The sequence below is a fragment of the Styela clava genome, chromosome 14 (genome assembly GCF_964204865.1).
Source record: "Styela clava chromosome 14, kaStyClav1.hap1.2, whole genome shotgun sequence".
Lineage (NCBI taxonomy): Eukaryota > Metazoa > Chordata > Ascidiacea > Stolidobranchia > Styelidae > Styela > Styela clava.
This window is the reverse complement of record NC_135263.1, coordinates 14,543,473-14,615,561: the sequence shown is the minus strand read 5'-3', so window position 1 is coordinate 14,615,561 and position 72,089 is coordinate 14,543,473. Positions and strand designations below refer to the sequence as shown.

General features: G+C 35.5%; 1 protein-coding gene across 1 annotated transcript; it reads left to right on the top strand.

Annotated features, from left to right (window-relative positions):
• The first annotated feature begins 43,675 nt into the window (after positions 1-43,675).
• On the top strand, positions 43,676-69,456 carry LOC144432122 (uncharacterized). The gene is made up of 13 exons (XM_078120211.1): positions 43,676-45,166; positions 46,015-46,331; positions 47,819-47,989; positions 51,773-51,943; positions 53,063-53,233; positions 55,620-55,790; positions 58,252-58,419; positions 58,631-58,739; positions 61,077-61,143; positions 61,642-61,709; positions 65,096-65,359; positions 67,142-67,924; positions 68,146-69,456. The coding sequence occupies exons 1-13, from the start codon at positions 43,822-43,824 to the stop codon at positions 69,162-69,164; spliced, it is 4,824 nt and encodes a 1,607-aa protein (XP_077976337.1). The 5' UTR covers positions 43,676-43,821; the 3' UTR covers positions 69,165-69,456.
• The last annotated feature ends 2,633 nt before the right edge of the window (positions 69,457-72,089 follow it).

The following is a 72,089-nucleotide window of genomic DNA, read 5'->3' as shown; positions in this document are numbered from 1 at the left end:
AAATACATGTGAGTAATGTTTGAAAAGTGCATAATTTTACCACGATTTTTCACCTATGACGATATAGGCGAAAAATGCTTTTTTCAGCAATGGATTACACATAATTTTAAAATTTTGTACCCATCGACTCCATATGTATTGTGTAGAGTTTAAGAACTTTTTTAATATCAATCAATAAAATCTCGTGCCACTTGGGCGGAAAGACATGTGAGTAATGTTTGAAAAGTGCATAATTTTACGATTTTTCACCTATGACGATATATGCGAAATAGGCTTTTTTTAGCAATGGATTACGCATAATTTCAAAATTTTTTACCCATCGACTCCAATTGTATTGTGTGGAGTTTAAGAATTGTTTTAGTATCAATCAATAAAATCTCGCCCCTCTTGGGCGGAAAGACATGTGAGTAATGTTTGAAAAGTACATAATTTTACGATTTTTCACCTATGACGATATAGGCGAAATAGGCGTTTTTCAGCAATGGATTACGCATAATTTTAAAACTTTGTACCCATCGACTTCAATTGTATTGTGTAGAGTGTATGAATCTTTTTTATATCAATCAATAAAATCCTCTTTTGACATGTGTCCTTATTTCTGTTTTATTTCAAGGGTAGAGGTTCTTATTCCGGGCGCTCGGGTTGGGCAATTGAAATGATTGATTTGACAGAAATTATATTAGAATCTTATTGATTGCTAGGCGCATTAGTGACAACAACAACAGCAAATTATTGCCACAATAGCCAAGATCAGTTCGTTTATCTAGAAGCAAAATACAACTTAGAAGTGAGATGGAACTAATAGTTTTTAGGACTAAAGAACTTATGTAGCAAATCTTTGCTAATGAAAAGTATGATTGGACCCTGGTCGCTCTGGCATGAATACATTTTGGTTCATTACATTTCGTTCTTTGTTATCTTATGATTATGATTCCCTGTTGTCCTTATTGTGGGGTTAATATCGATGGCAGCCCTGGCTATAGGACTTAGGCCTGTAATTGTCCTGGTTTTAAAACATTTTCAAAGTCGTATATGGATACGTGGTTCTCACGTTATAGTAGCACAGGCATTAATAATGGTATCTCTCTGAGAGTAAACTCCTTTGATTACGAATCTTATTAACTGACTTGCTCAGATCTTACTTTGTTAGTCGGGTGAATACTTTTTTGATAAGGTATTTAGAAAATACAGTATAGTCCTTGAAATTCTTATCCCTAAGTTACCGTAAAATGTACTTGAATTTACCGCTTATCGGGATGTATTTAGTTCATATCCCAAATTCGAGAGAATTTTCTCCGTGTTGAATTTAGGACTCGCCCATGTTTCACACCACCACTCTTCACTGAACACAGACGAGAGATTCATCGCACCACTACACAGGAATAGAAGAAGGCATGTGAGTCACTTCACAGTGGTCAGAAAAACGCAGAAAGCAATAATAATCTGTCAGAACCAAGTCAAGCGTGTCGGAAATTCAACACCAGAGTCAAATTTCCGGAGTTACACGGGGTTGGTTAAACTGAAACTTCTAAGAAGACAAGTGATCATTGAATTATTTGATTTACTTTTAATGATCCGAAACAGAACTAAAAATTAACGAATAGATTTCAAAAACGCGAAAACGAGGTAATGTTTACGACGACGCCTGAAAATCAGTCTGAGCGAGAAAAGTGTCTGAGCGGATGCGAAACACGTCACTCTTTGCATCTTGCTGATTGGCCAATGTCCCGAAGTAAACAAGGAAGTCGATGCTCGGGGAAACATCCATTCAGTCCGCAATTTCCATTTGATGCCTTTATTCCTGGCAAATCCTGACATATTCAGTTTCGATTTCTAGAAACATTCTGTATCACACATAGCAATTTTTAGAACATCAGTTCTCTTAGAAACTCGCGTTTTGCGGCCTCCGGACAGACCACCTGTTGCTGTCAAACTTGGCAATTACAAATTTCGGCGCTCCGAAAGTATTCGTACCAAGATGACGCACAACCTGAACCCTAACCTGGCACACATACTATTTTCAGGTTGTGCGACATTTCGTACACACCTAAATTTCAGAACCCCCCCTTGAAAATTCCTGGCTACGCCCCTGTCTGTAGCTCTCTTTTCAATAGCTGTCTTACTTTTGCTCATTTAAGGTAAACTTTTCTTCCATTGCCCCGTCAAGATCTATGAATACTGACAGTTTATGATCCTTTAACATGAATGAGTCTAGTACGATACAGGCAGACAGGTAATGTCTGAATGTATCATCAAATATGTAAATCCCATCCTAAATTCACGATCTGATTCAGGGATTTAAACTCGGCAGCTTAGTCTGTCATATATCAGCACATGGTAGCTCCCTGAATAGTCACCCGCTTAAGGAAACACACTAATAGTATATATCTAACGTATAAAAATGATAGACTTACCTTTATTAGCCATAATAGCCATTGATTATATAACAAGAGAGCTATGCTCAAATATATGGACACGTAGCGCCACCCAATGGCAATAATTTTGATGACGCCATAGCGAGAAAAAAAAGTAATAGCCTTCTGGAGAAAATTTTTATCTTCAATCACTGAAAATTTCAAAGCAATTGGTCCAGTATTCGAAGAGAAAAGCGATTTTTTAAAACTGATGGAGACAAATAACAATAACTACAAAATTTTGAAGCGATCGTTATGTCCATTAAACGTGTCCAATAACTACAGCCCGTGAGTCCGATGCGACCAACATGTATGGTGAAACTGCAACAAAACGCTGGGAACTCGAGTGGGCGTTAACGAATCAAGTTGCCGCAATGGAGCGTATCCCGTCAGACACTCCTCATTGACCAAGGCTTTAGTTGCTCATCATGGTATGTTAGTCGTTGGCCTAGATTTAAAGCTATCCTGGCTGTCTTCAATGACCATATTGTCATCGAGAATTCATGCGCATATTCTCTGTCCAAATATCGGGTTAACGATACCGGTACAAATAATTCGAATTTAGACTAATTAGTATTGGCTTACATGCGATACATTTTCTAACAATGCTAGCGGGAAACAACGAAGCAAACGCATTCACCTTTAGTAAGTAGGCTAGCGCTGCGCTACACAGAAACAACAGTAACGAGAACATGTTCGTGTATTATGCTGGATGGCTGAACGCCAAAGCGGGACTTTTGGCTGACTTGTCAGGACGGTGGGACAATACGCTAAAAAGCGGGAGTGTCCCGCCTAAAGCGGGACGTATGGTAGGCCTATCCAATGTATTTGAGGTAACAGCCAAAAGCAGAGAAGATATCTTGAAATTAGATTCATACTTAATGTCTGGGAGAATGAAAAACATACAAAGAAGGCTTTTAAAGTCGAATTCGTCAAAAGTTAACCTGCGTGGTGTGCCTGGTATTTACAGAGAACATGATATAAAAAACATAATTGTAGCATTTACCAACATCAATCCAGTGGGTATTTTGAAAATCTGGGAAGTAAGAGACAATGAAACCCCTTCACTCTGTACAGGAAATTGGAATGTTTTGGTAGAAACCAAGTATATTGATCTTTTTGATCTACCAAGTTATGTTGAAATTGATGGCAGGCAAAGTTTTTGTACAATATGATGGACAAAAGCTAACTTGTCGTGCATGTGATAGTACCGAAAACTTCGTCACAAATTGCCCAAAAAGGCAGAGTTTTACACGTGCAGTGGTTGCTGAGGAGAAGCCAGCAAATGAAATAGGTATCCAGTTACAATATCATGACGGTCGTGGAGTAACAGTACACACAAAAAGCAATACTGAGACCATAATAGCACCAACACCAAAGGAAAATATACAAGTAGAAATACAAACAGAAAACGAAACAAAAGAAATAAAATATTTTTGTGAAGAATACATGAATACAGAAAATTTGTTCAGATGGGAAGATGTCGCATTTGTGAAAAAGAATGATGTTATATCTGATTCAAATAATATGCAGAGCAGATAGACACAATTTCAAGTAAAAGAAATCGAGAAGAGGAATTTTCAGAACAAACACAATCTACAATGGGCATAGGGCAGATCTATAAATGTTTAAATTTAAATTGCGAGTATTTCAACTTACAATGTATGTGTGGATTCAAACAAAATATCTTAGATGTTGAAAATCATAAATGCTCAAATTGTGCTAGAATATACAGATGTGATGAAGTGACGAAAAATGAATAAACTCAGAAATGACACTGAAAATTACCACGTTTAACTGTAGAGGTTTACGGGATACAGTAAAAAGAAGAAACATATTACAATTGTTCAGTCTGCAAAAACTTGGAATCATCTTTCCGCAAGAAACGCACTGGACAGATGATATAAGAAATGAAATAAACACAATTAAAGGGTATGAAATAATTGCAGCGAATTATACAGTGCGGGAGTTGCCATTTTAATATCAGCAAGACTATCACACAAGAAAATTTATTTAAATTGTGATTCAAAAGGCAAGTATATACTTCTTCAAATGGAAATGAAAGGAAAAAACATAATGCTTTTAAACCTATATGGTCCCAACAAAGATGACACACATTTTTTTCTCACTCTATTGCAAAAAATTGAAGAAAGGGAGATATCTGAAATAATAATTGGAGGAGATTTCAATACTGTAATGAATAATTATGTAGATAAAAGAGGGGGACAAGCAATAGATAAAAATAAAAATGCTCAAAACCTACTCAACTGCATAGCTGAAGAAATGTGATTGGTCGATATTTTCCGTGAACTAACCCTGGAATAAAAGAATATACCAAAGAACAATATAATCCAACAGACAACTCCAGAATAGATTTATTCCTCATATCTGCTACACTCCTCGTATATACAATGAGTAGGGAACACGAGACAAGTATTCAATCAGATCATCGAATGAGGAGTTTTGACGTAAATTGGAAAAAAGAGAATCGTGGTCCAGGATACTGGAAATTCAACAACTCATATTATCGGATGGAAAATATGAAGAACTGATACATCAACTAATAGAGCAAACATTGAAAGATCATTCTAATGCATATGTTAAACCAACAACAATGTGGGATACAATGAAATGTATAATTAGGAGGTACACCATTCAATATGCTTCGAGAAAGAAAAAGGAAAGTCATAGAATACGTGACAATCTTGAAAGCGATATTAAGGATCTTGAAGATAAACCAACAAAATCCAGTAAAGAAATGAGCAGATTAAATAAAAGTAAAGGGAAATTCGAAATCCTTATTGCGCAAGATGCCTAGAGAGCAATGATTCGAAGCAAAATCGAATGCGCCGGATATGGAGGCAAATGCAATGCATATTTCCTAAAACGAGAAAAATATAATGTCAATAAAAATAGTATCAATCTTTTACACTATAAGGGGAAACAAATTAAAGATCCACAAAAAAATAACAAACATAGCCGCTGATTTTTATGAAAACCTATTAACTCCTGAGACAAATTCAAAGACAGAAGATATAAAAACATATTTAAACACCATACAGATGACAAAACTTACTGAAGAAGAACAGCAACAAAGTGAAGGTTTATTAACTTTGAGAGAATGTGAGAATGCGCTGGAAGAAATGAGATCAAATACCATCCCGGGAGAAGACGGATTCACAGTTGAATTTTACAGAGAATTCTGGGAACATCTCAAACAACTATTGCTTAATTCCTACAAATACTCATTGGCAAATGGGATAATGAGTAATTTACAATCTAGGGGAATAATAAAACTGCTACCTAAACAAGGAAAAAATCTCAACTTCATTGAGAACTACAGACCTATCACTTTATTAAACATTGACTAAAAAATTGCATTTAGAAGTATAGCTAATGGACTGAAAATGTGATACAAAAATTAGTTCACCATGATGAAAAAGGATTTACTAAGGGGAGATATATCGGCGAAAATGTGAGATTATTTTTCAATATTAGAGACTTTTTAAAATATAAAGTGCTTACAGGAATAGCACTCAACTTGAATATAGAAAAAGCTTATGATTCTGTTTCATGGAATTATCTTTTTCAAGTGTTAGAATTTAAAAATTTTGTTCAAATGTTCATTAGGGTCAAAACTTTATATTTTCGAAGTCAAAGCACTGTTGTTAATAATTATTATAGTTCAAGAATGTTTCAAGCTATGAAAGGTTAGAGGCAAGGTTGTAGTCTATCACCATATATGTTCTTATTAATAATTGGAATATTTGCATGTAGAATGCGACAAAACCATAATATACAAGGTATATGTCTCGGGAATACAGAAATTAAAATTCCCTTGTTTGCAGATGACGCAACAGTATATTGTGATGGGTCACAAAGAAGTATTAAAACAGTATTTTCGGAGGCCGATATTTTCTTTACCATGTCTGGGTGCAAAATAAATATGAATAAATGCCAAGCATTATACCTGGGTGAAAATAATAATTGCCAATTTTTTCCTGTGCAAAACTGAGGACCTCAGTGGAACCCTGGCTGTTTTAAAACTTTGGGCAATAATGTGTGCGGAAACGATACTGATCTTTTTACTGTGAACCTTTTGCCTAAACTTCAAAAAATCAAAGTGGTTGCACAAATATGGTCCAAAAGAAATCAAGATTTCCTCGGAAAAATCACTGTTATTAAATCTTTGATGTTAAGCTTATTAGTTTATGTAGTTTCCACCTTACCAGTAATACTGCCCAATAGTTTTATAATGGAAGTATATAAGATATATATGCCAAGAATTCTTATGAGGTTCAAAATGGGAGAGAATAAAACGTAATAATAACCGCATGGAGTGTATATCAAGAATATTTATTCCAGATGTTCGGGAGATACTCTGTACTATTGGTTTATTATTAAATCCAATATTATTAGGGATGTAAGTCATTTACATGAACCACTGTAGTCCCTTCATTTCCGCTGGTTCAAATCGACTTTTTATACCACTTTTATAATATGACATAAATAGTTAACCAAACACGTTAAATACTTTCCCAATATCTCTTTAAAAAGCCTTTTTGTCGCTTCCCACTAAAACCCGCCCAAATTACGTAGGGCAAATACATCTTGCCAAGAAAAACTTTTATATATGGATGTTTGGAATAGTGAAAATATTTGCTTCTTTGAAAATATTTGTGATTCAAATCAGCAAATTGCAATTTTTCCGTATGTTTTTCATCATTATTGTTTTTCAAGTTTGTTGTGTATTTACGTCATAGCTTGTTTTTAACACGGACTAGATTTGTGATTATGATGGCATAATTGTTTTCTCGTAATTGCTCCTTGCTTAACCCGTCTTCGTGCTTATTATTCATTCTTTTGTTTGAAGTGTCCAGCGTTAAGCTGTATTGTACTGACGTCTGACTTTGCCGTATAATAAACTGTAATATTTCTGTCTACTGGTGATTTGGTAATACCCAAGACATCACACTGGCGACAAGGATAGGATATTATTGCCTATAGGGCGAATACATGTTGGAACGAATGAACGTAATTTAAAGAGAGGCAGAAATACCCGCTCAATCACTCGTCAGAAAAATCAGAAAAAGCTTCGGGAATTGGGAATAGCGGCATCATTGAAATAAAGTCGTCAGTCAGCTATTAAGTATTCAGTTATCACAATTGTAAATCTGTGAAATGGCGTTGGCAATTGGCTCAATCGGAGAATTTATAGAATATCAGGAAGATTGGCTTACGTATGTTGAAAGACTGGAGCAATTCATGATTGCTAACGAAATTGGAGATGGGAAAAGGGTCAGCGTTTTCCTTAGCATCATTGGACGTAAAACCTTCATGCTTGCACCCCATTTACAGGCAACAACTCGCGAAACCACACTGGTAGTATAGAAAGAGAAGATTCCGGGGTCAAAGGTTGGGGAAAGGTTCATTTAGTGAAGCATCCCGGGCCAGGTTATATTACTCCGACCGTATTTTGCCGACCATTGAAAAACACAAACTACCGTACCTTACTGCGAAGACGAGTACAGCAATCCTTTCGCGTGTGATAATCGCCCACGTGATTCAAACCTACGAAAGCACGCAGAGTACAGTAATCAAGTGCACGATGCGCCGAACAAAAACAGGTTTCGCGAAATCGCCGCCTTCGACTTTTTCGCCCCCCTCTGTATCGTTTTCGCTAACCGGGGGGCGATATCGCTCACTTTGGGAATCACTGTATTATATGACATGATCATCACCGGATCAAATGATGAAGATCACCCCAACAAAGTGGAAAACGTCTTAAAGAGATTAGAAGAATATGGGTTGCGACTGAATTTAACAAAATGCGAATTTATGAAAGATCGTATTACCTTCTTTGGTCATGATATTGATTGTAACGAACAACATATGACAGAGAAACTTGTCAAAGTAATTGTGGATGCACCACGTCCTGAAAATGTATCTCAAGTCCGAGCATTTACTGGTATGATAAATTTTTATGCTAAATTTTGCAAAGAGCTAGCAAGTGTGCCAAGCCAATTTATTGTCTATTGAAAAAGGGTCAAAAGTTCATATGGTCAAAGTCGTGTGAACAAAGTTTTTTAAAAGCGAAACAATTGATTGCATCTAATCAAGTGTTAGTACATTATGACCCTAGGAAACCAGTGAAATTGAGTTGTGATGGTAGTCAATATGGTATTGGTTGCGTATTATCAAATGTAATGAAAGATGGATCAGAGAGACCCATAGCTTTTGCGTCACAAACATTAACAAAAGCAGAAATGAACTATTCACAAATTGAAAAAGAAGCTCTGTCCATAGTATGGGGTGTGAAAAAATTTTACCTATATTTACATGGTAGACGGTTTACACTGGTTACAGACCATCAACCACTAACATCCATTTTTCACCCCGATAAATCAATTCCAAATATGACAGCTGCTCGTTTACAGCCTTACGTAATGTTTCTAGCATCACACCAATATGATATCGAATATCGTAAAACTGAAAATCATGATAACGCAGATTTTTTATCAAGATTTACAGATGATGAAGATTATTCTTTACGTTGCATTTTTGAAGTATTGCACGTCACAAGTACGGAAATAGGAAAAGTGACCACTAATGAGCCAATATTGTCTAAAGTGGTAGATTTGGTCCTGAAAGGTTGCCCAAACAAAATCAAAAATGATGAATTGCAACCATATTACGTTCAAGAATTTTAGAAGAACTACATGAGTCACATCCAGACATAGTCAAAATGAAAGCACTGGCTCGATCATATGTCTGGTGGCCACAACTTACTAACTCAATTGAAAATAGAGTAGAAGAATGCGCTTCTTAGGATAGGATAGGATTTACATATTTATCCCGGGGGAGAGGAAAGCCGATAAGATGGCTTATCCATATGGCGAACCGCAGCCTCTCGTCCGGGGACATATGCCCCTGGGCGCCAAGGTACAGGGGCGCCAAAATGGGGCTTGCAAAAATTTCACAACAAGGGTAAAAACGGTCACAAGCAAGATCGCACCGGCGGCAGACATGGCAAACTGCACGCTTGGTCAGACCACTTACGTCGACTGCCGATGTCATCACGCACATAGCTCGCGCACGGTCAGATTTCCATCGTAATTACATGGCCAAGAAATCTGGCCGGGAAACAAAGCAAAATTTGATTTGGTAACGTTAGGTAACAAGATGACCGGGTTAATTACGTAGTTCTGTATCGTTAAGTTCTTGCCTGCGCACTCCGATGTATGTTGATATGAGTTCTGTGCTGGAGACAAATGGAAACGGAATTTGGTTGAAGGATGTTAAACAGGTTTTGAGTAATACGTGGTTTTGTATTTCGTTGTTGTCAAAGTACCGTACTTTGCGGCAGAGTTACATAAAATATATTATACTGTGCTAAAAGACCCCAATTCCGTTTTCGACAATTCGTCGAGATTGCACAGATTTTGCAAATTTCTACGACACGGACATCAATGGCCACGAACTTTTCACCGAAATTGGAGATTGCAGAATGCTGCTCAGTAACAGAACTGTAGGTCAACCAGAAACTCCTTTGGCTCTTCTTGGTTTTATTGTGTCTTTTGGAGACGACGTTTTACCCAATCTGCGAATTTCTCTACAAACTTTGTTAACAATACCAGTTTCAATTGCAAGCTGTGAACGGTCTTTCAGCAAATTGAAGCTTATTTTGTCGTATTCGCGCGCATGAACGGGACAGGATCGTCTCAGTGATCTTGCACTTCTAAGTGCTGAAAGAGAAACATTGAAAAAAAACAGATTTTGATGACGTGTTAACCAGTTTACAACAGTGAAATTAAAAAAATGAATTTATTGTAGACTATGTAAATCATCTTTGACTGAGTGGGACATAAGCTCTATTTTGTATAGCTTTGCTTCTTCTTTAAATAAAATGTTCCATTAAAATTTGAATTTACATATACACAAATTTTTGAATAAATAATAAAATATATAAATACATATAAATTTGAATTCACATATCGTCACGCTAATAACCGAATTGCGTAAGTCATTTTTGGCGGTTTTGAGTTTTCATAAAATAGGTATTTATGTAATGCTGAGCACCTGTCTGTTAACTCAGATTTTATTTTAAGAATTCCGAAACCCATAAAAAAAGAGATTTTGTATGCTATGCAAATTTGTCCAATTGTTCCGTCATAATGGAATATCATTGTTAACGCAGGACCATTGTGACGTCACAAAGGCAAAATAACCTCGGCGAAGGATTTTCGAGTTTTTGCATCTCAGATTCCAGCTTAGCGCTAATAATTTTCAATTTATACTACTGTATAGGAAGGTGTGCACTTGTGATATTCACTGTCTGAGTCCAATTCACCTTGGTTGACTTTTATATAAGGGCACATTGCTGTTTTTTTCTTTATATTTAACTTTAGTCTCATTTCGGTGGATGTGCAGAGCGTGTTATATTGATGAAATATATATTTTTAAACATAAATAATAGTGTAATTGAAACAGATTAGCTATTTTGGGGATTTTGGATTGTTTGGTTTTCAGGACTGGTACATATAGTCAAGTTGCAAAATTGCATATGTCCCCTAGTCATAGACACATTTTTCCACAGTGCGCCATTCTGTGTACAAAAATGTAATCTGTCATAGTAGCCTACCAGTACTGTATTGCAGCTGAGCAACAGAACTTGCGTGAAAGCGGAACCGCCATGAGGAACGCAAATATTCATTTTGATGACGTCATTGCACACAAAAAATAAAATTCATAACGGCCACAGGAATTTTTTGAATAAATACAAGTGATAGCCTTCCATTGAGTAATACAATTTTTACCCACTGAAAACTTTAAAGCAATTGGTCCAGAAGTTAATGGAAAAAGCGGTATTTTCCCAAGAAGAAAAGAAATACTAACATCATGATCAACAACAACTAAGTAACAAAACGATCTATACCTACGGTAAGTCATGAAGCACACAAAGACAGTGCTAGCTGTACTTCACTGTACTTTATTGAGCCTTCGCACTCATCAGATGTTTCGTCCACATCCATTCCATTCTGCAGGTGTTTTGTTAGCATCTATCCCACTCACCAGGTATTTTGTACACATCCTTTCCATCCACCAAATGTTTCGTCCACATACTTCTCATTCACCAGGTGTTTCGTCCACATACAATTACATTCTTCAGGTATTTCGTCCGAATCAATCCCGCTCATCAGATGTTTCGTTCACATTCATTCCATTCTTCAGGTGTTTCGTCCAAATCAATCCCACTCACCGGGTGTTTTGTTTACATCCATCCCATTGTTCAGATGTTTCGTTCACATCCATTCCATTCTTCAGGTGTTTAGTCCAATCAATCCCACTCACCAGGTGTTTTGTCCACATCCATCCCATTGTCCAGATGTTTCGTTCATACCCATTCCATTCATCAAGTGTTTTGTCTACATTCATTCCATTCCTCAGGTGTTTTGTCCACATCCATCCCACTCATCGGATGTTCCGTCCACATCCATTCCATTCTTCAGGTGTTTTATTCGCATCTATTCCACTCACCAGGTGTTTTGTACACATCCATTCCATTTTCCAGGTGTTTTATTCGCATCTATTCCACTCACCAGGTGTTTCGTCCACATACAATTACATTCTTCAGGTATTTCGTCCCAATCAATCCCACTCATCAGATGTTTTGTTCACATCCATCACATTTTCCAGGTGTTTCGTCCAAATCAATCCCACTCACCAGGAGTTTTGTCCACATCCATCCCATTGTTCAGATTTTCGTTCACATCCATTCCATTCATCAGGTATTTTGTCTACATTCATTCCATTCTTCAGGTGTTTTGTCCACATCCATCCCACTCACCAGCTTTTTTGTCCACACTCATTCCATCCATCAAATGTTTTGTCCACACCCATCCAACTCACCAGGTGTTTTGTTCATATCCATTCCACACCCATCCAACTCACCAGGTGTTTTGTTCATATCCATTCCATTCATCAGATGTTTTGACCACATCCATCCCACTCACCAGATGTTTTGTTCATATCCATTCCACTCATCAGATGTTTTGACCACATCCATTCCATCCACCAGATGTTTTGTCCACATCCATTCCACTCATCAGATGTTTTGACCACACCCATCCCACTCACAAGATGTTTTGTTTATATCCATTTCACTCATCAGATGTTTTGACCACATCCATTCCATCCACCAGATGTTTTGTCCACATCCATTCCACTCATCAGATGTTTTGACCACACCCATCCCACTCACAAGATGTTTTGTTTATATCCATTTCACTCATCAGATGTTTTGACCACATCCATCCCACTCACCAGATGTTTTGTTCATATCCATTCCACTCATCAGATGTTTTGACCACATCCATTCCATCCACCAGATGTTTTGTCCACATCCATTCCACTCATCAGATGTTTTGACCACACCCATCCCACTCACAAGATGTTTTGTTTATATCCATTTCACTCATCAGATGTTTTGACCACATCCATTCCATCCACCAGATGTTTTGTCCACATCCATTCCACTCATCAGATGTTTTGACCACACCCATCCCACGCACAAGATGTTTTGTTTATATCCATTCCATCCACCAGATGTTTCGTTCACATTCATCCCACTCACCAGCTGTTTTGTCCACACGCATTCCATCCACCAGATGTTTTGTCCACATCCATCCTATTCTTCAGGTGTTTATTCCACATCAATCCGCTCACCAGATGTTTTGTTCATATCCATTCCACCCATCAGATGTTTTGACCACATCCATTCCATCCACCAGATGTTTTGTCCACATCCATTCCATTATTCATATGTTTTGTCCACACCCATCCAACTCAACAGGTGTTTTGTTCATATCCATTTCACTCATCAGATGTTTTGACCACATCCATTCCATCCACCAGATGTTTCGTCCACATTCATCCCACTCACCAGCTGTTTTGTCCACACGCATTCCATCCACTAGATGTTTTGTCCACATCCTTCCCATTCTTCAGGTGTTTATTTCACATCAACCGCTCACCAGATGTTTGTTCATATCCATTCCACTCATCAGATTTTTTGTCCACACCCATCCCACTCACCAGATGTTTTGACCACATCCATTCCATCCACCAGATGTTTTGTCCACATCCATTCCATTCTTCAGATGTTTTGTCCACACCCATCCCACTCACCAGGTGTTTTGTCCACACCCATTCCTCCGACTAAGTGTTTTGTTCACATCCATTTCATCCACCAGATGTTTTGTTCACATCCATTCCATTCATCAGGTGTTTTGTCTACATTCATTCCATTCAACAGGTGTTTTGTCCACATCCATCCCACTCATCAGATGTTTCGTCCACATCCATTCCATTCATCAAGTGTTTTGTCCACATCCATCCCACTCATCAGGTGTTGCGTCCACATCCATCTCATTCACCAGATGTTTTGTCCACATCCATTCCATTCATCAGGTGTTTGTCTACATACATTCTTCAGGTGTGTCGTTCACATCCATCCCACTCATCAGTTGTTTTGTTTACATCCATTCCATTCCCCAGGTGTTGCGTTCACATCCATCTCATTCACCAGGTGTTTTATACACATCCATCCCACTCCTCAGATGTTTCGTTCACATCCATTCCATTCATCAGGTGTTTTGTCCACATCCATCCCACTCATCAGATGTTTCGACCACATCCATCCCACTCATCAGATGGTCGTTCACATCCATCCCACTCATCAGATGTTTCGTTTACATCCATTCCATTCGTCAGGTGTTTTGTCTACATTCATCAGGTGTTTTGTCCACATCCATCCCACTGATCAGATGTTTCGTTCACATCCATTTCATTCATCAGGTGTTTTGTCTACATTCATTCCATTCATCAGGTGTTTTGTCCACATTCATCCCACTCATCAGTTGTTTCGTTCACATCCATTCCATTCATCAGGTGTTTTGTCCACGTCCATCTCACTCATCAGATGTTTCGTCCACATCCATTCCATTCATCAGGTGTTTTGTTCACATCCATCCCACTCATCATTGGTTTGTCCACATCCATCCCACTCATCAGATGTTTCGTTCACATTCATCAGGTGTTTTGTCCACATCCATCCCACTCATTATCTGTTTGCCTACATCCATCCCACTCATCAGATGTTTCGTTCACATCCATCCCACTCATCATTGGTTTGTCCACATCCATCCCACTCATCAGATGTTTCGTTCACATCTATTCCATTCATCAGGTGTTTTGTCCACATCCATCCCACTCATCAGATGTTTCGTTCACATCAATCCCACTCATCATTGGTTTGTCCACATCCATCCCACTCATCAGATGTTTCGTTCACATCCATTCCATTCATCAGGTGTTTGGTCTACATCCATCCCACTCATCATTGGTTTGTCCACATTCATCCCACTCATCACATGTTTCGTTCACATCCATTCCATTTATCAGGTGTTTTGTCTACATTCCTTCCATTCATCAGGTGTCTTGTCCACATCCATCCCACTCATCAGAAGTCTCGTTCACATCCATTCCATTCATCAGGTGTTTTGTCCACATCCATCCCACTCATCAGAAGTCTCGTTCACATCCATTCCATTCATCAGGTGTTTTGTCCACATCCATCCCACTGATCAGAAGTCTCGTTCACATCCATTCCATTCATCAGATGTTTCATCCACACCCATTCCATTCATCAGGTGTTTTGTCCACATCCATCCCACTCATCAGATGTTTCTTCCACATCCATTCCATTCATTAGGTGTTTTGTCCACATCCATCCCACTCATCAGATGTTTCGTCCACATCCATTCCATTCATCAGGTGTTTTGAACACATCCACCCCACTCATCAGATGTTTTGTCTACATCCATTCCATTCTTCATATGTTTTGTCAACATCCATTCCATCCACCAGATGTTTTGCCTACATCCATCACATTCTCCAGGTGTTTTGTCCACATCCATTCCATTCTTCAGGTGTTTTGTCCGCATACACTCTATTCATCGAGTGTTTGGTCCACATACATCCCATTCACATGATGTATCGTCCACATACATCTCATTAATCAGGCCATCAATTTGGAGGCCAGACTTTAGTGGATGATGCTCTTCATGTGAAAAAAGAAGATGTGCTTTGTGCTTTTCTTGTCTGCAAAGGGGCGCTGGTCAAGGCAGTGCAGAAGAGGGAACCTGTGCAAGATTTTAAATTGTAAACGAAAGCATATTACACTTTTGCACCCCCAGAAAAGCTCTATTATCGACAATATTGAGCTATCCCATTTTGATGAATCTGATTTTATTACATCGCCTATTTTCTATAAAATGTATCAATATTAATATTTCACAAATATTCCAACGCAGACCGATGTGGATCAGATCCATGAATTCAAGAATGTGGTAATATCTAGGTTGAATCAAGAAGTTGGCTTGTTGATAGGAAAAGATGGTTTTGCTTTACATAAGCCATTGTAAATATGAATGATGAATATTATGCTGTAGCATGCCCTGCTGGGTGGATGATTAGCTGTCCTCCTAATATGGAAATGTCAAAAACCCTTTTTTGTCAAATTCAATGTGCACCCACTCTGTAAAATGTGCACTGAAGTGGGCGATTCGATACAGAATGGGAAACCAGAATTTTCCGTCAATCAAGAAATTTTTCTGGAAAGAGTGAATAAGTCTATTCATTTGACGACCGATGGACATTATGAAATTGATCTCCCATTCTAAATTCCTAATGTGATATTGCCACAAAATAAAGGTCATGCGTTACAAAGATTAGAATAACTCAGAAGACAATATTTAAAGAATCAGAATTTTATAATTAATAAAAAAGTTTTGTGAAAGACATGATCGATAACGGTTATGAAGAAGAGGTCAACAATTCAGAGGAGTATGATTGACTCAACATTACAATTTCATAAATCTACCTTTGTTTTTTCTATTTTTTTTTTATATAAAGTGGCTTCTCGTCACTTAATCAAGTACCTCATGATATTTAATCCTACCTTCAATTTATTTGAATTCTGTTGTCCATGTCCATTCTGATTTTACAGTAAGTTAAACTGACTTCAGTACAGATTTAAGTACCGCACCGGTACAATTTTCTTCCTTTCATAAAGGCACAGTTCTTTACTACTACCGCATTTCGTTACTACTTTACAACCGGCAGGACTTGTGCTCATGGTATTCAGTTCACTGTAACCCCGTGCCATATTGAATCGGAAGTACAATGTTCTATAAATCTCGGGGACTGATAGCCAAGTGGATATACATACATACACCTGTCCATAAGTTTCAGTTCCTTTACACAAATTGATGTAAAGTAGGCGAACAAAATTAGTTGAGGAGTGCCCAAATTTATAATTGTACAATTATTATCATTAAACAAACTTTAATGTGCGAAATTGAGACAAATCTGGTAAGTTGTGTGTAATTTGGTTCAAAACTTGGCTTAACTTAGTCGATTCAAGGCAATATTTGAAGATAAACCTATCTTTTTAGTCAAAGAAAATATTGTCTACAATTCAAAAAAAGATATGATGGATGGCTTTGTTGACTTGGGAGAGTCGAGAAAAGCAGAGAAAAAGTCCCTGCACACAATGCTCTGCAAGTTTATGCACATGGTTTGATTGGGAAGTTTTCAAAGCCCTTGACGTTATCCGCTCAGACCATCTCGCTAGCATTTTCTGGGAAAGTGTTGGAGAACTCCAAGAATGTGGGTTTAGGGCACATCGCACTCATTACAGATTGACTTGGTGCAAACCGTAAAATGTTACATGAGTTAAATAATTTGAAGTTAACTTTCCCATATACATGTATCAATGGTCCTTATCATTTCATTCACTCAAAACAGTACGCAATAATGTGTTTGCTAGTCACGCTGGTGAAATTCGCCTATTAAAACAGATGACCATTTTCGTGCGGTACCACCCTTTTCATTCGAAGAGTTACGCTCCTGCAAATTGACGGAATTCCACTTGTGCTTACAAAGCTACCCAAAAGTGTGTGTCGAATATGCAGTCCAGGTGCTATCTAAAGTGGATGAAATTTATTCCGACGGGTGGTGAGCTGGCTGAAGTCACTAAAAAGCTGAACACTAGAAGGAAGAAGTGGATGAAATTTATTCCGACGGGTGGTGAGCTGGCTGAAGTCACTAAAAAGCTGAACACTAGAAGGAAGAAGTGGATGAAATTTCTTTCGACGGGTGGTGAGCTGGCTGAAGTCACTAAAAAACTGAACACTAAAAGGAAGAAGTGGATGAAATTTCCTCCGACGGCTGGTGAGGTGGTTGAAGTCACTAAAAAGCTGAACACCAAAAGGAAGAAGTGGATGAAATTTATTCCGACGGGTGGTGAGCTGGCTGAAGTCACTAAAAAGCTGAACACTAGAAGGAAGAAGTGGATGAAATTTCTTTCGACGGGTGGTGAGCTGGCTGAAGTCACTAAAAAGCTGAACACTAAAAGGAAGAAGTGGATGAAATTTCCTTCGACGGCTGGTGAGGTGGTTGAAGTCACTAAAAAGCTGAACACCAAAAGGAAGAAGTGAATGAAATTTCTTCCGACGAATAATGAGGTGGTTAAAGTCACTACGAAGCTAAACACTAAAAAGAGGAAGTGGATGAAATTTTTTCCGACATGTTGTGAGGTGGTTGAAATCACTAAAAAGCTGAACACTAAAAGGAAGAAGTGGGTGATCTTCCGACGGCTGGTGAGTTTGTTGAAGTCACTAAAAGGCTGAACACTGAAAGAAAGAAGTGAATGAAATTTTTTCCGACGGCTGGTGAGGTGGTTGAAGTCACTAAAAAGCTTAACACTAAAAGGAAGAATTGGATAAAATTTCTTCCGACGAATCATGAGGTGGTTGAAGTCACTAAAAAGCTGAAAACTAAAAGGAAGAAGTGGATGAAATTTCTTCCGACAAATAATGAGGTGTTTGAAATCACTAAAAAGCTGAACACTGAAAGAAAGAAGTGAATGAAATTTTTTCCGACGGCTGGTGAGGTGGTTGAAGTCACTTAAAGGCTGAACACTAAATGGAAGAAGGGGATGAAATTTCTTCCAACGAATAATGAGGTGGTTGAAGTCACTAAAAAGCTGAACACTAGAAGGAAGAAGTGGGTGAAATTTCTTACGACGAATAATGAGATGGTTGAAGTCACTAAAAAGCTGAAAACTAAAAGGAAGAAGTGAATGAAATTTCTTCCCACGGCTGGTGAGGTGGTTAAAGTCACTGGAAAGCTGAAGAGTAAAAGGAAGAAGTGGCTTAAATTTCTTCCGACGAATAATGTTGTGGTTGAAGTCTCTAAAAAGCTGAACACTAAAAGGAGGAAGTGGATAAAATTTCTCCCGTCAAATTATGAGGTGATTGAAGTCACTAAAAAGCTGAACACTAAAAGAAAGAAGTGGATGGAATTTCTTCCGACGAATAATGTTGTGGTTGAAGTCACTAAAAAGCTAAACACTAAAATGAAGAAGTGGATGACATTTCTTCCGACGAATAATGAGGTGGTTGAAGCCACTAAAAAGCTCAACACTAAAAGAAAGAAGCGGATGAAATTTCCTCCGACGTCTGGTAAGGTGGTTGAAGTAACTAGAAAGCTGGAAAGCTGAGATTTTGTGAATGAATCGAATCGATTTAAATCGCAATTTTTTCGAATCTGATTTACGCGATTCGAAAGAAAGAGAGCCGTTTAGCGAAGAAAAACAAACACTCCAAATAACACCAATTGCAAGACGGGAATGTAAATGGATTTTTGGTATTAACTTTTACTGATCGGCCTTCATTCATTTTCAAGTTCAGCGCAACACACTCTGATCATCACTCGAGATGCTGACGTGCTGTGTGGGTAATTAATTTCCTTCCAACTGCCAGTTGAGTATTCCACTGAATGACCCAAGTTTCTATTACACGCAAATTTAAATGGATCGTATACCTGAAAGTTCGTTGCAAGTTTGTTAATAATTTGCAACAGCACACCTGCGCTGCGACTAAGTTATGGTACGCCTTGACATGAATTGATAAACGATCAGATACCGACTTCTAGAAAACATTTAATTTTGATTGAAATTTAATTTAAACTCCGTTGAGAGTGAAATATTTCGCGTATTTATTTGAAAAGAACTATTACTGAACAAGTTCATTGGCCGCGCATGTTAATTGACGATCATGTTTTTTATCCTGACATTTATATTTATGCTATTTTATTTTCATTTGTCGTACCCCCACTTGAGTGACGGTAAACGAAATGAGGGAACACGTGGTAGAACACTTCTTGCAGCAGTAATCATAAAAGAGATGTAGTATTTTCTCCTAATTAGCGCGATACAAGGGGGGAATAAAACATTTCGGTTATTTCTAGCAATTATCAAAACGCACATATGGGAGTAGATAATACTTGAGGAATAGCAACTTGTGCACTGTCTTACATTAACACGCGCCAGATTTCATACCCGGCCAAGCCTAATATGCAAATGTCGTTTTACTTCAACTCCAACGACCGTGTTTGATCGAGATACAGCGTCGACCAATTATCCCTCGTCAGCACCGCGTCTATTATGCACATTTGCACTTTCTGAATTCCGAAATTAAACATAATCCAAGATAATAATTTATACGGCAGGAACAACTAGAAATGAATATACGTACTGTACAGTATATATATATATATAGAGAGAGAGAGAGAGAGAGAAAAGAGGTAACAAAGACGACGTGAATATAATCTACGAAGACATTGTCTCATAAATACGAACAGAACAAACATTAAATTAGCCAATACCTATTATATTAAATTTTCAAGTATTCCTCACTATCCGTCGGAAGAAATTTCATCCATTTCTTTTTTCAGTGACTTCAACCACCTCATTATTCGTCGGAAGAAATTTCATCTACTTCCTCCTCTTAGTGTTCTGCTTTTTAGTGACTTCAACCACCTCATTATTCGTCGGAAGAAATTTCATCTACTTCCTCCTTTTAGTGTTCTGCTTTTTAGTGACTTCAACCACCTCATTATTCGTCGGAAGAAATTTCATCTACTTCCTCTTTTTAGTGACTTCAACCACCTCATTATTCGTCGGAAGAAATTTCATCTACTTCCTCCTTTTAGTGTTCTGCTTTTTAGTGACTTCAACCACCTCATTATTCGTCGGAAAAAATTTTATCTACTTCCTCCTTTTAGTGTTCTGTTTTTTAGTGACGTCAACCACCCGATTATTCGCCGGAAGAAATTTCATCTACTTCCTCCTTTTAGTGTTCTGCTATTTAGAGACTTCAACCACCTCATTATTCGTCGAAAGAAATTTCATCTACTTCCTCCTTTTAGTGGTCAGCTTTTCAGTGATTTCGACCCATGTCGTAATATCTTGTAATATAGTTAGCTTCTTGCTCAAGTTGGCGCTATGGACCAGCTTAGCGAATGTGGGGTATTGCACCACAGACCACAATGACTTTGCAGAAGTGAGGTCAGCGACGGAGCAGAGTTCTAGAAGTTTCTGGCTGATGTCTGATGAAGCTGTTCTGGCAGGTCTTACTACTTACTGATTACAACGCGAAACACCGCAAAGAGCGCAAAACAGCGCGAAACAGCGCAAAACAGCGCAAAACAGAGGGAAACAGCGCAAAACAGTGTGGAAACAGCGCAAAACAGCGCGAAAGAGCGCGAAACAGAGGGAAACAGTGTGAAGCAGAAAAAAATTTTGCAGTGAGTTCGGGGCACCTTGTTTTGAGTTGGAGTACCACGGCAGCAAATTAAAAACACAAACCAACGTATGTAGCCAGTAATGCTGTAATGGCAGGTCTGCCCCTGCTGGTGACACATTTTGGGTACCATAATTTAGAACATTTTCCACATGGATATGGTTGGCTTTAGGGTTAGGGTTAGATAAAAAGGGACCTCCAGAAGTATGTGCACCAAGATGGCGCACAACCTGAAAATAGCATATGTGTGTGTGTGTGTGTAGCGGATTCAGGTTGTGCGACATATTGCTGCACATACTTCTGGAGCACCAAAAAGGTAGATAAAATTTCGCATGATGACCTATAATCCGGTACAAAACCTTGTAAATATGCCGGAAATAGCGCCATAAAACCATGGCGAGAGGCGCCGTGGTTCTTTCGTGGCAGGAGGTGGTAATGACCGCGTCTCCTGTTTTGCGCTGTTTCCCTCTGTTTTGCGCTGGTTTCCTTCTGTTTCGCGCTGGTTTTCTCTGTTTTGCGCGGTTTCGCGCTGTTTTGCGCTCTTTGCGGTGTTTCGCGCTGTATTCAGTAAGTAGTAAGACCCGTTCTGGCATTTACCTGAGAATGTAATGTCTGGTTTTATAGCTGTTGAGTGATTGTGAACTTTGATCAAGCAGTTTTTCGCAAATTTTATTCATCTATCTCCATGTCAATCTCCAGAGATTCGTTAGTCATTGTATTTTTTTGTAGTGAATGGGGTTAACCAAAATTTATAGAAATTGACACCAATGACTATTTTCAATGATTATAATATTGTCATGTGCTTTTTAAAAGAATAAAAGGAAAATTTACAGTTGGTGAGATTAATTGTTAAATGAAGACAAGATTAGGGCTGGGCAATGAATTTAATATTAGAAATATTAACCGATGTACCCAATGCACTTTCTGACTTTAGTCTGAACCAAGATTGATAAAAATACAATTTGTACAATCATAATATAACCTATAATATAATTCTAGATGAAATTTCAAACAAATGTATGTCTCGTGTCAAGGAATTCTATTATTTGGGGTCAGTCTGCTTGAGATCTTTAATGCCAAGTTCATCATGCTGTCATGGATGACATTAAGAATATAAAATTTTTTCTATTTCAAATTGCATGTTACACACTTGTAAAGTAAAAATTTACCAAATCAATATTTGTTTCTAATTGAATTATTATAGATGAAATGAGGGTATTGGAAATTTTTTTTGTGTGCGCTGTACATTTTTGTTTCAATTTTTAAATTCGTTAATTTGAATATATTTTTTTTTTTTATGTTGCATCTTCATGTCATTAGGGATATTAACACTTCTTTTACTTTCCTTCCAATTGGGACTTGTGAATATTACATTGTAAATTTTAGGATTTCCATCTTCTCAAATTGAATAATTTCCAATTACTGAATTAGTGATCTCACCCTTTGCTTTCAGACTAATACTGTAATAGATGTTTATTGAGAATAAATAATTTTGATGTTCAAATATAAATACAATGGAAAGAAAAAGAGGAAAGCCTTACAATTGACGATACAGAATAGCATAGGCCTACGTCAAGTCATGTTCATCAGCCCATGTCGACTTGGCTTGACATAGATCAAATGAATGTCTCATCGAGTGTTGTGCGCGTCACATTGTTATTGAAAATAGATAGTTTTGATGTTCAAATATGAATACAATGGAAAGAAGAAAGCCTTACGAGTGACGATACAGAAGGCCTACGTCAAGTCATGTTCATCAGCCCATGTCGATTTGGCTTTACATAGACCAAATGAATGTCTCATTGAGTGTTGTGCATGCCACATGGACAAAAGGGCAAGTACATGTTTAAGACCAGAGTACCGGTAGTTTCATTTGGGATTAGTCTTCTTGACATAGTCAGTTGATCATCATGTGGATATATTTTATCATTGCTGTTTTGTTTACCGGTAATACATTCCCTAAAGTGAAGATTCTGTAATTTATGCATTCCCACTCTAGATTTACAATCTAAAAATTCAGAAAGTATGTTTTATAACAATGGAAAATTGTCCCAAGATATATAGTAATGTTCCTCAAATCAGAATTATTTGTTTCTTGCATTTGAAAATTAGAATCCTGCTTAAAAAAATATCACACAAGTTTGTTTTAAACTTCCGATAAACAGCAACCGAAGATCACATATTCTGTCCCAATAATGATTTTCATTCATTTGTCATATATTCCCTTGATTGGAATTTCTAAATTGTTTATATTTCAATTCTAAAATTCTTTCATAGCTGGACTCGTGATGAAATGTAAATCGAATAAAAATTTTAATTTGAGGAACATTATAGTAAATAAAAAAATTAATCTTGGTGCAATTTAGGCCACTTTCAGTCACTGCTTATGGCAAGTTAAAAACTCACTTTTATTGTTTATTTTTTCAGAAGATGATGTATAAAATTAAAAAAAATGACAATTTAGGAGCATGTTATAAAAAACAAAAGCCTCATTTGGGACAAAATATTTAATTTTTTATTCATGGTAATGGCGAGTTAAAACATACTTTTCTGTTTTTTTTTGTGACTGTCTTTTTTTCCCCTGGTTTTTCTAGCCATGTGCAGTGTTGTGAGTTTGAACTTCGGTCGCCTTGAGATTACTGGTATATGCCGATACTGTGATTAAAAAATGGTCGACATAGGTTAAATGATTTGATCCGCTCTTTGCATAAAGTGATGAGTTTTGCTTTTGATTTCTCAAACATAGATTGAAGAGTGTCGTCCCATGTGAATTTGGATCCCTTCTTTATCAAGTCACGATATGGAAACTTAATGAGGGAGATGGCATAAGACCGTATTTGGTTTACTAAGCCTTGCCAACTTCGAGCATCGTGAATGTTTGTCGGCAGTGGAAAATTGTCTAACCTTGAAGTTATGGATGTTTCTCCCATCGTCAACTTTTTATTTTATTTCCTCATCATTGACTAATCAGCAAAATGACAGTCTAAAATAATGAATGATATTTTGGTAGTCGCGTTTCCATGGTTTTGTTAGGTATTTTCCAGTTTCAGTGCTTCCAAAATTTAGGTATTAATCAAATACCTCAGTGGTCATCTATTTGTCATTTTGTCCAATCTTAATTGCAGTAATCAAAATGTAGTTGGTATGTTGGTAAAAGCTATAATGGATTAGGCTAAAGTATCAGTGCTTTTTATGACTGGTTCTTGAATATTTTATTAGTGAAATGCACATTGGAGGGCCATGTAAGTTTGGTAGTGAGTTTTGAAGGTGGGGCTCCACCTCCTCCCTTCAGAGATTAAAGCCACAGGTTTAAAGTTTTTATGCATGAAGCATGGAAGTCAGTAAAAGGGCAGCTTGTGTCCAATTTATATTAAATTTTTTTTCGAAATATGTTTATTTTCATAGTCACGGTTCATTGATTTTGTTCAATTGAAAGTTTTTAGAATGGGTTTCTAAAAATTCGAGGGCACTGTTGTACCTTTTGATAATTGTCTTTGATAAATTCAATTTTTAACTTTCCTAATCACACATGACCAAATATCACATTCCCAAAGGACTTTCCAGGCAAAATGCTTTGCGACTAATTAGTCTGAGCAGACACTACATGCGATAGAACTAATTGGACTGTTCTGTACTTTCTCAAGGGTGATACGGTACTGGGCCTGTAGCTGAATTCAGATTTTGTCCATTTTCCAAAGTTTTTGTTTGTCTGTAAGATTCTATTTTGTTGTGGTGGGAATGTTAAAACGAGTTTCTTTTGTATTGACTGAATCTTGTGTTCAGTTTGTTTCGAAATTGTTGTGAAATCCCCCTGTATTTACGATGAACGATGATTTCTGTGCCCTTTGTTTCTCCCAGTCAATTAGTTTCTCTGATAAGATGTCAGTTAGTACCAGCGATTTAACAGCTAAGTAAACATTTGATAACAGACATGTGGTTATGAATATTTATTCAATATTCTAAAAAAGCTTTATACAAAGAAAGGTGTGGTTCCACGTCATGTCAGTTTTTATATTATATTAAATTTTTTTTTCAAAATATATTTATTTTCATAGTCACGTTTCATTGATTTTGTTCAATTGAAAGTTTTTAGAATGGGTTTCAAAAAATTCGAGGGCACTGTTGTACCTTTTGATAATTTTCTTTGATAAATTCAATTCTTAACTTTCCTAATCACACATGACCAAATATCACATTCCCAAAGGACTTTCCAGGCAAAATGATTTGCGACTAATTAGTCTGGGCACACACTACATGCGATAGAACTAATTGGACTGTTATGTACTTTCTCAAGGGTGATACGGTACTGGGCCTGTAGCTGAATTCAGATTTTGTCCTTTTTGCAAAGTTTTTGTTTGTCTGTAAGATTCTATTTTGTTGTGGTGGGAATGTTAAAACGAGTTTCTTTCGTATTGACTGAATCTTGTGTTCAGTTTGTTTCGAAATTGTTGTAAAATCCCCCTGTGTTTACGATGAACAATGATTTCTGTGCCCTTTGTTTCTCCTAGTCAATTAGTTTCTCTGATAAGATGTCAGTTAGTACCATCGATTTAACAGCTAAGTAAACATTTGATAACAGACATGTGGTTATGAATATTTATTCAATATTCTAAAAAAGCTTTATACAAAGAAAGGTGTGGTTCCACGTCATGTCAGTTTTTATATTATATTAAATTTTTTTTTCAAAATATATTTATTTTCATAGTCACGTTTCATTGATTTTGTTCAATTAAAAGTTTTTAGAATGGGTTTCAAAAAATTCGAGGGCACTGTTGTACCTTTTGATAATTTTCTTTGATAAATTCAATTTTTAACCTTCCCCAATCACACATGACCAAATATCACATTCCCAAAGGACTTTCCAGGCAAAATGATTTGCGACTAATTAGTCTGAGCAGACACTACATGCGATAGAACTAATTGGACTGTTATGTACTTTCTCAAGGGTGATACGGTACTGGGCCTGTAGCTGAATTCAGTTTTTGTCCATTTTCCAAGGTTTTTGTGTGTCTGTAAGATTTTATTTTGTTGCGGTGGGAATGTTAAAACGAGTTTGTTTTGTACTGACTGAATCTTGTGTTCAGTATGTTTCGAAATTGTTGTGAAATCCCCCTGTATTTACGATGAACGATGATTTCTGTGCCCTTTGTTTCTCCTAGTCAATTAGTTTCTCTGATAAGATGTCAGTTAGTACCAGCTATTTGACAGCTAAGTAAACATTTGATAACAGACATGTGATTATGAACATTTATTCAATATTCTAAAAAAGCTTCATACAAAGAAAGGTGTGGTTCTACGTCATGTCAGTTTTGAATTTTCTCCATTCAGTTCCACTGTGAAAACAAGAGACTTTTTTCTATGTATTTTCCTTGGTTGTTTTAAATTGATTTAAATATCAACAATATTTCTCCTCAAGAGAAATTGAAGCCAGAAAAGTTTCCCTAAAGCTACAAAATTACACTTTGAGCAAAGTTAATCACTCAAAACTTGAAAGCTAATGAAATTGGCAAGGTTAGAATTTACTTTACATCAACTACTAAAGTGTTAGCTACTATATTTTGTGGGTGAGAAACAACTCTCTGTCATTGGTGCAAGCAACATTGGTGAACTTTGCCAGACATTTTCTTTAATTTGTGGCCAAAAATCATGCATTGTTGAAAAAAGCAAAAACATGTATTTTTCATTTTGATTGTGAGTTACGGACTACGATTTTGAAATAACAAATAGTTGATATATTTTCAGTTTTTTCTTTACCCAAAATATCGCATTGATATAATTGTATACACTTATGTAGTTTTGATTATATTTTTAATTTACCGGTAGTTGTTTAGATCTAGTTGACAAGCGATACTTTTGATACATTTACCTGGTTTTACCTGATAAAAACGGTAAAACCCGTTAATATACGAGTGGATATTATATCAATAAATGCCACCTTGTCACAAGTCAATTTCACAAAACAAATTGGCATAGTGAACATATTTTTACTTCTACTATGTTGGCAAAGCTGGGTAAAAATTTCAGGTTAAATTCAGTAGTGGAAGCAGTGCCGAAGCGCAAAGATTGCTTTTTTTCCAGTGGTATTACCGTTTACACATCTGCTTGTACAGAATAATTTGTAGTTCAAGAAGAAAAGTGTGAAAAACAATTTATATGAAAAGTGTTTTGAAAAAGAGAAGCTTTAGGTGTTGCAAAATAGCTTAGGATGAAGCATAATAGAGGATCCAGGTCTGCTTTCCAAAGAAAGTGTAGCATTGTATAAATTCAGATTTTGTTATATTTTGTTGTTGAAGTTATGGATGTTATCCCAAACATCGTCTTCCTTAATTATTTCCGTCTCATTGAATAATCAGCAAAATCTCAAAGTGAAATAATAATTGAACTATTGGTAGTTGCTCGGATACATTTATAGTCGTGGTTGTAGACATTATCTCATCTTCATGGTTTGTTAGATATATCAGTTTCAGTGCTTTCAAATTTAGGTATAAATCAAAAAACTAAATGTTCATTGACCTGTCATTTTGACCAAGGAGTTTCAGTTTAGTTGCAGTAATCAAAAAGTACCTCAGAAAAAGCTACGATAGACTAAATTAACAGTACCTCTGAATGACAGTTTATTAGATATTTTGAATCAAACTATGGATATGAACATCTTAGTCAGTTTGTAAGCACCAACACATGACATAATTCTCAAAATAATATGTTATGGAAACAAATAGAAAGAATTTATCAGGGGGTTTGTGGAAAAACACATTGAAGAGGCTTTGTAGTCTTGAAGTCATTTTTAGAAAAATTTTCATTGAGATTGTAGCTCCACCCCCAAGAAATTATAGCCACCAGCTCAAAGTTTTTATGCACGAAGCAAGAAAGAATTCAGTAGCTTGTGTCCAATTTATTGTAAATGTTCCTCAAAAAATGGTTATCTTACTTTTTAATTTAAAGGTAGGATCACTTTGGGGCAGTGGTATGAGATACTTTGATATTTTTCTTGAGAAAAAAAAAGAAGTTTTCTAACCTCCTCAGTTACCCATTATTGATTTTCACTCATACATACAAAAGATTTTAAACCAAAATGAAGTTTAGTGTGAAGTTTAGTAAATGTGACAGAACTGATTGGATTGTTATGCACCCTTCCACAGTTAAGACTGGACCATCATTTTTGTTAACATCATTTGCTATTGGGAGCTTTCTTATTTGTTGAATAGAAATATGTATTTGTTTTTATTTTGTGAATTGACTCCTTAAACATATTTCTAAAGTTGTGCCTACTTTCGGAGTGTTTTTATTTGTCTGCCTGATTGTTTTGATTTTGTAGTGTTTGTAAAATGGTAACAATTCAGACTTGCTTATTGTTGCTACTAAATAACTGTCTTGTTATGTGTATTTGCGAACCTGGCTTCTACCAGAACGTGCCACAATATCAATCAAAACAATGTTACTGAATGGCACTATATTGTTCGAATTCTTTCTATTCAACATGTATCAAAGTTAGACATTAATCATCAGTGTCGCTGCTCGATAACCAACATTTGTTTTTCACACCCCCCTTCACCGTGAAATACTATTTTCATGTTTTTTTACTAGTTTTTGTTTAAATCAAGTGTACCTTCATTTTCGTGAAAAAATTAATTTACTGACTGACTGTTGTGGTGGATAAGTACGCCGAATATTGTGTTCAGTTTAATGCGCTTCAAAATTGTTGTGTAATCGCTCTGTAATATTTTTGTGCCCTTTGTTTACTCTCAATCTAATTAATTAGTTTTTCTGATAAGAGCCCAGTTAGCACCAGACATTGAACAGCTGACATTGAAAGCAAACAGATGACAACAGTCCTGTGATAAAAAATACTTATTCCTGGAATTTCCATTAAATCAGTCCTATAAATGTGTGTGCTAAGGGAGTGGTACTATAAGTAATGAAATCGCTGTTCACACTTCAATAAAAGTGAATTTGATGAAAGTTGCATTAACCGAGAATTAACTATTCTATCGCGAATGACATTCATGTATTTGTTCATATCTGAATTGTATGATGATAAATTATTTTTTTCATCTGAGAGCACACTTGGAATTTTCATAATTCTACTTTCACATACCGTATTTTCTCGAAATTACGCCTATCGCGAATAGGCCGACTCCCTGAAAACATCCTCAAAACGGCGACTTATAAAAAATCGCACATAAGCCGGTCCTACGAATCCTTACATGCCGGACGCCTCAAGAAAAACGTAGAAAGAGAACAAAATTACTGGAACGCAAACATTTCTCACGTTTATCGTTTCTGCATGTTAGCGAGGGCCGTAGGTGTTTATTACCCGTAACTCTTACTTAATTTATGTTAAATAAAGTCTATATTGCTTTTCAGTGCGTCGTGATTGTGTCGGGAGTTTGAAATAGAGTTCCTGAATCAGCATAAAACAATTTCCTTTGATCGCCACAACGGCGATTAATTTCGTTCCTTGTCCATTTCAAGGAAAGAAATAACGCTGTATTAACACATTCTTATAAATCGCTATGAATCTTAACACGCCAGACGTCTTAAAAAAAGGCGCAGAAAGAAAACAAAATTGCTGTAACACAAATATTTCTCAGGTTTATCATTTCTGTTCGTTAGCGACGGCCGTAGATTTTTACTCGTAACTCTTACTTGTAAATTCATGTTAATAAAGTCTATATTGCTTTTCATGCGTCATGATTTGTATTAATGGAAGGGATTGTTGTCGGGAGTTCAAGAGAGTCCCTGAGTCAGCATAAAACAATTTCCTTCAATCGTCCACAACGCAGTTAATTTCGATGAGAGTCGGCCTTATCACGGCCCTTATTGGATAAAATATCGTAAAGGTGATTGAGTCGCGCGCCGTTAATTGCCTCTACGGCGATAGCGCGCCAAATAATAACGTTTTCACCACGAAACAACTGGCTCGACAAGCGAGCGGAAACAAACCAATCACAGACTGTACAAGTGTCACGTGTTAAACAACCAATCACAGACTGTACAAGCCATCAGCTGTATGATAAGACAACCCACCTTCTCAAGCGATTGTGTGTGTGCGTGCACGCTTTTTATCGTGAGAACTTGGTATGGTTTGAAGCTTTTGAAATTACCGGCAAGTCAGCATAATATCATCTCGTTGCGTGATCAAATTTTGGTGCGCGAATGAGCTGATTTTTTGGTGCAATCTGAGTTATGCGCGAATAAGACGGTCCCTTAGTTTGGTAACTTTTTTTTTATTATTTATTCATTTCCACTTAGGTGTGGTTACTTACAAAAGGTCTTGTTCAGTGTTAAGCTGTAGACTTGACATATGAAACTGTCATTTTTGAAAATTTCTTAGTGAGTTTTGGTTTTCACCTCTCAAAGAATATAGCCACAGGTTCAAAGTTTTTATGCATGTAAAGTCAATGAAAAGAATGGCTTGTGTTCAATTTATAGTAAATTTTTTTTGTGAAAAATTATTATCTTCTTCGTTCAATTTTAGGGTTTCAAATGAGGTTTAAAACAGGGGTGTTAGGTACTTTTCATAAACCGTATATTCGCGCATATAGGCCGAGTTTAAAACTAAAAAAAAAAGTTGCCAAACTAGGGGGCCGGCTTATTCGCGCATAACTCAGGTCAAACTAAAAAATTTGCGCATGACTTTGATCGCGTAACGAGATGCTATTATGCTGACTTGCCGGTAATTCCAACAGCTACAAACCATGCTTAGTTCTCATGATAAACAGCGTGCAGGCACACACAGTCACACACGGTCGATTGTGCAGGTGTGATTGTTTGATCATACACATGATCGCTTGTATGTGATTAAATTTAATTTTATCTTTTACATGAGGGCAACAGCGTCGATTTACGGCTAGCCTTTCGTGGTCAAACGTTATTATCTGGAGCGCTATCGCCATAACGCAAAACACAGCCCGACTTTTAATCACCTCTATACACGGACTGCTTGTACGGTACTTGATTAAATTTGATTTTTTACTTAACAGGAACAGCGTCGATTTACGGCCATCCGTTTTGTGGTTAAAACGTTATCATTTGGTGAGCTATCGCCGTAACGCAAATAACGCACCCGACTTTTATTCCCCTATATACACGTGACCGTTTGTATTTGATTAAATTTGATTTTATCTTTTACTTAAGAGCAACAGCATTGATTTACACCAACTGTTTCGTGGTTAAAACTTATCATTTGGTGGGCTATCCCCTTAACACAAATAACGCCGCCCGACTTTTAATCACCTCTATACAGTGACCGCTTGTATTTGATTTTATCTTTTACTTAAGAGCAACAGCGTCAATTCACGGCAAGCCGTGTTGCCTTCGTTATAATTGAAATATTTATCTGTAAATTATGCATAACATCGCTCACGCTGTTCAAGTAATGACACTATATTCAAAATCAAATGATAAATAAAATTATTCATATTACCGAATTACCGAAGAATTGCCAACGATAGCAACATCAACTATAAAAACATTCATTCTAAGAGGTTTGAAAAGCCCTTTAATAGCGATTTACGAATCAGCGATTTATAAGAATTTTTTAATACCGAGAGAGAGAGTTTATTTCGTTTTGTCAAACCAAAAAAACAATATATACATACATACATATATAAATATCAAATAGACAGATGTTTTCGGTATAGGACTGGGAAGCACGATACGACCTTTGGGGGTCATCAAAGTCAGTTGCCACCCAATTCATTTCAATTTAATAAGCATAAAAATAAATAACAGGTTCAGTGTCAATATATCAATACCTCTTATTTTTGTTTACTATATACAATATTTACATGTAATTACCATTTTTTATTATCAATTGAATTTCAAAAATATAAAAAGGATCGAAACGAAATAGATTGGAGCTCAGGCACTCAGATACAAATTATTTGGGAAATGAGCTATTAAATGACATATTGACTTTATAAAATGAAGAATGTAACATTTTATAACACGATTTGGGACAATTTGAATGTGAACATTTAATAGTTATAATCGAATACGTAAAATTATATGAAATCATTTTACAGAGTAAGTATCATGAATGCAATATAAGCTTGGCAATTGGCATATTAGCCTTATGAAATAAAAAAAATGAAGAATGCAACATTTTATAACATGATTTGGGACACTTTAAATATGAGCATTTAATAATACTGTAGTAATCAAATCTAAAAATAGAGAGTTAAAGTTGCTTATGAAATATCATGGATGCGATATAAAGTGAAATTTTGGTTTAGAGCAGCAAAGTACAACACACGATATGTAACATTGGTGAATATAGCGAAGGATTGCAAACAGAAAAAAAAAACGTAATCTCCAAATTCACAATGAGAAAGCAATAACAATTCACTGGGAATGCACAAGTCAAGCATATTGGAATTGTAAATGTATATGGATTCAAGGATACAGACACAGTATATATTTACACCTGACTAGGCTAAAACCAAATATATAAATATCACACAACAACAATTGTTTTATATGATGGTATTCACTTTCAAACGTTAAAGAATATCATTTTAGATGGCAAAGCAAATACCATATTAAATTTAAAAAATGAAGAATGTAACATTTTATAACATGATTTGGGACACTTTAAATATGAACATTTAATAATAGTAATCAAATATAAAGTTAAAGTTGCTTAGGAAATATCATGGATGCAAGAAAAGATGCAATTTTGGTTTAGAGCAGCAAAGTACAACACACGATATGTAACATTGGTTTTCTTTCCTTGAAACAGACATGGAACGAAATTAACCGCCGTTGTGGGCGATCAAATGAAATTGTTTGATGCTGATTCAGGAACTTACTTTTAAACTCCCGACATGCATTGAAAAGCAATGTAGACTTCATTAACATAAATTTCAAGTAAGAGTTACAAGTAACAATTCACCAACAGGCCCTCGCTAACAGACAGAAACGATGAAGGTGTGAAAATGTTTGCGTTGCAGTAATTTTGTTCTCTTTCTACGCCTTTCTTAAGGCTTACGGCGTGTAACGATTCGTAGGACCGGCTTATTTGCGATTTTTATAAAATCGCCGTTTTTAGGGAGTCTGCTTACTCGCCCGATAGGCGTACTTTCGAGAATATACGGTATATTTTTAATTCATTGATTGTGTTCAACTTACACGGTCATACATAATTAACTATCACATATACACATACTGTGGTCACAGACCATGGCATGGTGCCGATATTTTAATTTTGATGACGTCATCTCACAGAAATATAAAGAAAAAAAACATATTCCATAGGGCCCACAGAAATTTTTGAACAATCTTTAACCACAGCACAATTGATCCTGTATTTGAAGAGAAAACTGTATATGAGTTTTATTTTTTCTGTGAATGGCTTTTTTAATTTTCGTACATTTTTAAACTTAATTCTGAATTCTTGCCCCCTTTTGCAATGTTTTGGTTAGGGTGTCTTTAGGTTTTGGTTTGAAGTGTAGTGGTAGAAATTTCAGTATAAGTGTTTTTGTATAGACTGAACAGGGTTGTCCAAAACGAATCGAATATTCGAATGTATTCGAATATCAAAGTATTCGAATACCTTTTCAGCTGATTTTCGAATAATTCCGAATAGTAGCCACTTTTCGCCATAAACGTGGTGTTTCGTTTTACGGGAATCTTCAAACGAATCTTTACGCTGTCTCACGTATTGTAATGACGATGAAATAGAATCGGCACATTGATTGTTTATATTCTGTGCGACCGTACGTCGCATAGTGTTGTGACACATTTGCACGTTTGCGTGGGTGGACATTGCCGACATTCCTCTACGAGGCTTTTAATTTACAAATTCATTTACATTATGTCGAAAAATTGACAATTAGCGTATTTCCCGGCTAATATGTTGCTTTTTTAGGCCCAATTTTTCGACCTTTTTTTTTTTGGGGGGGGCGTCTAATTGAGAAGTATGTTTATTTTATTTCTATGTGGTCTGCTTAATATTCGCATGAGTCTTCTCAAGCATGATTTGTGTAACCTTATACTTGGGTCTTAGGGTCTGCCAATCGTGATATTTAATCGCAGGCCGGTTGTCGTTACTTTAAAGAGAAACACGGCCACCAAAATAAAGTGATTTGTGACCCTTTCGTTTCGCCGATTCAGCAGAACACGACAGGGACAGGAAAACACAGCTGTGAAATAACCCGTGGGCGTACAGTGTAGTACTTCTCACATTCCAAAATTAATTCAACATTCGGATTAATAGGTTGTCCAAAATCATTCTGTGAGTACGATTCTACCAAACTAACATGATCTGGTTGTAAACATATAAAATTATTATGGCATCTTAGCATAACTGAACAACAGGGACACAATTTTTCTACCCGTCTTATTGGAGGCCTATATGGAAAAACCCCTTTTTTGAGTGCTAAAAATAGACATCTTCCTATTTGCCATGTGGACTTACCGGTATTAGCCCGGAAATACTGTATTTATAGCCGTAATTGTTACGACATCCAATAAATTGTCACAAGTTGGAAAAACTAGTCGATTTATTAGAAAATAATTTTGATAACGATAGTTAAGTATCGATCCTTTACCAGGATGATTTTTTGTTGCGCAAAATAATCCAATCCATGACTGGTACCAGCATTTAAAATGTCATGCTGTATTAATTCTATTCTGTTCAACGTAACTCATGGTTGTATGGACAATCTGTGGACTTAAAATGTGTGGTAAACTGACCGATATTATTAAATATTGATTCCTATTTTCATATTGATAAAATAATGAAAGTATTAATACCAAATACCACGGGTATTTGTGGACATGAAATATGTGGTAAACTGCCCAATTATAATTAATTTCGAATTCGTATTTACAAAATAATAAAACTATTATAATTCTAAAATGCAACGGCGATCAGTGGCCTTAAAATGTGTAGTAAACTGCCAGATTTACCAACATTTGAGTTATGATAATTAACACGGTAAGGCATTTTAATTAGTGGTATCGGTCATGGATTCGAATATTTTGCGCAGCACAAAATCATCCTAGTTAAAAGTCCATACTTTTAAATACAAACCAATGGCAACCATTATCCAAATAATTCCCAAAAAGCGGGATAAAGTATAAATTATTTTTCCGACTTGTGACAATTTTTTCGTGAGTACGAAAATAAGAATCAAAAACTAATTACATTCGGCACAATATCACGGCAATCTGTGGACATAAATTGTGTGGCAAACTCGCGATTAATATTAATTTTTGATTCCTATTTTCGTATTTACAAAATACAACGGCGATCTGTGGACTTAAAATGTGTGGTAAAGTTCCCGAATATAATTAATTTTTGATTCGCATTTTTGTACTCACGAAAAAATTGTCACAAGTCGCAAAAATTACTCATACTTTATCCCGCTTTTGGCAAATAATTTGGATAATGGTTGGTATTTAAAAGTATGGGCGTTTTACTAGGATGATTTTGTGTTGCGCAAATATTCAAATCCATTACCGATACCACTATTGCCGTATTAATTTAATTCTGCTAACATGACTCATGGTATATGAAATATATATCGCAATAATCTGCAAATATGAAATGCCTGGTAATATAGCTAGGTTGTAACTTGTAGATAGCAGTTATTCCATTGCTTTTTGTATGGAAATTCCTACATACACATAGATAAGCTTCAATTAGTGGATTTTATTTTCGAAGTATTTGAAATTTCATATTCCAAAAAAATAATTACGAATGTATTAGAAATAGTGAACTATTCGGTATTGGCCATCCCTGGGCCTGAAATATTCTTTCCAGTTGTCTCCAAATTGTTGTGAAATTCCTCTTGTAATATTTTTGTACACATTGAAGTGCAGTGCAGAGATTGAAGTGATTAGTAAACAGATGTTGAGATACAGGGTATTAAAAATACCGTATTTCTGGAAATAACAATATATTCGCTAGTCCAATAAAGCTGTATACCAAAAGGATGGGCTATAATGAATGAAATCTTTTTCATTAGATTATGGTCTGTAGGTTAGTCACACCATAATTGTGCAATCCATCAATCAGTTCATGTTTGGTCAATCTAATTCAAGGAAAGTGAATTTAATTGAGGATGAAATGACATTGAATCAACTGTTTTCTTACAAATGTATAATTGAGAAAATCACCTTAATATTTTCTAAATTTAGGTTTTGTGTAAATGGGGTGATTTCTCCAAAATCGGGTTTTTCTGAAATAAAACAGAAGAAAAGTTTTTGTTACCATAGTCTGGTGCTATTTTTAGTGTTTTGATATTCAAGATACCGGTATGTATTCCTTGTATTCTATGAAAAAAAATCTTAAAAAAAATAATAGAAACATATTTTAAATAACCTTTCCGCAACTAAAATGGCTTGAAAATTAATCAATCAAGTTTTTCGGCAGTAAACATCAAATGGAGCCCTATAACTTTCCTAGATAAATTGCAGGTTCAATTTTGTTGTTTCTGATTGGTATAGCTATTTGTCGGCTTCATTTTGGTTGCCAAATATCAGCTTATTCGGGTAATTTAAATGTACCGCGATGCTTGCAAGTTGCAACACTTGCCATCTTAATTTTGTACTTTTTTAACTGGAGAGCATGTGGGAGCGTTGAATGTTCTACATTGCAGCCAAGATTTGTTATAAAAAAAACACTGGTTGAAGTGTGCAATTTCAAAAAAGTTTTTGTCCCATGACTCATTTTTGATAATTTTTAAAGTATTTTAATTGGCTCCAACATCTGTTATTACAAGCTTGGAATGGCAACAGTTTGTTTTATTTATTCAGAAAATAACTTTTTTCGAGAATGTTTCATATTATTTCAGCAATTCACATCAGTACAGTTTGGCAGACTTTGTCATATGTTACATGTTTTTTACACTCACCTATGTTGGGAATAAAGTTATTCAAACACTGGTGCAGTATTATTTTGGTTCTTTTAATTTAGTTTAAACGATATTCGAAATGTTTTTTCAGAAGGATTCTAGAACAGTTTAGTATTCGGATACGGACATCCCTAGTCTAAATATCCTTGTGTCTTGGGTAAAGCTATGTCAAATATAGTATATAATTAAATTATATTTTATTTGGTAGAGATGAGATATAGTATATAATTAAATTATATTTTATTTGGTAGAGATGAGATGATCATATATATAAATTATAACCTCTGCATAACTGGTCTTACATAAAATTGAAACCCTCTGTTTATAGGCGATCAATACCGTATGAAATTTTATTAGTACCCAGCAATAGCGTTAAAGAATGTTCGACATCTCAACATTCACGATTGCCAGTTATAAAATTTGAGTTATTTTTGAATGTGTGGCACCAACAATATCTGATTGGTAGTATAAACTTGCATTTGTCACCTGAGTTAAGCAGCTGAATTATGACTAAATGGCATGACGAGTATTTGAGAAGTTTTTCATAACTCCAGACATGCCAGCAGTTATTGGATAGGCACACTCACTTTAAAATAGTCATATTTAATTTCAACACGAAAAAAGGTTGACAAACATAGATGGTTATTAGTCAGATAACCGATACTATGTTTATGACTGGAACTAATACATACTCCTTTCTGCTTTCCTGTTTTTAAAACACTCAATATAAGGTGATTTCTGTTGATCTGGAAATTTCTTTCTTGCCATTCAAAAAATAGTATTTCTTTGCATAATCAGTGGCTGCTTGTCTAGGGAGTCTTGTTCGAGTGTGTAGTGTACATTATATCATACGCACAACAGCTTTGCTGGCATCTGTTTCAGGTTTGATCGCACCTGGTTAACAAATATTTCATTTCAGATTTCTAGCAGGTTTAGATAAAGTTTATTTTCTAGAAGATATTGCCAAAAAAGTACTAATGAAATCCACATCAGATTGATATAATTTTATAAAGCTTCACCAGATGGTCAATACCCATATTAAAACTGACATAATAAACCAGTCATAATGTCTTATCAAAAAGTCATAAGAAAAATCAATGAAAACACACAAAAGCGTACTTACTTCTATGACTTTGCTGAACCTTTTCATGTTTTTGAGAGAAAACTAAATGTGAATGTCACCCCTCTATTGGAAAAAGTCAAGTTTTATGAAGGTGGAAGAATACATCAATATGATTATATACCAGAACCACCTGAGTTTGAAACATATTTACAAGAGGAGAGACAATGGGGCATCAGAAGAGAGATTCAGCTTGTTGATATTTTCAGCAACTTTAAACAAGGTCATGTCTGTTTTGTAGGTCCCGCCGGATCTGGTAAAACAACACTCATGAAAGCAACATCAAGACATGCTTTGCAAGAGAAATATTTTCAAGGAATCAAGATGATTCAATACATAGAATGTAAACAGTTTATGAACAACAGTAAAGTAACAGCAGGTGAACTAATTTTCAACAGTTTTCCAAAAGAAGAAATAAGTCAAGCAATAGACTTAGCAAAAACTCACCCAGGGGAAGTTTTGTTTATGCTTGACTCCTTGGATACTCTTCAATATACAGTTGATGGAGTTTATGAAATCATCACTCTAGATGAGCCGGCATATCCTGAAGTAATAATATGGAATTTTCTCGCTGGAAAATTATTTCCTGGGTGTCGCATTATATCGTCCAGTCGTGAACATTCCATCAGAAATTATTGGGGAGAAGTTCGACCAGACAAGGTTATTGCACTTGCAGGATTAACAATGGAATCAATCAAAGATATCATTGCTGGATATGAAGGAAATGAAGAATCCGAAAAAATAATGGAATTTCTTGAAATCAAAGCGCCATTACTCTTGTCGCTGTGCACTACACCTGTGATGCTTGTCTACACATTGATAGCTTTGAAATTCAAATCTGACTTCAAACCAAACACTATGACTGGTATTATGATTGTGGTCATTCAAAGTATCTTACGATCCCCCCACACTCACCAAGAGAATATTTTGGAAGTTATGGGCAAATTAAAAGAACTATCATGCATTGGCACATTAGAACATCGAGTTCTATTTACAGAAAATGATTTTCGTCTAGTTAATCTTAAACCAGAAGAAGCAACCGATCTAGTAATCCTGGCTCCTGGAGGAATATATGTTAAACTTTTTCAAGGAATCCACCTGTATATGAAAACTGTATATGAGTTTTATTTTTTCTGTGAATGGCTTTTTTAATTTTCGTACATTTTTAAACTTAATTCTGAATTCTTGCCCCCTTTTGCAATGTTTTGGTTAGGGTGTCTTTAGGTTTTGGTTTGAAGTGTAGTGGTAGAAATTTCAGTATAAGTGTTTTTGTATAGACTGAACAGGGTTGTCCAAAACGAATCGAATATTCGAATGTATTCGAATATCAAAGTATTCGAATACCTTTTCAGCTGATTTTCGAATAATTCCGAATAGTAGCCACTTTTCGCCATAAACGTGGTGTTTCGTTTTACGGGAATCTTCAAACGAATCTTTACGCTGTCTCACGTATTGTAATGACGATGAAATAGAATCGGCACATTGATTGTTTATATTCTGTGCGACCGTACGTCGCATAGTGTTGTGACACATTTGCACGTTTGCGTGGGTGGACATTGCCGACATTCCTCTACGAGGCTTTTAATTTACAAATTCATTTACATTATGTCGAAAAATTGACAATTAGCGTATTTCCCGGCTAATATGTTGCTTTTTTAGGCCCAATTTTTCGACCTTTTTTTTTTTGGGGGGGGCGTCTAATTGAGAAGTATGTTTATTTTATTTCTATGTGGTCTGCTTAATATTCGCATGAGTCTTCTCAAGCATGATTTGTGTAACCTTATACTTGGGTCTTAGGGTCTGCCAATCGTGATATTTAATCGCAGGCCGGTTGTCGTTACTTTAAAGAGAAACACGGCCACCAAAATAAAGTGATTTGTGACCCTTTCGTTTCGCCGATTCAGCAGAACACGACAGGGACAGGAAAACACAGCTGTGAAATAACCCGTGGGCGTACAGTGTAGTACTTCTCACATTCCAAAATTAATTCAACATTCGGATTAATAGGTTGTCCAAAATCATTCTGTGAGTACGATTCTACCAAACTAACATGATCTGGTTGTAAACATATAAAATTATTATGGCATCTTAGCATAACTGAACAACAGGGACACAATTTTTCTACCCGTCTTATTGGAGGCCTATATGGAAAAACCCCTTTTTTGAGTGCTAAAAATAGACATCTTCCTATTTGCCATGTGGACTTACCGGTATTAGCCCGGAAATACTGTATTTATAGCCGTAATTGTTACGACATCCAATAAATTGTCACAAGTTGGAAAAACTAGTCGATTTATTAGAAAATAATTTTGATAACGATAGTTAAGTATCGATCCTTTACCAGGATGATTTTTTGTTGCGCAAAATAATCCAATCCATGACTGGTACCAGCATTTAAAATGTCATGCTGTATTAATTCTATTCTGTTCAACGTAACTCATGGTTGTATGGACAATCTGTGGACTTAAAATGTGTGGTAAACTGACCGATATTATTAAATATTGATTCCTATTTTCATATTGATAAAATAATGAAAGTATTAATACCAAATACCACGGGTATTTGTGGACATGAAATATGTGGTAAACTGCCCAATTATAATTAATTTCGAATTCGTATTTACAAAATAATAAAACTATTATAATTCTAAAATGCAACGGCGATCAGTGGCCTTAAAATGTGTAGTAAACTGCCAGATTTACCAACATTTGAGTTATGATAATTAACACGGTAAGGCATTTTAATTAGTGGTATCGGTCATGGATTCGAATATTTTGCGCAGCACAAAATCATCCTAGTTAAAAGTCCATACTTTTAAATACAAACCAATGGCAACCATTATCCAAATAATTCCCAAAAAGCGGGATAAAGTATAAATTATTTTTCCGACTTGTGACAATTTTTTCGTGAGTACGAAAATAAGAATCAAAAACTAATTACATTCGGCACAATATCACGGCAATCTGTGGACATAAATTGTGTGGCAAACTCGCGATTAATATTAATTTTTGATTCCTATTTTCGTATTTACAAAATACAACGGCGATCTGTGGACTTAAAATGTGTGGTAAAGTTCCCGAATATAATTAATTTTTGATTCGCATTTTTGTACTCACGAAAAAATTGTCACAAGTCGCAAAAATTACTCATACTTTATCCCGCTTTTGGCAAATAATTTGGATAATGGTTGGTATTTAAAAGTATGGGCGTTTTACTAGGATGATTTTGTGTTGCGCAAATATTCAAATCCATTACCGATACCACTATTGCCGTATTAATTTAATTCTGCTAACATGACTCATGGTATATGAAATATATATCGCAATAATCTGCAAATATGAAATGCCTGGTAATATAGCTAGGTTGTAACTTGTAGATAGCAGTTATTCCATTGCTTTTTGTATGGAAATTCCTACATACACATAGATAAGCTTCAATTAGTGGATTTTATTTTCGAAGTATTTGAAATTTCATATTCCAAAAAAATAATTACGAATGTATTAGAAATAGTGAACTATTCGGTATTGGCCATCCCTGGGCCTGAAATATTCTTTCCAGTTGTCTCCAAATTGTTGTGAAATTCCTCTTGTAATATTTTTGTACACATTGAAGTGCAGTGCAGAGATTGAAGTGATTAGTAAACAGATGTTGAGATACAGGGTATTAAAAATACCGTATTTCTGGAAATAACAATATATTCGCTAGTCCAATAAAGCTGTATACCAAAAGGATGGGCTATAATGAATGAAATCTTTTTCATTAGATTATGGTCTGTAGGTTAGTCACACCATAATTGTGCAATCCATCAATCAGTTCATGTTTGGTCAATCTAATTCAAGGAAAGTGAATTTAATTGAGGATGAAATGACATTGAATCAACTGTTTTCTTACAAATGTATAATTGAGAAAATCACCTTAATATTTTCTAAATTTAGGTTTTGTGTAAATGGGGTGATTTCTCCAAAATCGGGTTTTTCTGAAATAAAACAGAAGAAAAGTTTTTGTTACCATAGTCTGGTGCTATTTTTAGTGTTTTGATATTCAAGATACCGGTATGTATTCCTTGTATTCTATGAAAAAAAATCTTAAAAAAAATAATAGAAACATATTTTAAATAACCTTTCCGCAACTAAAATGGCTTGAAAATTAATCAATCAAGTTTTTCGGCAGTAAACATCAAATGGAGCCCTATAACTTTCCTAGATAAATTGCAGGTTCAATTTTGTTGTTTCTGATTGGTATAGCTATTTGTCGGCTTCATTTTGGTTGCCAAATATCAGCTTATTCGGGTAATTTAAATGTACCGCGATGCTTGCAAGTTGCAACACTTGCCATCTTAATTTTGTACTTTTTTAACTGGAGAGCATGTGGGAGCGTTGAATGTTCTACATTGCAGCCAAGATTTGTTATAAAAAAAACACTGGTTGAAGTGTGCAATTTCAAAAAAGTTTTTGTCCCATGACTCATTTTTGATAATTTTTAAAGTATTTTAATTGGCTCCAACATCTGTTATTACAAGCTTGGAATGGCAACAGTTTGTTTTATTTATTCAGAAAATAACTTTTTTCGAGAATGTTTCATATTATTTCAGCAATTCACATCAGTACAGTTTGGCAGACTTTGTCATATGTTACATGTTTTTTACACTCACCTATGTTGGGAATAAAGTTATTCAAACACTGGTGCAGTATTATTTTGGTTCTTTTAATTTAGTTTAAACGATATTCGAAATGTTTTTTCAGAAGGATTCTAGAACAGTTTAGTATTCGGATACGGACATCCCTAGTCTAAATATCCTTGTGTCTTGGGTAAAGCTATGTCAAATATAGTATATAATTAAATTATATTTTATTTGGTAGAGATGAGATATAGTATATAATTAAATTATATTTTATTTGGTAGAGATGAGATGATCATATATATAAATTATAACCTCTGCATAACTGGTCTTACATAAAATTGAAACCCTCTGTTTATAGGCGATCAATACCGTATGAAATTTTATTAGTACCCAGCAATAGCGTTAAAGAATGTTCGACATCTCAACATTCACGATTGCCAGTTATAAAATTTGAGTTATTTTTGAATGTGTGGCACCAACAATATCTGATTGGTAGTATAAACTTGCATTTGTCACCTGAGTTAAGCAGCTGAATTATGACTAAATGGCATGACGAGTATTTGAGAAGTTTTTCATAACTCCAGACATGCCAGCAGTTATTGGATAGGCACACTCACTTTAAAATAGTCATATTTAATTTCAACACGAAAAAAGGTTGACAAACATAGATGGTTATTAGTCAGATAACCGATACTATGTTTATGACTGGAACTAATACATACTCCTTTCTGCTTTCCTGTTTTTAAAACACTCAATATAAGGTGATTTCTGTTGATCTGGAAATTTCTTTCTTGCCATTCAAAAAATAGTATTTCTTTGCATAATCAGTGGCTGCTTGTCTAGGGAGTCTTGTTCGAGTGTGTAGTGTACATTATATCATACGCACAACAGCTTTGCTGGCATCTGTTTCAGGTTTGATCGCACCTGGTTAACAAATATTTCATTTCAGATTTCTAGCAGGTTTAGATAAAGTTTATTTTCTAGAAGATATTGCCAAAAAAGTACTAATGAAATCCACATCAGATTGATATAATTTTATAAAGCTTCACCAGATGGTCAATACCCATATTAAAACTGACATAATAAACCAGTCATAATGTCTTATCAAAAAGTCATAAGAAAAATCAATGAAAACACACAAAAGCGTACTTACTTCTATGACTTTGCTGAACCTTTTCATGTTTTTGAGAGAAAACTAAATGTGAATGTCACCCCTCTATTGGAAAAAGTCAAGTTTTATGAAGGTGGAAGAATACATCAATATGATTATATACCAGAACCACCTGAGTTTGAAACATATTTACAAGAGGAGAGACAATGGGGCATCAGAAGAGAGATTCAGCTTGTTGATATTTTCAGCAACTTTAAACAAGGTCATGTCTGTTTTGTAGGTCCCGCCGGATCTGGTAAAACAACACTCATGAAAGCAACATCAAGACATGCTTTGCAAGAGAAATATTTTCAAGGAATCAAGATGATTCAATACATAGAATGTAAACAGTTTATGAACAACAGTAAAGTAACAGCAGGTGAACTAATTTTCAACAGTTTTCCAAAAGAAGAAATAAGTCAAGCAATAGACTTAGCAAAAACTCACCCAGGGGAAGTTTTGTTTATGCTTGACTCCTTGGATACTCTTCAATATACAGTTGATGGAGTTTATGAAATCATCACTCTAGATGAGCCGGCATATCCTGAAGTAATAATATGGAATTTTCTCGCTGGAAAATTATTTCCTGGGTGTCGCATTATATCGTCCAGTCGTGAACATTCCATCAGAAATTATTGGGGAGAAGTTCGACCAGACAAGGTTATTGCACTTGCAGGATTAACAATGGAATCAATCAAAGATATCATTGCTGGATATGAAGGAAATGAAGAATCCGAAAAAATAATGGAATTTCTTGAAATCAAAGCGCCATTACTCTTGTCGCTGTGCACTACACCTGTGATGCTTGTCTACACATTGATAGCTTTGAAATTCAAATCTGACTTCAAACCAAACACTATGACTGGTATTATGATTGTGGTCATTCAAAGTATCTTACGATCCCCCCACACTCACCAAGAGAATATTTTGGAAGTTATGGGCAAATTAAAAGAACTATCATGCATTGGCACATTAGAACATCGAGTTCTATTTACAGAAAATGATTTTCGTCTAGTTAATCTTAAACCAGAAGAAGCAACCGATCTAGTAATCCTGGCTCCTGGAGGAATATATGTTAAACTTTTTCAAGGAATCCACCTTCTATACTTTCAACATCAAAGTATACAAGAGTTGCTCACATCATTCTATATTCTTGGTCTGGATTTAAAATCTTTCATGAAGTTTGTGGATGAATATCTTCATACCGGTCACTTTGTTCTCATCAGAAGAATGATCTGTGCACTTTTATTGAATCCCGTAGTTTATGAAGAAGCAGGAATTTTACTTGGAGGTATGATGGTATTTATTATTCAACTTACTCACAAATTCAGGCTTGGAGCCTTTTTTATTTTTCTAGATTTGAATCTGAAATCAATAAGATATTTATGCTGCTATAAACATTCGGAGAAGTGACTCATATGTTGTTATTTTTTTAAAAAAAAATCTCACTCACAGTTTGCGCATTTTTTTATTTTTCAAGTTTGAAAATGTGTTTTTTGCATTATTAATTACGTTAGTTAGTGAGTGTGATGGTGTAGTGGTTAAAGCTTTAGACTTAAATGTGTTGGCGTTGTAGGTCACACATCTCAGTGGATGCTCATAAAAGGCCTTGTTTGGAGCAGAATTCATGAATAAACGCCTGAAAAAATTGAATATGTTTTTATTCTTTGTCATAGAGTTTTGATGCTACTATGATACTCTTGCAAAACAAAGTAAACTAAATATAGCTAGAAAGTATGCTTATATGACTGATTGAGTATCTTGCACTGATTTGATCAAAAATTTTAAAGTTCAATTACAAGCACAATCAAATCCAAACAATGTAACTGACACATTAAAGCAATGAGGTGCAGTATGTTAATGCCCAGTACCATATACATTGATCAACTATGGCTGACTTGAGTTATCCTTCCATTATCTAGTTTCCATGTATCCTTTATTCACACCTTTCACTTAAAACGAGGCCATGTACAAGCAGCCAATGATATCTATCTATATAATTTGAGATACCAAAATCTTCTCGGAGCACAGAATTTGAACCTGAATCTGATGAAAAAAGTTAATGTTATTATGTGAACCTTTATTGGTAACTCATTATTCAGAGACAATTATTAGCAGTATATTTTGATATTTTTACAGAAATCAAGAATCTTGATGAAAAAAGAATTACCCTCAAGAAAAGTTTGCAATTGCAACTCATAAATACAGCATACAATGCAGATCTTTTGGAACTTTTCACTGCATTGAACGAAGCCAAGTATGGAATGAGTGACATTGTCAAATCAACTCTCCATAAAATTAACATGTTTGAACATCCTCTCTCCATCGGTAATATTTATGTCATCGGAGAACTAGCTTCCTACTGTACATCACTAACAATGGAATTGGGAAAATGTGATCTCAAACCAGCCTCACTTCAAACTCTGGCATCTGGATTGAAAGGATCAAATGTGAAAGTGAGTAGTTGGTGTGATCTAGTATTAGTACAAAATATGTTTTGTTTATTTAGCACAATTAATGAAGACTTACTGACTACATAGTATGTGCAAAACAGCATATTATAAAATTTTGCATATCAAATTCTTTAAATTTGTGTTCATGTTTTTACTATAAATGAGGCTCTAGGCAAGCAGCTGATATTTATAGAGTTGCTACCCAATAGTACAACTTTACAATATACTACTATATATATTAAATTATATATTCGAAGCTACTTACTGACTACATATTGTGCGCAAAACAATATACAATGAAATTTTTAATATGGATCTCAGATTGTCTTATCATGTATCTAGTTTGAACGAGGCTCTTGTTAAGCAGGAAATGATAATTATTGAGCTACTAACATATATTATGTATTAAATATTATATGTCAAATTATATTCCAGAATCTTGATATATATTAATGATTAGATTAATCTGTTGAGTTAATAAATACCTTCAAGATTACAGAATTCTATATCTTTTGCTTTGAATCAATCTATCATTTTAAACTAATATCCATTCTTAACATAAATGAAAACATATCAGTTCAGGTGACAGTGTGCTATTTCCACATCTCATACCAGTGGTTTTAACCAGAGTTCCTGTACAGTCGTGGGTTTCTTCAATTTTTCATTCAAATCCGATAGCCTATATTAGTAGTTCCCAACCCTTTTACTGTTACCTTTAATATCAACAAATAAAATGACACCGCGGGCAAGCAACAAAATTCTAAAATAGGACACTAGCATAGCGAAGTATTATATATTTATACGGTTTTTGACATATGGTTAAAATGTTTAACTTAATATTTTCTTTGTGAATAAAAAACATCCCTAAAAATAAGAAACGCTTTTATATTAATATAATTTAATATGAATTTGTTTCTTAAACAGTACTGGGGTGTTAATAAAGTTTTTTTGTCCTAAATCATCCGCTTTAAAGCGAGTTTGTAAAATCACAAGACCATCAAATATAAATGTATTGGAACCAATGGTCTATGTTATTATATGTATATTATTTTAATATATAAATATAAAAATATATAAATATTAAAATATTGCATATATTTTAAATACCTAATCAAATACCTATTAGATTTGTCACTATTATCACACTTGCTATATGATCATTTTTTTGCCAGTTTTTGGTTTGCTTAATATATATTTATGGTTTATACAATTTAGTCAATAAAAGGCAATGAACTATTGTACAGAGGTTTCTCGGCCCAATAAAATGTTTTATTGGAGTTCCACTCCCTCAAAAAGGTTGAAAACCACTCACCACAAGTCCTACTCAATACTTGATTTGTTGCTGATTTTGCTATTTCAGTTCAATTTTGGAATATTTTTTCTTTCTTTGTCCACGGTTTGAAATTTAGCCATCCTAACAGAATCTTGGGAGGTTTTTTTGTTTTTCGAACAATTTTGTTCCATTTTAAATTATTCTTGTTTCATTATAGATCATGAAGTTGTTGTTAGATAGAAACAAAAACATGGGAGTTGAAGGTTTATCATCAGTTGGACAAATACTTTCCAATCAACCCTCTCTTGAACACTTAAGCCTCAGCGACTGTAACCTGTCATCAGATCAACTACAAGCTTTCAAATCTTCGATGGGGAATAACACACAGGTGCGTCACAATGACCAACTTATAGGAAACTTTTCCTTGAGTTTTTATATAGCAATACCTTTAATCAGTGATGGTCAATACCGAATAATTCACTATTTTGAATACATTCGAAAATAAATTCCAGTAAAAGATGCTTATCTTAGTATATGAAGGAATTTGCATACAATAAACAATGATATACGGTAACTGTTATCTACAACCTGACTATTTATGTCCGCAGATTGCAGTGATATTTTAGAGTAGCGTTGTATTTATACTTTCGTAAGTACGAATCAAAATTAATTATGATTGGGCAATTCACTACACATTTTATGTCCCCAGATTGCCACGGTATTTTGAGTATAGGAATGATTTTATTTTTCGGTAGTAGGAAAATACAACACATTCTGTGTCTGCATATTGCTATGGTATTTTAGAGTAGTAAGATATACGGTAAGGCATTTTAAAAGCTAGTATTGGCCATGAATTTGAATATTTTGTGCAACAGAAAATCATTCTGATACTTTCAACTATCATTATCGCAAGTATTCTCCAAAATGCGGAAAAAAAAATTTGAATTATATTTCCTAATAAATCAACTTGTTTTACGGCTTGCGACAGTTTGATGGTTTGATGGTTGATGGTTTGATTTTTATTTGTAACAATTCGACCCTCGCTGTAGTATTCTAGTACTCACTGACTTTTTGATCTTTTTAACTTTGTTCGATCTATGAGAGCCTTGGATGGTAAATATTTGAATGAAGCTTTATGACATTCTAATGGAAAAACTGTATATTTTCCGTTTCCCTGTTTGTTTTTTCTTTGAAAAATGCTTATATATTCTCAATTGAGCTTTGCTGGTATTACTTGAAAAATATTTCAAACTAACTTTGGTGAATTTCAGTGAGTTATTAATTGAAGGGTTCGATTTATTTGCTATTGCTCTGAACAAGGCTCTGCTTAAAGAGTTTCAGATACTTGATGTTTGTTATGTTCATCATGTAAAACAGGGGGCGAGAACCTTTTCGGTCAAAAGAGCCATTGAGGATACATATTTTCAATTGCATTTATGTGCGAGCCATGTAATGATTCCCATGACTGAAATTTACTGGTAACTGAACGAATGCCAGAGTGCATTATATGTTTAATTGATTTATCAACTTTCCTCTCCTCCATGATAAATACGGGAATACTGTTTTAATGAGTATTGATGGTGAGGAAGGGGTAACCGGCCGAAAGTTACATGAACCATGAAGGCAAATAATGCAGCAATCCTTTTGTACATATTTAACCGGACAGGAATCTGTAAATATACGCTGAGTAATTGTAGGTGCAATGCCAAGTGTATTCCTAACGCTTAGCACGATACCCCAGCCGCTGAAATTTCAAGATACATCAATTTCATATCAATTTTTTGGGGATTTGTTTCCATGCCTCTACTATAAACATAGCTCTCTAAAACTGGGGTATGCGGACCTCCTAAGGGTCCATGAACGAGTATCATGGGGAGGGGGGGAAGGGTCGACAGACTTAAGTTATAGGCCAGGGATGGAGAACTACTGACCAGCGGGGCACTAAGCAACCACTGAGTTTTACGGTGACCCACCAAGTCGTGTATTAATGCAAAAACATACTCAAATTTCAGTGATAAAAACTGATAAGAAAACCGGCTTTAATTCAATATATCAATAAGTGAACTACTTACTATAATATAGTATACCAGCGTGTCGCTATTGGCAGCACTGTCATCAGAATATTTATGATATGAACATTTATGATGCAAACTCTGATCAAATATCTATGACCCACATTCTCCTTTTTTTTAAGTAAAAATGTAATTTATTACCCATTCAATAAAAAAGGTTCGTCATCCGTGTTATAGGCCAACATTGTTGTTTAGAGACACATTACAAAGCTATAGAATTGGCTTCGAAAAAATTAGTTTAGATAACATTGCCATGCTTGCAAATGTTTCTGACTTGCATTAGAGTGATCCCACTGAACAGCATAAATCAGAAATATCCTTTTCGTGCCTCAAATTGACATCTCAATAAAGAACTATTGAACATGAGGAATGGTTCTTCTGCACATGATCTCCTTAATGGAGAACTCCAATTTTGGGGGTCAACGCAAAGTTCACATTCAAAGTTTAGTATGACTATCTTTAAAATAATTATCCCCTTCGTCTCCACTTACTTATGTAAATGTGGGTTTTCTACACTTCTTCAAAGTATCGGTATTAGTACATTAAATGTAAATGAGTGATAGTGTTACAAGCATCAATAATATTTCCTTTTTTTAGCTTTTTTGATCATGTTACATCCGAATGCGTAGTTGGCCCGCTCGTACACGATTATAATTTTATTGCCAGGCTGCGAGAAATTAAGTTGGTTCATTATTTGGTATCTGTGTAGCCGCTTGGTGGTTATCGAATATACCGAGCAGAGTTGCTTAAATTAGGTGTTTGACAATTACGGCATTGATTGCCAGGCGGCTTCTTAGTCGGGTAATAACACTCCAGGTTTCGATAAGTTGCGAAAGCTCTCTTCATGCACGTGTCTTGAATCTATGAGTAAGCGACATGTTTTGTCCACACCGCCTCTATATAAAAGTAAACATTTTATTGCAATATTACGTAGTTACACGTTTCATACATAATTTCGAAGCGTTTCGAGCAGTCAAAAACAAAACAACAAGTTCTAGCATAATAAAAGGTATTCAAAACATGTGACTCCGTATCAATTTTTTCCAGTTTTACTTTCATGCTCTGTTTTACTTTCGAATTAATAATGGAGCAATCTGTAATATGTTAACATTGAACTTAAAATAAGAAAGACACTTTTGGAATATACTCAATAAGATTTCAAATTTCTATATTCGTACGCTCCCTTACAATCTACCACATTTTGTCAAGTTCGTTTGTGTTTCGCTAAAGAACCATTATAGTTCTTAACTGAGAGATTTTTACACTGTGGTTTTCATACATTGCCATGTGTTACCAAATCTTCTGAGGTTTCCCCGTTTTTCCGTCGTATTGCTGGACTCGTTCATATATATTTTTGGGCCAATGTTCAAAGTCCACTTGCAGTCGATATACAGGTGGTAAATTGGTCACATTGAGGTAATTAAACTGATATACAGACAATACAGTACTGTTTTTTGAAGTTGCTCAACGTTTCCAGTTGTGGGGTCGCGAGTATCTGTAAGCTTTGATTTTATGACAATTGGGGTCGCGAAAAAAAAAGTTTGGGAACCACTGCTCTAGACAACTGCCAACTGATATTTATAGAACTAGTACTATATATTAGAATAATCGACCGTATATATTTTTGGTCTAGCGTTGACTGCAAAATGTGTCCTGCACTGCGTGAAGTGGTGGAACTGGTGTTAAACCCTAAAACATTTGTACTGTGGCTCAGGCATAGTTAATATATTTCAATGGCCAGGACACTGATTTGGGTGGATGTTTTTCTTAATTCCAGCAATTTTATGTCTTTTGCTGAGAATTTCAAAAATTAAACTCTCATTTTAAATTCATCGACCTCAACATAAGTGAAAATGTGTCAGTCCAGTTTACAGTGCTGTTTCCACCTACAATGCGAATACATGATCTGTTAATGATTTTGCTATTTTTATTTAACTATTAATTTTTTATCTTTTTTTTCGTCCAAGATTTTAATTTTGTCATTTAAACTAAACCTTGAGCGGCTTTTCCTTTTTTCAATCCATTTTTAACAATCTGCCCAATCAGACTATTTTAGAACAGCTTTATTATAACCTAAAATTGTTCTTATTTGATTATAGATCAAGAAGTTGTCACTGCTTGGAAATAAAAACATGGGAGTTGAAGGTTTATCATCAGTTGGACAAATACTTTCCAATCAATCTTGTGTTGAAGATTTGGACCTTGGCAGCTGTAACCTGTCATCATATCAACTACAAACTTTCAACTCCTCTATAGGAAATGCCACACAAGTACGTCACCCATGGCCAATTTATAATCAACTTTTCATTCTGATATTTTTTTTCGAAATCAGGACTACACTCGTTGTTTCCACTTTTTTTTTTGTATTCTGTTGTTATGGGGGTTGTTCGGGGTTTGTGTTTGGCTTGGAGTCCTCATCTCACAAGTAATTGTCGACACATGTACGTCTATAAAAATATCATCTATAAAACTATAATCACGGTAGTTTTTACCTCTGATTTATGGAATTGTCTTGTGAGATAAACGCTAATCATAGGGGACGAGTAAGCATGGGCAATTCGCAATACTGAATCTGAAGAATTTGAATCTGAAAGAATCCGATAGCAGGTTTTGATTTGGGCCTCACTTGCAATATGTGACAATTTCCGTATTCCTCTTTTGCCAAGATACTTGTGTTTGTGCGAAAAGAAAAAACAAAAGTTGTGTACATTATACACGGTAACTTTCTATTTTGTTGCTCACACAAAACTCTGGATCCAGTGAGAAAGAAAAGTTATTATATAATCATCGGCAAATAAGTTACTAAAAATAATTGAAGGAGTTCGCAAACCAAATTTTCTTGGTTCTAATATAAAATACTAAAAATAAATGAGAAGCACCATAAGTTTTGATTTAGAAGGGCCGCGTCAGATAAAAAATACTATTTTAGAGATTTTAAACTGAGAATTTTGGTGTTCCTTCGGCGTACATTCTAATAGATTGCCTTTAGAAACCATACAGTCATTCTTAATTGAAACACAGTCAATATGTGCGCAATGTACCTTTTAATTACCTTTATAATTAACTACGGGGTCTAATACGACTTGATACAATAATATTAAGTAAATTCAATCATTTTTTTATTATTCTAAAATAAATTTTACTCCGTGGAATTTTATCACTGATGAAATGATTTTTCTAAGTTCTAACAGTAATATTTTTAAATAAAATAGAGAGGAGCCAGTGCTGCAATGACAGATCAGATTTGTCGAGTTCACGAAATCGCAAAACATCATCACTACAGTATTTCCTATCCGCAAGTTTGCAAAAATCCGATTTTTACAATCTGCCAATAGGAATATTTTAAAACAGCCATATTATGACCTGAAATTGTTCTTGTTTGATTATAGATCAATAAGTTGCGGCTGCATAGGAACACAAACATGGGAGTTGAAGGTTTATCATCAGTTGGACAAATACTTTCCAATCAATCCTGTGTTGAAGATTTGGACCTTCGCAACTGTAACTTGTCACCACTTCAACTACTAGCTTTCAAATCCTCGTTGGGAAATAACACAAAGGTTTGTCACAATGATCATCTTGTAGCAATCTTTCCCTTATGTTCTATTATATAGAAATACCTGTAATGTATTGTTACTTGCTTTCTATTATTGTCGTTGATAAAACTATCAGATAAAATCAAATAAAATGGACAACCCTAACTCATCTAGAAATAAGTTTTACTCATTGGCCGATTTTAGTATATAGGTAACATATTGCTACTGAGACATTGTTGGATTTCAATCTTTATAAAACACAAATAATATCTAGTTGAAATTATATGATCAGTTGCATAGGATTTTAGAAAACACCCATAGATTGTATATCAAAGAGTCTTAATACAATACACCCTTTTTGTTGCTAATGATCACATCAGGAAGCCTCACCAAAGTAATTTATTACTGTACATATTTTGTGCACTACCATTACGATGTGCTGATAAAAAATATGCGCTTTTTGGGACATCAACCAAAATAATAATATATTCTAGTTTTTGATTCGCGCATAGATAAAATATGCTATAACACTAGTAAATATCTGCCCGTACCTAATAATTATGCCCATTCATATCAACTATTATAATACAATAACAGGGATCAACTTGTGGGGTCATTTTATCTATAGCTCATTCAAATCGAGTATGCAATTTTAATTCTGAAAAAATTGAAGCAAAGTTTTATCAAGCAGCAAAAGTTGGCCCAGAGCAAATTTAATCACCAACTCAAAATAGAGAGAGAGAGGCTAGAGAATTCTTACATGATATACTAAAGAAGCTGTATGACATTGTATGGACTTGAGGTAACTCTCTACCATCTGCACAAGCGACATTGTGCAGTCTACTGCAAAATTTACTGCAAATACAAAGACATATCTTAGTCCATGAAAGAATTTTACTGTAAACTAATTTTAACTTTGGAAAATCGGGCTGTACTTGTTGTTTCTAGTTTTGTTTTGTATTCTGTTGTTATGGGAGCGTTCGGGATTTGTGTTCAAGGTTGTGCCCCTAAATGACAAGTAATGGAGAATACTCACCTCCCCGAAGATACCAATAAATATTTTTTCCCCCTGCAGTTGTGTGTAAATTGCCCAGTGAGATAAACTTACTTGCTTTATATTTTCATTGTTGATTAAACAAACTATCATCGAAAATCAAATAAAATAAACAATTCCTAATTCATCTAGAGATAAGTTTCATTGTTTGACAAATTGGGTGATTCCATTGAACATATAACATAAAACTACTGGGACATAGTTAGATTTGGAATAATTGTTTTTGTTAAAAAGGATTAATCATGGAAATATCCTAATAATAGGGTCTTTCCTTATTGTATTTTAAGCATTTATGCCAGCTGTAATATACTGTTAATAATCACTGACAATATCAGTAATACAAAGCTAAAATCCTCAATCTTTTAAACTTTGCTTGAGTTAGGATACTTGCGTTTGTGCGAAAAGAAAGAACAAAAGCTGTGGACATTATACACTGTAATCTCTGCCTGCATATATTAAACAAGGCGGCGGCAATGAATGCTATTTAGCGATGACTTGTTATTGCACTGTTTTTGCCTTTGTCAGTTTTACTAGATGGTTATCATTTAATACTAATTATTGATGCCGATGAGCAGTGGCGCAGCCAGGTGGAGTCGTGGAGGACGAAGCTCCCCTTCAATATGTTTGGAAATAGTGAAATGTCACTAACAACGTGAGCATTTGCATTTCCCCTAAATCACAAATTTTCCTGACATATGTATGTCTCGAGCCACGAAGCTGATGATAATTACTTTTTTTACCAGTGAGAAAGACAAATTGTTACCCGTATATAATCATTGGCATTAGGATACTAAAAATAATTGAAGGAGTTCCAAATTTTCTCGATTTGATTCAGGAGGCCTGCACCAAAATTGAATTAGATTTGTCGAGTTCAAAAAATTGCAAAACATTATATATTCGGGCGCTTTACCACACATTTTCATGTCCGCAGACAAGCGCCTTAAATGTGGGATGAGCAGTGCAAGTGTCAGACAACTTCTAATAAGCATGTAATCGCGGCGACTGTTTCATAAGCCATAGGGGAAATACGGGATTTGACCCCCCCCCCCCCCCCCCCCACATTTAAAAGTAAAACTAATTTGATGAAACTAAACATCACAATTCAGCCTGACTTAAGAGTTGCACAGATTTTCTTTGTGCCAGTCAAATATAAATATCAGTCATCGATTATATTGCTATATTACAAGTAAAAATGTGTTAGTCCAGGTTTTTCTATTTTAATTTAATTTTCAAATTTATTTCCTTTATTCCACTTAACTGAATCTTGAGTGACCTCCTGTTTTTTTACAATGTGCCCAATAAGAATATTTTAAAACAGCCATATTATGACCTAAAATTGTTCTTGTTTGATTATAGATCAATAAGTTGCGACTACTCAGAAACACAAACATGGGAGTTAAAGGTTTATCATCAGTTGGACGAGTACTCTCCAATCAATCCTGTGTTGAAGATTTGGACCTTCGCAACTGTAGCCTGTCACCACGTCAACTACAAGCTTTCAAGTCCTCCTTGGGAAATTACACAGAGGTGAGTCACAATGATCATCTTATAGCAAACTTTCTCTTTTTATCTATTATATAGCAATACCTGTAATGTATTGTTACTTGCTTTCTATTTTTATCGTTGAAGGAACTATCAGGAAAAGTCAAATAAAATGAACAATCCCAACTCATCCAGAGATAAGTTTCACTCATTGGCCGATTTTAGTATATAGGTAACATATTACTGTTGGGACATTGTTATATTTCAACCTTCATAAAACACAAACAATATCTAGTTGAAATTATATGATCAGTCGCATAAGATTTTAGAAAACACTCATAAATTGTGTATCCACATACAAATCGGGGGATAAAACAAACCCATCAAATTATCAACCTATTTTTATCTTATCATGTCTGGCGATTGTTTTTGAAAAACTTCTGTACTGTAGATTGAGTGAAGTTTGCGATAACAATACATTTATCAATAAATTCCAGAGTGGTTTTCAGACAAATCATTCCACAACCCATGCTATTGTTGACGCACTGAATATATCTACGATAATATAGAAAAAGGGGAGAATGTTTGTTGTGCATTCTTATACCTAAAAAAAGCTTTCACACTGTTAGTCATAGCATACTGTTGCAGTCACTACAGAATTGGAGGTTGCGTTTGTATGCGAGCTGGAATTTGTACCTTTCTACAAATATTTTGGGTTGAACATAGACCATCGTCTCAAACAGGATGGATGTGCATTCTAACGAGGTTCGATAGGAAATTCCGTGTGCTTTGGGTATTCTGAGCAAACTCCAACACTATACTGACCGTAATACGTTAAAAAACATTTGTTATTCTCCTCTTCAAACATATATTCAGTATGCAGTTGTTGCCTGAGGATCTGCGTCCAAGTCATCACTGAATACTATTAAAGTTTTACAGAATAGGGCTGTACTCATATCAACATGAATACAATGTATTACAAACCGGTATTCTTAAACATGACGACATATATATAAACTTGAAAACTGATAGATGCGGTTCGGCGGCGTGGCGCATTGTGCTAAGCGTTAGGAATACGCTCGTCACCGCATCTCGGATTACCTTTCGTGGATTTGCAGGTTCGAATCCCATGCGGGGATGATCATGTGCGAGAGGATTGCTTGACTCCTCGCTGCGGTATGGTGGTTCACGTAACTGCTGGTCGGTTACGGCTTCCTCCACCATCAAGTCCATGCTTTCGAAAACAAATAAGTGGCTAACTAATCACATAGCCGACCTGGAGTGATAACCGGACGAGAGGCCTAGGTTCGCCATATGATTAAGCCGTTTATCGTCTTTCCTCTCCCCCGGGTTAAATATGTAAATTCTAAAAAAGATCAATACCATAACTATTGTCTTCCTAAAGCTTTCATTAACTATTTCGCCATGCAAAGCAGTATTCACAATTATAACACCAGATTTTATGTACCTCGTCAGACTTATATGAAGACCCAACAATCATTTAGGACAAGTATAAGGGTGTAATTTTGTGGAATAAGCTCCATGGTGAAACACGAAGCATGTCTAGCAACTGTTTAAATCGAGTATGAAGAAAAAATTCTTATCTACTTACATAGAATGTTTGTAATATTCCAGCAGATTTGTGGCTCCTCTAGAACAAAACCTGGGGAAAATATTAATAAAAAATGGTTACTAAACTAGGCCAAGTATTAATTGAATTTTGCATCTAATTATTAACTACGGTGCTATTGTCGATTTCATGATATTTGAACTGTTTATGACATGCTAGTACTATTTGTTTATGATTGGTTTATTTTCTTCTGAGCATTTCGACTCTATTCAGTAGTTTTGACCAAGATATCAAGTTTAACTTAATTATGTGAACTGGCTCTATGTCTTCACTATTTTAATCCAACTAATAATTAATCCAACTTACCACTCAGGCTCTTTCATTATATTACTCAATTCAACAGTCTGCCTAATCGGGAAATACCCCCTCAGCTTCTAAGCAGGCTCAATGTTATTCATATTCAATTTGTATTGTGCGGTCACCAATGCTCATCATGCTCATCAATAATAACAGTGCTCTGACAATCAAGTTGTTAGAACTTACGAATGTTTATTAGACCTTCAAACTTTGGGTGTTGCTGCTTGAAAACCAGCTCTGGTTCCCCACAGCTTCCTTTCTCAAGATTAATCTGTATTCCATATTTTCTTCTAAACTTACATGTTATTTTTTTTACTGGATGGAAAAAATAAACTTGACTATGACTACCAATTTATGAAATACAATTGATTTGAGCTCAAAAAATGTCACACAACTAAAACATTGAATTTGGATATCTATGTGATCCTGAAAACTCCTGACTTCTGACACCAGGCTCCATTTTAATGTTACAATTTCTGCGTAATATTAATAATGTTAGGTTGGACAAACTATGATTAGTATGAATGTTATGTATTTTATTCATGTCTGAATATTCTTTGTATTTGTTTATTTCAACAGATTGACCTGTTGAATCTGTATGAAGATCGTATTGCAAACCATAAAGATATTGTTGCAGTTGCAAATCTGCTTCCCGTTGTTAATAAAAGATTGTCATTGGTTGGATGGAAAATAGCAGATGAAGATAAAGAAATATTACAGAATCAATTAGATGAAATTGGATACGAGGTTTGAAAATATAAAAAATATGGGACACATAAAATTAATGATGATTTTCAATAGATGGAAAAATTCTTAAAATAAGCAGCACTTTTATATAGTATGGTTTTATGAGAAAAGGCATTGAATTCCAGCATTGAAATTATTAGATACCATTGTCTGTTTAAATATTGTTGTGCCTGTTACTGCTAATTTAATATAAATACTTCATTTATTACAGGAACTAGAAATTCAGTTTGATTTTCCCACAAAACTCCTGAGGAAATCAGCAGATTCTGCAACCAATGTCTTTTCTGAACTTCCAACCACGACTTTGAAAACAGGATTTGGTAAGCATACTGGATGTTTGAATGATGCTATGGCATGATCAGTGAATAATCAATTTCCTCCTGATTGTTATTATTGCCATAGTTATAGTCATTATTATTGTCATCAAGTATTTTTCATCTTCTTGGGAATGTAATGTTCATTAAATAAACTTTCATTGCTGTCATCACACCTTTGATTATCCTGCTCTAGCTTGCAGTTTTGAATTTTGGGGATGATAATGTGCGGCAGGATTGCTAAGTTTCTTGTCGTCATAGACTGGTTCACGTAACCACAAATTGATACCATACTGGTAACCGGATGAGAGACCATGGTGTGCCATATGATTGAGTCATATTATCAACTTTCTTTTCTTTTCCGGGTTATCTTAATTTCTGATGAACGATATTAAATAGCTCAAAACGTTTATCAGATGCCTGAATACTATCCTTTTTGGCTTTCTGAGGTCAAATAAAAACCACCCCAGAAAGAAGAAATGAAAACTCGACTCCACAAGCATGCTTTTACCGTACATTGCTAACTCTGAATCCTAAATTTTCCGAATATAGTGTTTCCCCGGAAATAAGACAGGGTCTTATATTAATTTTCTTTTAAAAAAGAACACTGGGGCTTATTTTTAAGGAATGTCTTTTAATTTCATTCATCAAAAACGAAATTAGTAGAGAATTGTATCCAATTACTAATAAATAACACGTTTTTGATTTGAAAAAAAAATTGCTAAACATAGATTATTCAAAAATGACCATGTCATCCTGTGAAATGTCTTTCAAGTCACTAGTTCAGAAATTCCAAAGAAATTTTTATTCAACTGAATTTTTTGGCGATTTTTTGCACCTGCAGTTTCATGTCGAGTAATAAAGGTCTCATTGAATGAGATTGTTAACACAGCCATCTGTGATCCCCGGAATTTGCCACCCAAGTCACAATCTGTTCTAATTTAGACTTCACAAAATTTCCATGGTCATTTCTTATTATTCTGTTTTCAATGTAGTCGCTGATTTCTTTGCGTAATAGGTCTTTGAATGGTTTATTTATTGCAATATCAAAAGTCTGTAGATAAGCAGACATTCCTGCGGGAATCATTATTTAGTCTATTCTCCTTTCTACAAGAAACTTTTCATGTCTTTTTTTCTGAGTGTGCTAGCTGAGTCTCAAACTATCTGGCTTCCTCGCAAAATGAAGGCAGCGTGGAATCGATTCACTTCCTTATAACTATGTGTGTACGCCATGCTTTTTCAGTTTGCAAAACACAGCGTATCAATAATCATAAAAAAAATATTGAGTCAAACATTTTTATCGGAAAGCCTAAAACTGTATATAACAAGTTGCTATTCTAGCGCCTCCTAATTTATGTTTTCGATTTGTTTATGCAGTCAAAAACATCACAACAAACATCACTTAATAAAATGAGACCTCATTCACATTTTCCCTCTTCCCTCTCTTGATTTCATGCTTTGTGTCCTTTTAATATTTGGTTAGAGGTAAATAGGTTGGAAACCACTGACCTAAACGACTAGTCCATCATCCTGCCACAAGTTAGTACTATACAATTATTCAATGATGCTCTTCTCTCGGATAAATATTTAAATACTATCCAACTTATGCAACTTATTTTTTAAATTATTTTTCAACACTCAACTGTTAACAAAGCATTGAACTGATTGCGATTTTATGTTAAGAGTTACAAAACTTGGAAAGACCATAATCATTCTGGTTTTGCACTGTCTGCACTGTTTCTTACACCCTCAGACGGTTGTCTTGTACAGATTATAACTATACTGGGAATCTTTAGCATGTGGCAATAACATTATTGGAGCCATAAGTACTGAAAGATAGACTATGCTCCGGATGAAATTTGTACGATTTAAACTACAAAAAAGTGACTCATATTGTGACTCTCAACAAATGGTCAAACTATTACATGGTATTATAAATTCAAAATATTCAATCGGTTGTTAACATTAGCAATCAAACTCCATAAAAGTATCTTTTTGGCCATTCTATTTTTGCCACTTTTGTTACTTAAAGATGAAGTGCTCTCATTCCTAAAATTTTATTCTTGCCTGCTATTCGTATAAATAGCATTTGCAACATAATTAATTCATTACTTCAGTGATTCCTTCGTATAGAACTTTATGTTTAGCTAGCTAATTGGGTTCGGGAAATTTCTAATTATGAAAAAGATTGTACACCGGTATAATTTTGGTTTGGAACTGAAATAAATTGATATAGATTCGAAAAATCTAAACAATATTAGGAAGAATATAGAACTTCAATTGATCTTTCATATTGATTGCTTTTCTGAGGCAAAGTAATAATTCAATTTTTTTCTCTCGAAGGAGAAACTTCATCTAGGATTACTGGTGTGAAGAGCAGAAGAACTTCAGAAGGAGACAGAGGTCCAAGGTCAGATAAAATATTTACATAACCAAAAATAATGATTTTGAAAATAATTATTTCCATATTTGAACCTTCCAATAAATCTTTATTGTGATTACTAAATTCTTACCTTTAATAAGGATTTTTTGAATTTAGTCATGAAATAAGTTTCACTTCAACAGCCTATTTATAGACTTGTTAAGACCAATGTCTAAGACAAAATGTACATTCGTTATGGTTAAAATACATCATCATTTTTATATTCTAATAATATATTATTGTTGTAAGAATTTTACCAGAAAAGCAAAAAGCAGCTGCACAAATTGCATCCTTGAAAACTTTAGTGTATAATTTTCAGGTCACCTTAATACTTTTTAAAGATTGAATTTCAGAACATACAAATGATAGAATGCGTGATTTCCAAACTAAGACGATACTCTGAATCTTATGGGGACTGTAGAAGTATCTCATTTTAAACCATACTTTGTTCTCTAATGTACATATGTAGAAAAACTTTGTTTTCAGAAGCAAAATCTCAAAAACTGAAGTAGAAGAAATTCAACAGGCAGTTGAAACAGAACCAACTCTATATGGTAAGTCTGCCACCTGTTAATAAATTTACAATATTGTGAGTAGTATGGTTCATACAATATGTTTATGGCTGTGATATATCTTGGAGGCAGGGGCGCAGCCAGCGCTGGTACATGGGTCGTAACCCCCCATTTGAGAAAAATTTTTAATGTGAATTTCATCTACAAAAAAGCAACGACTTAGTTTTACGATTGCGCATCATGGTTTCGTGGTCCAAGCGATATTATTCTGCGCGTTATCATCGTAACGCAATTAACACCTACAGACTTTTTCCGTCTTCAAGATATGGTATCTTTTTTAGTTAGCGCTGATAAGGATAAATAAGAATTTGTAATTGTTGATTGCAATTCCGGAAGGCATATTTTCCCTTCTCTCCATGAAACAGACATGAAACAATTTAATCATCATTATGTGCGCTCAAAAGAAGAGAAGAGTTATAAGCTACCGTATATGCTCACGATTGGGCCGAGTTTAAAACTCAAAAAATAAGTTATTCCGTCTTATTCGCGCATAACTCAGATTGCACCAAAAAATCAGCTCATTCGCGCATCAGAATTTGATCACGCAACGAGATGATAATATGCTGACTTGCTGGTAATTCCAAAAGCTTCAAACCATACCAAGTTCTGATGATAAAAAGCGTGCATGCACACACACACTCGCTTGTGAAAGTGGATTGTCTTATCATACAGCTAATGGCTTGTACAGTCTGTGATTGGTTGTTTAACACGTGACGCTTGTACAGGCTGTGATTGTTTGTTTTCGCTTGTGTTTCTTTTACATAACAGCAACAGTGTCGATTTAATACCAGTTGTTTCATGGTGAAAACTTTATTATTTGGTGCACAATCGCCGTAGAGGCAATTGACGGCGCATGACTTTCAATCACCTGTACGATATGTTATCCGTTAAGGGGCGGTTTTAAGGACTCTTATCGAGATTAAACGCGTTGTGGACAATCAAAGGAAATTGTTTTATGCTGACTCAGGGACTCTCTTAATCTCCCGACAACAATCCCTTCCATTAATACAAATCACGAGCAATATAGACTTTATTAACATGAATTTACGAGTAAGAGTTAGGGGTAAGAATCTACGGCTGTCCGCTAACAAACAGAAATGATAAACGTTAGAAATATTTGTGTTACAGCAATTTTGTTTTCTTACTGCGCCTTTCTTAAGGCGTCTGGCGTGTTAAGATTCGTAGCGATTTATAAGAATGTGTTAATACAGAGTTATTTCTTTCCTTCAAACGGACAAGGAAGAAATTAATCGTCGTTGTGGCGATCAAACGAAATTGTTTTATGCTGATTCAGGTACTCTATTTTAAACTCCCGACACAATCACGACGCATTGAAAAGCAATATAGACTTTATTAACTTTCTCGAGATTTTGGGAAGAAATATATATTATTTTGACCAGGTAGAAATGCCATTATTGCCGATTTATTCATGTGTTTAGTATCAGTGTTTTAACCCAAAGCTGAGTTACGTAAATACTCAACACTGAGTATTCAAGAGATTACCAATTTGCGGAGCTACTAATTATTATTTAATACGAAAGTAACACGGACACAATCTGAAATTAAAAGCATAAAAATGTCAACTATCCGCTTCACAAATATCGCATCCCGGGGTCAGTAATGATAATATTGTTCGCCTAAAATTGGGACTGTAATTGACAAACTGTGGTACAAATCCTGCACAGAAGATAAAAATGAGAATAAAATTGATTTATGTTGTGAATGCACTTTTTGATAGTTGTCTCTAACATCTTCACCGATGTGAACACGCAATTCTGTCCGAAATATAAAAACCAAACTACGATATCCGCCGTTGCGTGAGAAATAATATTTGAATAAAAAAGTGCTTTATTATAAGTTAACAACATTAATTGGAATGTTGGCTGCCAAAACAATCGCGATGACAAAAAATTTACTGCAGCCTTCGATTATGACAAAATTATGAAATAAAAAACGCCGCATTGTTGCGGAGTTTTCAGTCTTGTAGTAAAATGTAAAATCCAATAAAAAAAATATTTATTGTCACGGCGATTGTTTCGGCGGTCGAATTCAAATTAGTGTTTAAAATGACAATACTTATTATTCGGTGTTTGGTGAAAATATTCGAATACCTCCACTAATCTCGGCGCATGTTAATAATCATTGAATGGCAATAAAAAATCAACTTGATTAACAATAAATTCAAAGTAATAGTTTCACATTTCATGCATTTGATCGGCGCTACATGTGAGCGTGTTTTTTGTACATATAAACCATCATGACGCTACTGAAATCTGCGAGTTATAGTTCTCTCTAAAATTAATTTTCGCCATTTTTATTGTTTTATTTCTAAATGCTGGTACCCGCTGATTACGGATTAATGGTCGATGTTTGAAATAGGACTTAAGATAGGAGGCAAAATACTCACCAAACATCGTCAGGCAAAAGGGAAGCGGGCTACACGTAACTGTGGAATTTCGCTGTGAACGACCATGCATTTTAGTTTATTAAAGCATTATTATGTCGTCGTGAATAGCACTTTTGGTGTAATGTTTTATTTTCACCGTAACCCTCTGTTGGAAAAATCCTGGCTGCGCACCTGCGTGGAGGTGACATATCTTACAATTCTTTCACTACTGTATAAATTAAAGTAAATTGGCGTTTTGCACGTGCATAAGCGGTAATAAACATGTGAAACATGGCTCATATTATTTTGTTAGAGTGTAACTAATGGAATATGTAACTAATTATACACAGAAAATTAAAGAATCGAGAATATATTAAAATAATTGAATCCTTGACTATTGATAATCTTGGCATTTTTTGTGAGATAAAGTTGGGCATCTTCACAATGTGAGATTAGTTAGGCAGTTTTTTTATCTTGTTTCCAGATGCATGGCTTTGATAATAATCATCATGGGTTACGGCTTTCGTATAATTATTAGAAAGCTGTAACCGACCAGCAGTTACGTGAACCACGCTATGGCGAGAAGTCCAGGAATTCTCTCTCACATTCTTATACCTCACAGGTTCGAATCCACGCAGGGTAATCAGAGGTGCAATGACAAGCAAATTCGTAACGTTTAGCACCATGTGCCACACTGTCAAGCCCTACAGAGATCTAAAACAAAAATGAAACAGGGAGTTGGGGCTTTCGTGTGGTTGACAGCAGATAAAAAGTTATAAGCTGTCCAAGTGTCATTCATATATTATAATGTAAAAGTCTTGTTTTTCGGAATAGGGGGTCACTCGAACTTACTGTAACTGCTACTCACTACTATTTTATATTGGAACTTGTTTTTGAATAATTATATTAATTGTCCAGCAATAATTTTTAGGTTATAAAATGTTCTTGTTAAAGCATGATGAGTTGAAATATTCGTTTTCAGCTTTGCCACAAATTGAAAATGTTACATCTCAAGGAATTGGATCCGACATTCTTTTGACTTGGGATGAAGGATCTGACAGCAACATCCAATACAATATAGAAATCTTCTGTGATGATGTGAAACTTGAAGAGACTCACACTTCAGTGGTTCCACATTATGAAATGAAGTCACCTTCACTTGGCAAAACATATCGTTTCCAAGTCTTTGTCAAGGATGAGTGGGGTAACACTGGTGTCAAGACACAGTCAAAGAATGTTATAAAAGGTATTGTTATAGAATTATGTCAGTTATATAAGCAAAGTCAGTGTTTACAAGCGTGTACTACACACATGCGTTACTTTCCAACAGTTAAGATTTCCAGCAATTCTCCCAGGTGAGTGGTTCTCAACCTTTTACTGACTGCATACCTGTTAAGTGCTTTAGTGCCGCGCACCACCGACTGATCCCCCTTCTTATGATGGGGTACAACGTGCCATAGGTTTATTTTATAATGCGGCACTACATCCATTTTTTAGAGCTTCGTGCAAGTTTAAATGTATTACTTGCATGCAAAATTGATAGAGAATTCGCGCCATCTGTCGTCAAAGCTGAAAGCCTTTAATTATCGCTACCACCAAATCATATCAAAACTTGGGCAAATACATTTTGATTGGTATATCCCTGACATGGGCAAACTACAACCTGTGGGCCAAATCCAGTTTGTTGGGCAATTTAATCTGGCCCGCCTGATGCTGCCACAGCTGAACTAAAACCATATTGTGATGTTTTAGGTAAAAAATATCTCAAGAAATTTGTTATGAATACGATTGAATTCAGGCCCCTGGTCCAAAAACCTTGCCCACCCCTGGTCTAGCCGCTATCAGTCAATATCCGCTATTCGTATGATGTATCAGGGTCAAGTATCTCGACATGCATCTTCCTCCCGGGTCGAACACTCACACCGTTGCAGATTTCACGAAGCAGATGCATAGTGGGTGTAACACGCAAAACCGGTGAAAACAAGCCTGTCTCGTTTCATCTCGGTGGACAGTAGCCCGCGGAGGCAATCTCTAAAAACAAGGATTGGTGGCGCTATAAACGCCATTCTGCAAATACACACAATATGGAAAATAAAGAGAAAGCGTTGTGACAATATTTTGCCAACTCAAATGTTGATTGTTGCAATAAATTCAAAGGTTGACGACTTAAATTCAAAGGTGTGAACCACTTCTCTAGTCTAGAGGACCAAAGAAACTAACCCACGTAATTTAATTCTTTAAGTGGTGAAAAAATGTTTTATAAAGGTATTTGCTCATTCACTTTAAACAAAGTTCTGTACAAGCAGCAACATGCAAACAGCAATGTAAAAAGCTACAAACAAGGCTTGGAAATGGTACAATCAATCTGGTTGAAATAGTTTGTCACATCCTAGGGTCATTTTTTACAAATGCTTTTCAAAGCCTTTCGCTCTGAACAAGAACCTATACAAGCAGCCATCGATATCCATCAACCGGAATCCGTGTCAGTTGCGAACGGTACTCCTTTCCGTAAACAGCAAGACCGAGAGGCCGTGGTTCGTCATATGATTAAGCCGTCTTATCGGCTTACTTCTCCTGCGGGTTAAATATGTAAATCCTTCCTTTCAGTCACATGACCACCAACTGTTTTTGCGGGAGAAGCGGAATCGGTGTGCTTGTATAATAATCATATTATAAACAAGAATTTTGCCGTTAATGCGAAAGCTTCATCTCAAATGTATGCACCACATAGGTTAGAATTCCAGAAAATATCTTTATGTAATGCAAAATTGGGATACAAAAGTACTAGTATTAGGCAACTTATTTGTCAACTTCATACTCGCACGAAAGTAATTGTCAACTTTGAATTTTTGCCCTCCAAAATCGGAAAAAAATGCTATTTTGCAGTCCCTAAAAAAAGTTGCGAAAGTGCGCTAATAGTGAACACTGCTGAGTTATATAGTCTGCAATACCAAAATCAGCTAGATCAAACGCCATTGTGTATTCATGTTGATTATATTTGTTAAAAGTAATGATTGAACTCTTTTAGGCAAAAAGATTGGAGTTAGAGGGGATACAATGAACCTTAACGAATGCAAAGTTACCTTCCCGGATGAAACATTCAATGAAGAAACAAAGGTCTGGATGTCAGTTCGATTGGACAATTCAATATGCCCAACAGAATATGTCGCTATCACACCAGCCCTTGACATCAGCGCGGAATCAACATTATGCAAAAAAGCAGTAGTACAAATGAATTCATGGCGCATATGCCTGAAGAAAGAGGATGCTGACATACTTCACTTTACTAATCGCACTGAATTTAAAATTATTAAACCTGATGACATACATGACAGAACTATAGAATTCCACTGTCAAGAGTTCGGTCCAATAATTGCCGCTATTAAACGATGGTGGTATGGTCCCCCACCCCCAGTTGTCCAGTCAAACATTCTTTATATGGATCAAAATCGATTATGTATCACATCTTTTCATCTAAGTGAACTTGTTGAAAGAAGCATAATCACAGGTTACGAAAGTCGTGGTGCAAAACCGGTACCAACAAGATTCAACCAGGTGATTTTAAAGCATGGAGACAAAATTCATGTCAAACTATGGGTTGAACGTTCGCCTGTAAACTTGCGGTTCAATGAACCCAATGGCCACAAATTTTCTGTAGATGATGACTTCTTCATGACACCAAGACATAACTATGAATTTGAACTTCTCCCTAACTTGCAACAATATCCTGAAATAGTCATCAAAGGTGAAATGAGGATGAATGGAGTTGATAAAAGACTAATTAGATTTACTTTACCACTGGGTTCCCCAAGTAAGTAGATTTCCTGAATTTTTGTTCAAATATATCAAAGTTAAAAGAAATTAAGCATTATCATGCGCACCTACCCGCTAATATTATATATTTGACTGTGAGTTGGGTTTAAAACATCACATTTTCACTTACTGGTATATAATTTTTAGTCAGATTATATTTAGGCCGAAGACAATTCTTTGATAAAAACAATTGCTATATTGCTTTTTCTCTTTTGTCAGATCAAAGTTTGCCGCCACCTATCAACTTTGCTGTAGCAAGTATTGTGAAGCACCTACCTGCCCAAAATGCAATTGAAGGTTTATATGAATCGCCCGACCCTAAAAGAATGGTGAATGAAGCATCACATGTAGAAGAACATTTATTGCCAGACATTGAAGACCTTTGTGGACGTGTGGGGGATATTGAAGTGATTCCTTGTGACAGAAAAGATTATGAAGAGAGTTTTGGAAAGGAAAATATCTACAATATTACTAAACCAAAGGGCCTTGCTTTGATATTGAACAACAATTTCAAAGGCACCGCAAATAAAAGAGAGGGTTCTGAGATAGATGTCCAAAACATGACAACTCTCTGGAAGAAGCTTGGATGCGAATTGTATGGAAATGAAGAATTTCCAAAACCTTGGGAAAGTGACAAAACTAGTGACCAAATGAGGAATTTGCTCCGTGAAGTGAGTGAAGTTAAGACAAAATATAGCTTCATTGTGATAGTGATCATGACTCACGGAAGAATAGCCGATAAAAAACTGGTTTTTATAGGCAGTGATAATAAAAATGTGCGAGTTAGAGAAATTGAGAAGATGTTCTCCAACATCAAGAACAAGAACTTGCACAATATTCCAAAGTTTTTCATTTTTCAATTTTGCAGGGGAAAGCTAACTGATAGAGGCATTGTTGCTGCTGCTGATAATAAAAAGATAGAAAATTGCATGGAAGACTTTGGAAAATGTAGTGATCAAACAGATGGTGCTGATAGGTTACCCTATACATCAGATATTATCGTTGCATATCCCACACTTGAAGATTATGTTGCTTTTCGAAGTAAACGTAACGGCTCCCGGTTTATTAATGCAATAACGAATGTTTTCATGTGCCAAGCAGGAAAGAACCATGTCGCTGACATGCTGACCACTGTAAATGGAGCAATGGCAAAAAAAGGAGAAAAACATAAAGCAATGAGTGAACAGAAAACCTGCTTAAGGAAACGTTTCTATCTTTTCCCTGGATTTCCGGAGTAAACAAAATCATACTCTATCATGTTCCACAATCATCTCCTCTTGAACATAAAACATAATTTATAATCTCCAAGATGGCTTCAATAATATTCATTCAAATCATTTTCTCAATTGCATTGACTTCAACAGCTTCAAGCCATACTTGATACCAATGTTTACTAGCATGTAATGCATCACCATGTTTTTATATGGTTACTTTATCTCTTGGTATTTCAGTGGTTAACTTCGCTCGGTTGAGTCTACTTCTCCTCTTAGTGAAAACATTTGAAAATTCTCATAAAAGATACTTTACTCATTTGCAGTGGTTTTTCAAAGGCCCTTCCCATTTGTCTACCTGGTTTTGTATCACTGGATGCTTTTTAACATCCTGGGACAAGATAACTCAGTCAGTCAGTAGGCTGGGCGTTTCAAAACGCCGCTGTTTCGACTTTCAAAATGGATATGCGGCGAGGCGGTGTGGCTCATCGTGCTAAGCGTTAGGAATACGCTCGCCACCGCTCCTCTAATTACTTGCGTGGGTTCGCAGGTTCGAATCCCTATATTATGACGTCAAAACAAATGCAAATGTAGAAGGATAATTGGGGCTGAATTTAGCTCAACGATGGGATTTTAGAAAAATATTTCATTAGTTTGTTTATATTTGAAATAGTCAAGGTTATGGCCATCCCCAAGGATCTGTGGCAACAGATGAAGTAGCAAATGAGCCCAACCATTACATGAGATGTGGGCAGAGTTGCCCTATGCTGAGCTGCTTGTGAGTCCCATCCTTAACAATGACGTGATAGGGTTGTAGCAGGCTTGTAACAGATCTGGCTTTTAGAAGTTGAATTTAGCAACACACTAGCAATGGTTCTAGGTTTTAGCCTACCTTGCCTAGAGGCAACGCCGGATTACCCATTAAACAATATAAGCACGTGCTTAGGGCACCACAAAAATTTTATAGCAGAATTTTCAATGGTGTTTAATAAAATATTACGAGTTCATCAGACGATTCAGACTTCAGAATGTTCGCTTATTTTTCTCTTCGAGTATCATATTAACCTTCTTTATTAAAAATAAACACTGAAGCTTTTTTATTGGACACCAAATGAACATAGGAATCGTTTTCCTAAACTGTTGTTGTTGTTCATTCTGGTATTCTCTTTGTTGCATTTTTGCTTTCAAAAATTTCTTTTCAACGATTGGGCCGTAGAATTAGGGTATTTTTTTTATTCATTTTGAAAATTTCTTTGGGCTTCATGGGATTCGTTTTCACTCGAAAGTTTCGTGTAGCGACATCATCAAAATTAAAAATATCGCACTTTGTGGCGGCTGCTCGATCGCGTTTCAATGAGCTAGTGGTCAGCGAAATCGGGAGTTTTTTGACAAGATAGACCAAGGTGGCCCAAACCCTGATGTTTGTTAAAATCACGTAATTTCAATGCTGTGTCCATAAACATCGATGCGATACCAATATGGGAATGGCGTCCTGTGAGCTGTGATCGGTATAAGAAGAATGAATTGTCTTGTGAAGATAGGACCAAGCCGGTTAGATGAGTGAGTAATGCTTCTCATCTCAACTTGCACCATAAGCTCGCGACAGGTTTTATTTGAAAATACGTTTGATGCCTTTATTTCTGTAAAAACACTCCTCCGTTTTCAAACGTGAGCCATGTACGTTTTGAACCTTATCTAAGGTTTTGTTTGCTCCCCTGATTTCATAATCAGTTTTTATTTATTTATTTTCACCGATCATTTCATTGTTATGCTGATTATGGAGTCGAAATAAACTTATACTTATAAATACGGGTTTCGGTTCAAAAAATAGACAGGAATTTACGGTAACGTTAATCACCTTTTGACGTACGGGTTTCACACGTTACAAATTGTAGCAGTTGTAATGTTTGCCACCGCCAAACAAAACCGCACATCCACCTTCAGTAAGTAGGTTACCGGTACGCTACACAGCGTTCTTGTACGATGCTGACTGCCTGAACGCCGAACTTTTGGCTGATCGGTCGGGATGCCGGGACAAGACGTTGAAAAGCGGGACTGTCCCGCCTGAATTACATACTGATAGTTAAAAATAAATAAAAATTATTTGCTACACCATATTAAAAAATTTATAATGTTTGCCACTGCCGAATTGATCGATTTTATAAATGAGAGTGAACAGTAAAGATAACTTTTATGAAAATAATCTATAATATAAATGTAAGATAGCAAAAAATTATTTTGCAGAAAATAGCATCATAAAGATGAATAATAGAATTCATTGTTATTTTTTGATATTTCCTCCCTTTGTCTCCACTACACGCCTCGATTTGTTTAAAACGTGACTGGATAGGATAGGATTTTACATATTTATCCCGGGGGAGAGGAAAGCCGATAAGACTGCTTATCCATATGGCGAACCACGGCCTCTCGTCCGGTTACCATTCCAAGTCGGGTATGGAATTAGTTATATTGTTTGTTTTCGGAAGCATGGACTTGGTGGTAGAGGAAGCCGTAACCGACCAGCCAACGACGGCGAGGAGTCCAGCAATCCTCTCGCACATAACCATCTCTGCACGGGATTCGAACCTGCGAACCCACGCAGAGTAATCAGAGGTGCTGTGGCGAGCGTATTCCTAACGCTCAGCCCGTTGAGCCACACCGCCGCGCCTAAACTGCACGAGGCACGTATGGTTTCTTCTGAAATTTTGTCCCAACAAGTCATCGATCTATGCTTTAGAGCAGTAGTCGGCAACACCGGGCCGCGGCCCATTGCCGGTCCGCGGAAAGATTACTACCGGTCCGCAGCAAGGTGACACAAAAAACGCACAATGACCTAATAGCATTGTTACCAGTATGTGAGGTCAGGTTTTCAAAATTGACAACTACAAAAACGAAATACTGAAGTAGGACGAACGTAAGAGACACGTTATACCTTTGTTTTTGAATGTATTG

Coding starts and splice junctions, on each gene's coding strand:
- LOC144432122 (XM_078120211.1), top strand. CDS start 43,822: ATGTCTTATCAAAAAGTCATAAGAAAAATCAATGAAAACACACAAAAG. Junction 53,234..55,619: donor CGTTGGGAAATAACACAAAG/GTTTGTCACAAT, acceptor GTTTGATTATAG/ATCAATAAGTTGCGACTACT. Junction 61,710..65,095: donor AACAGAACCAACTCTATATG/GTAAGTCTGCCA, acceptor ATTCGTTTTCAG/CTTTGCCACAAATTGAAAAT.